The 57,082-nt window shown below is 33.1% G+C and overlaps 3 protein-coding genes across 4 annotated transcripts; 2 read left to right on the top strand and 1 right to left on the bottom strand.

The window, feature by feature from the left end:
* Positions 1–1,945: 1,945 nt before the first annotated feature.
* Positions 1,946–17,480, top strand: Smp_062510.1 (putative ral; the record flags this gene model as incomplete). Of its 2 annotated transcripts, XM_018797132.1 has the most annotated exons (6): positions 1,946–2,222; positions 2,268–2,364; positions 6,785–6,896; positions 9,100–9,277; positions 16,289–16,429; positions 17,195–17,480. In XM_018797132.1, 5 exons carry the CDS (start codon positions 2,133–2,135, stop codon positions 16,394–16,396), a joined length of 585 nt encoding a protein of 194 aa, XP_018652204.1. In that variant the 3' UTR covers positions 16,397–16,429; positions 17,195–17,480. The 2 variants fall into 2 exon arrangements, with proteins under 2 accessions (XP_018652204.1, XP_018652203.1); XM_018797130.1 differs by lacking the exon at positions 9,100–9,277 and having other exon boundaries at positions 2,133–2,222.
* A 4,395-nt stretch (positions 17,481–21,875) lies between these two features.
* On the bottom strand, positions 21,876–23,076 carry Smp_155860 (hypothetical protein; the record flags this gene model as incomplete). The annotated part of the gene is given in 7 exon segments (XM_018797129.1): positions 21,876–21,977; positions 22,023–22,268; positions 22,273–22,286; positions 22,323–22,626; positions 22,678–22,752; positions 22,789–22,872; positions 22,921–23,076. Coding segments are annotated over 7 exon segments (981 nt in total).
* A 30,704-nt stretch (positions 23,077–53,780) lies between these two features.
* Positions 53,781–55,662, top strand: Smp_062490 (putative dhand; the record flags this gene model as incomplete). The annotated part of the gene is made up of 2 exons (XM_018797128.1): positions 53,781–54,220; positions 55,386–55,662. 2 exons carry the CDS (start codon positions 53,781–53,783, stop codon positions 55,660–55,662), a joined length of 717 nt encoding a protein of 238 aa, XP_018652201.1.
* Between the last annotated feature and the right edge of the window lie 1,420 nt (positions 55,663–57,082).

The following is a 57,082-nucleotide window of genomic DNA, read 5'->3' as shown; positions in this document are numbered from 1 at the left end:
ACTGGTGGTTAAAAAATTTAAGAGCATCATTATAAGTCAAAGTCTATAAACACAATAATCGGAGACCTTCGCGTAGCTAGTATTTTCTTCCGGAATCGTCATTGATGAATTAGTTTGAGGCGAGAAGGTCATCTTACTTACATCTATAACATTAAACCCCGGATAAAATAATGCTTCCGAATTAGACAACTGTGACAAATGGGATCCTTAAGCCACTTTGAGAGAGGTCCGGCAACGCCTAGACCTTCAATCTTCAAGAATAGCCTATTTGTTTGCACCCCGTCAGATGCTTTTCTGAAGTCTGTGTAAACAACATTCATTGATTTCCCATTAGTCAGAGCCTCTATCCATTGCTCTCTTGCCATAAGGAGATTTGTTATGCATGATAAATCTTCTCTGAGGCCATGCTTTTCGTTGTTCAACAAGTTGTTGGTTTCTGTTACATCCCCTGGTGAATTATGAATGGTAACTCTAAGGTCTATTTATCGACCAATGTATTATGCCTATTTCCTATTGTACAATTGTTACGTAACTAAACTATTCATATTCGTGTTTCTCTTATCATTAGCTTTATTTTGATCTTTGATTTATTATCATACGATTCTTGAGTTATAATCAGGTTATTGATTACTTTGGTTTGTATAAAAACCCAATGTGTTTGTAAATAATGATTCATATTGCCGAGGCTGTTATTTGTGTTCTGGACTCAACTGGCTGGGCTAGGCATATAGCAGGACCGAGAAGTAATCAAGACTGCTCGTACGATTTTATGTATCATTGGACGTTTATATATTAAGAGGGCACGCGCAAGCAATCGATATATCAAACAGACACCCATACGTTATAATAGTTTCCATGAATTTCATTATAGTTTTTTCCAGTTCTTTCCAGTATTTTAACTACGACACTGGTGAGACTGACAGGTCTGTAGTTTGATGAAAGTTGTAGTGGTCCTGTTTTATTTATTGAAGTGACGACTGCGTCCTTCCAGTCCGTAGGTAGCACACCCTCACTACGTGACATATTGAAATCGCAGTCAACTCGTATGGTTAAGGTAATTTTCATGTACAGGATAACCCAACCACTCTCATGGTTTGATCTGTCAGCTCTACATAGTAAGAAATCAGTCAACTAGACTTCACTGTCATACAATTCTGGCGTTAACCACGTTTCTGAGATAACAATGACATCAGGGCTTTCTGTCCCCATCATGTTATTTAGCTCCGCCATTTCATTTAGTAGTCTGTGAAAGTTTGTATAACATACCCTTAATTTTGTGAACAACTTTTTCGTATCACCCATATTAGTTTGCAGATCGTTTCACCCCAAAATGTTACAGTCTGGAAACCCTTAAGTTTAAGGGTTTTCACCGTATCGGCAGCTCTGACTTATTTCTACCTCTGTCGATCTTCGCTTAATACGACCAAACATGCTGAGATCCCCGCGGACATTCGTTCCGGATCCAGTCTGTTTGCAGTACTGGGTTTCCCTCTTCAGAAGTTAAAGTTAACTCTACGAGGCTTGCCTGTGTGGTTTTCGAGTTCCCTTTTTGTCCAATTCTATAAAGCATATGAGTGCTAACTCCTAATACTGTCTCTGGAACTGGCTTGCAAATCAAGGATTTGTTCGTGCTCATATCTAACCTCTAGTTCATTTACGGAAGACTCCTAACTTAGGAAGAATGACAGACTTTCCAGTGAGATTGTCTAGACAAACTGAGGGGTTTCTGATTTCTGCAGTCCAATTTGGCACCAGACGTACAGGTTTAACTCTGTTTCGCTAATTTCCACTGTGCTACTGAAAGCTAGTCACTGACATTATTTTGTATCTTTATCAAATCATCTAAACCACTCAGTCTTTGTTCTTCCATAAATCGCGCGGGATTAGACACAGTTTTGATTTGACCGCTCCAGCGAAAACTTACAAGTTGTCGAGGTGTTACACCGATCGCTTTACGGCTGTTTGACCTTATAGAGCTCAGCAACCTCTTTCAATGATCAAGGCCACCGAGTTGTTGCATACGGTTTATAATCATATGACGAAAAGCTTTTGGTCTCGACATTGTACTTGCTAGTATTTCTTCGCTTATAGGATTTAATTTTACTTGATAATTCCCCCAAACATCAGCACTAATGCAACAACCAACTATTTTAAGAATTGCTATCGTTGGGTCTGGTGGGGTTGGCAAGAGTTCTCTAACTCTCCAGTTTGTGTATAGTGAGGTGATTTATTTAGCATACTTGTTGCATTATTATTTTTCTCTTTAGTTTATTCAGGATTATGAACCAACAAAAGCTAATTCGTACAGGAGAAAAATGACGTTGGATGGGGTGCCACTACAATTTGATATTCTAGATACTGCAGGTAAAGGATTTCCATGTTCTCCGACTATTCTTACGTTATTTTTATTGCTGTCCTAACGTTTTGAGATGTCCTTCCTGAGTCTATAATATTTGTTACTTTTCTTTCACAATATATTCAGCATATTCCTTCGATTTCTTTTTGTACCTTAAATCACAATCACTTTAAATTAGGATTCATGTTTTTAGAACGTAACTGCTACTCGTCCCGAACTGGTACGCACTCTGAACACAAGTATTCATAAACTCCAACTAAATGTAACCATACCCTAATATATAGCGCAAAATGGGGGCTATTGTAATAATTTAAAAGGGTAATTTAATCAGGTTGGAACATTCGTACAACTACATAGGTTACCGTTTTGAGTTCGAATTAATCCTGGATGCATCAACCAAACTCTGCAACTTTTGAGATAACACCCTCTTAAGTACCCGGAAGTATTTTTAACCAGGTCAGTTAAATATCAAAGTTGTATAACCTCAACTCACTACAGAATCCAGACTGCCTTCTAAAGTAGATTCAGAAGGACTATATATTCAATCATAAATCCCTTCAGACCATTGAACCTGTTGTAAGTCCACGAAATGATTCCTGTTCAGATTAAGTTCAGGTCTTTTAAACATGATGGTGAAACCGTTTGGTGCAGTTGTTAAACGTCAACTGAACTGTTGAGGCCATTTTTAAGCGAACCATGAGAACATAAGGTTTGTCGTAGTAGAAGGTTGAAATAAAGTTGGAGGCTTGTACATGTACTATGAATGCCGTCCCAGCGAATTCCACATCTTGTTGTTTTCGGACGCTGGGACTGGTTGGAAAAGTCGGAGAAGTGGTCGTTGTATGACACGGTGTCGTGATATGACAAGATAGGTACAGGACTGCCTTCTGTTGGTCCTTCACAGCTCTTTGGTTGGGGTTCTAAAGATGATACAATGTATTGGCTGGAGACATCAGAAATGGCTCAGAATAGAAGCCAGTAGCTATCCTGCTGTAGCTCTCTTTTAATTTCTTCATAAAATTGAGAGTAATTTATCTAAGTGGAAGAATTCTCACTCGTTTTATTTGTCCCAATTGGAGTACTCCCTTTATCACTACTATTACTACTACTATTATTGTTTCACCCACTAATTCATACTCACTAGTGACCTTCCCAATAAATAAGAAAGAATCAAAATCATCCTGTTATAACTATAGGAGGATTAGTTCTACTAATATAGCGTCTAAAATACTAGCCTCAATAATTATCGGCGCCTAATGAAGTTTCATGAACTGCTAATACGATAAAATTGGGCTGGTTTCAGACTTTGTCGTGGCTGCATCAATCATATATTCACCATTCGTCGGATTTTAGAAGACAGACACGCTTATCAGCGTCCGGCAATGATGGTTTTTCTTGACTTAAAAGCAGCATTTAATCGGTAGATCGAGAGGTTCTGTGGCAGAGTTTGTCATTGAAAGGCCTACCTCAAGTGCGTAAACCTTGTAAGGGCTTTTTACTCGAACACTACCAATAAAATCAGAGCTTATGGCAAACTGTCATCTGATTTTGCAATCTCAAGTGGTGTCCAGGAAGGTTGTCCACTATCTTCATTTTTGTTTAATTTGATCATCGACCTATTACTGGAAATAACGTTCTCGTCGGTTGAATTTCTGAGAATTGATTTCTTACCGGGAGGCCCACCTATTGACATAGAATACACAGATGACATAGTCCTGTTTGGTGAAGACGCTGATAAAACACATAGTCTTTTGGTAGCACTGAGTAACAATGCCAGGATGTTTGGAATACGTTCCTCTCCATCTAAATGCAAATTGTCGCTTCACGACTGGCCTGTGTCAACACCTGAACTACGAATAGGGAGTGAAGTAGTCGAACGCGTCTATATCTTCACTTATCTTGAAAGTCCAGTGTTCGACAAAACCTCTGAATGGATCCAAAAAGTTCGTTTGGTTTTTTGCCAATCTGCGTCACCTATGGTGAAGGCGAGATCTCCGTCTATCAAATAAGGGAAAAGTATTACTGCTCAGCAGTTTGTTCCGTTTTACTTTATGGCTACGAAACGTGGCCATTAAGGGTAGAGTATACTCGTAATTTACTAGTATTTGATCACAAGTGTCTTAGAGATATTGCTCGCATTTGCTGGGATCACCGGGTAAGTAATAGTCAGGTTAGACAGGGTATTAGAGAATAATGGTAAATCAGCTGATGAGGTTATGAATCTTCATCGACTGAGATAGTTGGTCCACATATTACTCATACCCAACTATCGATTACCACGTCGCACTATGCCGACTAGTATTGGAGACTGGTGGAACGAAGTTAGGGGTTGCCGAACCGAAACGTGGCATCAGTACTTAAAATCACTAACTTCTGGTCTGAGCCATGTTTGTAGATGGGGACTACTTTTTTTGGGGTCCGCGTGACAATCGTAACCAATGGTGGAGACTCTGGGTGACATGGCTTAGGATCGATCACAAGGGTGTAGTGTATACACTCTTTGTTTTCTCTTAAACCGGGAGATTAAAACCACTCTATACCTCACTTTCTGCAAACTAATTCTTTCTCCCTGTATCACAACCTTATATGCTATCTTTTTTCATATATTATTGCCATTGAAGTAACTGCTATGAATTTGGTGTTCATCTTGTGTTAATGAATGAGGTGAGGCAACTTGGACCGATGCATATATGTAACTGGTGCTACGTTGTAGCTGGCTGACCGATATTGTTTCTCTCCTCTTTTATTATTCTTACTCTCTTTTCTCTATCTTTGTAACCTCATTTTCATAATGTGGTGCGTATATATTTGGTGCCCCCTGTACCAATCTTTGTGTTCAAATAATAATCATAATAATCGCTCAGATTTGATCATAATAGTACAAATACCTTAACTTCTTATGCTTTTCTGAAACTTCAACATTTAATTCTTTGTTAATTATTTTCCTTTATTGGTCTGCATTCGTATTTATTTTACTGTCTTTTTTCTGTACTAAATATGAGTGTGGTAACTAATTTAGGTGATTCTGTACGATGTTGTATACAAATATTTCTACTAGTAGCCATATTAGCTTGCCATCTCAAGGGATACAATGGAATTATACAGGTTATTTGACGAATTTTCGTGGTTTGGCACAGTCGATTAGCCCCAACACTATTCGTTTCCATTTATAATGACCGTACTTAGAATCCAATCACTGCTTAAAATGCATGGATTTAAATAAGACAACCGTTTCGTCATTCTGTATACAAGTAAGATTTAGCTAGTTACTAGTAAAGATGTACGCAAGTATGTGTAGGCGATATGTCACGATTGTTAAGTGTGATGGTGAAGGAACACAAACTATGCTTGAAGATCTTCAGAAGATCTCAAAAAGCTTGAAAACAAATCAGCAATAACACTACATTCCGTAAGAACGGGGCACATAATTGAAGTCGATCGAACAGAAATCCTTCAGAAAGTTTTTAGTTCTTACAAAGAGAATTTGACACCCAAATCCTTATATATATGAGCAAACTAAAACAGTCTGAATAGACGAGACGGAGTACCTTAATAACTATTGACTGATACATAAATATGATTTTAATCTACTACTCTTTTCTACATGTCATATTCTATGAAGAAACGGCTTGTATTCGTTTTAATAGATCATTGTGTGTGGATATAGCTTAAACAATCGGTCTGATTGACGTAACACAAATATACACTTATTTATTCTCATTTCATCCATGCTCTGACACGTTTGGTGTGTGACTATCATTCAGATTGGCTAATCTTATTTCCAACCGTAACCCAGGGTCATATTTAGTCGGTAGTTTTTTCACATCAGGTCTGAATATAAATCCATTCATTTCTTTCTTTATTAAGACTTCACATTTTCAATATGATTAAACAATCTTTACTCACACAGTTGCTTTGTTAACCGTATTTATATTCGATACTTTCTGTCCTACATAATTTTCCTGAAGCCGGAACTGAACTACTAAATGAAACGTTGGAGTTGTTTTCGATTTCAACTCCTGAAAGGTTTACAGATATAAGGTTAGATGAAGAATTTTTGGCTAGTATGTAGCTGAAAATCTTTATTTAATTCCTAAAGGGTCACTTAATCCATCCCTTTTTATATTACTAGAATACCTTGTATAGCAGTTACTCAGTGGCTAGGACGTCCAACTTTTAACCACTAGGTTTCAGATTCAAACTCCGTTCCAACCACTCCCGTCTGAACAAGTGGACAGCATCACTACCCCTCTTGTTTAGAGTGTGGCTTTAAGCTAAGCACACATATCTGTACCTGTTAAATAGGTTAATATTTATATAATATATAATGAATCTAGATTAACAAATATCCTGTTACATTGATCTTCATTAGTGTTTTCTTCAAAATTTGTCTCTTTATTTTTAATAATAAATCAATAACATATACAGGTCAGGAAGATTATAGAGGGATTCGAGATTATTTTTTCAAAATTAGTGAAGGTTTCATATTGGTGTTTGCTATTGACGATAGCGAATCCGTAAACTCTTTGGCAACATTTCGGTAAGTGGTGTGTTTATAGAATTATATATATGCCTAAAACAAACAGTAAATATAAATCAATATTATAATTCATTAATTTGAAATATCTATATTAAATATTGTACAACATTCATTCACATCGGTAGTATCATAGAACTACTGTAGAATTGAGAAGAATAAGTTCTGCTCTCTTCTGCTTAGTATTCGTTAAGCAGTAAATTATTCCATGTTAGTTACATGAGTTTTCCTATGGAAGAATGTATTAATGTTTAATTTTTAATAGTACTCAATAAAGTGTTGGTTGTTTGGTATATTCTTGGAACTTTGGTATTTGATCATAAATACTTGATTTGCCAAGCTTGATAAATTCATCGGAACCAAAATTACAAACTTTGAATTTAGTTTAGTATTCTCAGTCAGGAATGTCCTTTGAACTCAACCTATTTTCAATGTAGTGGTAACTACTAGGGTGAGATATGTTCCCTGGTTAGATAATGACATACTCCATGTTATTTTATCATAAGGACTTTTAAAGAATACGTTTATATTCTATGCTGTCCCTTGGTCATAACTGTCCAAGTCGATATACTCTGATATCAGTTTCGACACTCTTATGGTCGGTTACTCAAATTAAGATAACCTATTTCTCTCATTTTTACACCTAAAATTAAGCTGTCATTTAAAAACTCATTTACGTTACCATTTGTTTAGCTGTGCTACTGTCCTTATTGTCACAAATATTCCTTACGAAATGTTTTCAGTAAATGATTATTAAATGTAAGGAATAAAAATAGAAGACACGGTTTGCTGGTAATAGTTTTAATTTATGATCATCGTAAATTCACAGAATGTGAACAGACAGCAAGTATGATAAAGGATTGAGGTTATTGATAAAATCTCTATTTTGTCTCTGATTTGGACGTATTTATTATAAGTGTCTAGATTGTCCTTTTCTTCAAGTTTACTTTAGTTGAATTTTCATCACTACGGATAAATTTGTCAATCTCATTCAATATTTGCTTAAACTCATTGCTATTATTGAGTTTCTTCATGACTAGATTTTAGTGATATCTTATTCAGCCTGTTGGCCTGTAAAGAGCATAAAATACGCAATTAGAAAAGACTGTATATGAGAGGAAATTTTATATTCATCCACCTTTAAATTGTCACCAAACTGGTCTTCACGTGATTTTGTTCTTATGGGGATTGAAGTAGGTAGAGCGAGATTTACATTTCTGGGCGGTCGGCTTATGACATAGCTCTGTGGTATGAAAGAGAGCTGAATGACATCCCTTAGACCATCATGACCTCCGGGTGGGATTGTAAGGATCACCCAAAACACGGGTTCCTGTCGTATTTTTCCACTACATTCTCCATAAAAGTCATTCATGATCAGCATAGAACCTGTCAAAAATATGTGTTGGCGGAAGTTGTCATTAGCGTATCTGAACTACGAGATAAAATCAACTAGATAAATAACAAAGAATACTAAATAATGTATTAGCAAAGGTAGTGAGGCAAACTAAACTATGAGAATGTAGTTCGAAGAAATGGGACCAAAATAGATGTATAAAGGGATATTCTTACTCAAAATGTGAATGAAAATAAAAAAGTGAATGTATCCGAGACATTGTATCGATTCCAAGCTGTGTCACCTAAAAACTTCAACCACTTATTGGTTATTTCATGTACCTCAACGAAGTAACATGCATCTGTTAACATGGTTCCGTCCAACAATCAATGATTTCATGAACTGACACCACGTTTTTTCAGCCATCCCTATCTTCCTTACAATCCTCTTAACTGGAAGAAATTCATTTTGGTTGTATTTTCGATTACACAGTATCTTTTACTGAGTACTGTTGTTTATTTATTTACTTTATCTCACGACTTTACTCTCTTCTATTCCTTGCACTATTACCGTTTCGTTTGTTTGTGGCATACATTTCGTGTGCCCTTTTGTACCAGAATTTATACATACTATACGTCCGGCTAAACAAGTAAAAGTCTATTAGTTCGGCTACCGAGTGATTGTTTATCTACCATTCTCTGTTCTGAACTCACAGTTATGTTTGTGTAACATCTTTGAGTGTATTCAACTTTCTTCTATCTACAGTGCTGGAAAGTATCGTTAAATGTTATATTAAAAATGCGGTTAACGGTTAATTGTTAAATTTCGTATTTGTATACTCTTTAACTTGTACTTTTGTGTAATATATTTTAGTGAGCATATTCTTCGTATTAAGCAATCTGACCATGTACCAATGTTAATTGTGGCTAATAAATGTGATCTAAAAGGTTGTACTCGAAATAATTATATCAGTCAAGGCAAGCAGTATGCAGATGATTGGCATCTTGACTTTATCGAAACTTCAGCAAAAACATACAGCGATGCTGAAAGGGTAAACAACTGGTCTACTTTTTTAATCGTAAAGATGATTGTGGTTAATAATAATAATATTTGGGGGTTGTTTGTGGAGACTTTTTTAGTAATTTTTTATATATAGTTGAAATCATGAGTCAATTGAAGCTTGTGGAAATTATATTTGAAATAAACTCAGCGGTCGAAGTTTAAATAATTCCAACGTTTCGTCCATCAGACTTGGCTGGACCTCTTCAGGGTAATAATCAAAATCAAAATTACCCAAGAATATATAATCAAATCAAATGTGTACTAAGTGTTTATCCAATCATATTCAGACGTTGACTTTAGTAAGTAGGATAACATGAGTCGGTCATATGTGAATCATATGAAAAAGTTAACAATGTAAAGATGAATGAATGATTGATTGTGTGTGTATGTGTAGGTTTGAGTTATTTGTGGTTGACATTCGGTAATAGTTCGTTTTTTATTTGAAGTGAAAATAAAAGTGCAGATTGAAATTGTTTTTAAACCGTCAATTTGCATGTAAAATGAGAACCATCAAATACGTAAATGTAATGCTTAAGTATCTCATTTTATTTCTGTCAGAATAACGATGCATGTGAAATAAACAGGTTGGATAGAGATAGGGTCCAATTACTTGTTAATGAACATTTGCCATGTGGTAGCTAGTTGAATACCATCTTTTCTGCTCAGGCTGTTCTTATTGGCTCATATACAGCGCTTTTGCGGTCAATCTTTCTTTATGTGTCTCAGAGTCTTTTCAAAGTATTTTGGTCCCTTCAAAATTGATCTTATGCTCTGTTTCTAACGCATGTAACGCTGTTGCCGACCTATTCTCAAGTTTCTTCAGATCAACTGAGAATTTGGGACCTTTTTCAAACATTATATGTTCCTTCGTTCTCACATTCAATTGTTTAGAAGTTTATCCTACGTAAGCTGCATTAAAATCATGATAGTTGGTCTCATAGACAACATTCTGTTGTTCTTCCTTCGGGAACCTGTCCTTAACTTTCATTAATGCCGATCTCATGGTGTCACTAGTCCCAAAATACACTCTTATATTATGTTTTTTCAGAATCCTCTTAATTTCTTCCGATGTTTCTTAACGGTATGGGATGACCACTGTGGTCTTCCAATCTTTCGGTATTTACTCTAATTTAGTTTTTCTTTCATTCCTAATAATACTCTTTAAAAATCCTTTGGGATATTTGTTAGCCTTAAGTGTAGACAAAATTCCATTCAATTCAACCTGTTGGTCTTCCTTCTTTATACTGAGATTAATACTCTGTTAATTAAATATTTTTACAACTGTGACTTTCGTACAATACTCATGAGCCGAACCAATATTCGTATTAATAATAATAATAGAAAGAATTATTTTAGTGCTTAAGGATATTCTTTGCAACCTTACACCTATCATTAACTCAGTATGTTTAAACTGGGCGCCCATAGTTGTTAAATTTATTCATTATTATAATACTTTGAAAAATGTTTCAGTTTTTCGTATTTCAACGAAACTTCTCGTTATTGCTCATTCAGTCAAAGTGCAACGTAGAACTTAGTACTTGTGCACATTGGTTTAGCTTGATATATACCCCATTAGCTTTGTTAGATGAAATTTTCAAGGAAAATCATAGTAATAGAGGTAGTAACAGTATTAATGGTCGTAGAAGTGAATAAACTGTTGCATGGTATACCCGTCCTTTGGTTAGCAGACAGATATTTCTCCTGCACCACCAGTGGTGCAAGTTGGTAGTTGTCAACCGGGCTTTCTGAGTTCGTCCCTATATTTCGTCAGACAGCAACCCACGAGGTTGGTCGGGGAGCTATAGGACCAAAAGCACTAAAATCATGGTTCGAGGGTGAAGTTGTACTGCTAACTGTATTAAGATGTGACATCATTAAGGTTTCTGCCTTAAGGCAATCAGCATCTCCTAAGATGCTGTCTTCTCACAAAGTGTTGAGGACATTAGATCCCCAGAACTCACTTGGAAAAGATCCTAATTTGTAATTTTGTTCTGAAACTTTGAATTTATGTTTTCGCGCCAAGAGACGCCTAGTTGACCTACAACTTACATTTCCCACTCGGAAATCTTTGACTGTCATTGGTTGACGGGTTTTTTTTAGTACGTTATTTTGTGGCTCTCCCAAGGGCGTTTCTGCCATTGTATAAATAAGCTTGATTTGTGTGCTTAGTGACCTCGTATTTTCTGGATGTTTGTAAAATACATTCTCTACGCCTCATCAAGACTTATTGATCTAGTTAGCAGGGCCTGGGACAACGGATTAGAATAGCCTATCGTGTCACTGTGTCTTTGGCCTTCGTTCCGTTTACCAAGTAAGGTGAACTCGTAATAGCATCAAGCATATCACAAAGGAAGAAAGGGATTATAAAACATTGACGCTAAAAATATCACATCTCAACTTACCCCACGCATTTCCGTCTTTGGCGGTAAGGCTTTTTGGAATTTAGAGTTAGCACATCATAAACTTCCTATAAAAATACTGTGATCGGTCTCTAGCAGTTGTCTCTCAGGTTCTGTTGCTACACTCCCAGGTTGTTATAGTCACCACTAGCCCATTTTTCTCTTCAGACCCTTCGATAAGCAATATCCACAGTATGAGCAACCGGGAAGTGACAATCTACCTCATCCCTTTAACAACACTAGAGATTGTCTTATTCATCATATTCCTTTTATCCCCACCACCAACTCTTTTATGATCTTATTCCCTGCACCATTAATACTAAATGTTCGAGTTCTTGGGATGTTGTTTATAGTATCTTGAACCTGCACTCTAAACTAAATTTGGAAGCTTCCAATGTTCGGACCTTATGTCAAATGGGCCAATAGGGCTCCCTTATATTAGACTCTAGAATCTTGTACCATCGATATATGCTATGTCTCCGAAACACCCATACAGGACTTATGTGGGGTCATTCACCTGCTCTCATGTAGTCAATACAGAAAACGGGCTCAACCTACCTCCCGTGTATCTGGGGTCTTAACTGCCACCTCTTGTGGTCTCGCTGGTGTATATATAGCACTTAGTTTAGAAGCGAAACTTGCTCTCCTAAACTGATTTCCTATAGAGAGTTGTTTGTATTCTGTCCGACTAAGTAGGGAATTAGGAAGACATAAAGTTTGGGACACACACGTCAGGTCTGCCTACGCTTATCACTACTATTGATTGGGTAGTAGTCTCTCAATAGGAAATTTGACTAAAAATTTTGATAGATGAATTTATACCTGATTACTGACGTTTGCTGGATTTCTGTTACGAAATTATCCTACTCATCAATACAATTATAATTGTTTTTCTGTAATATTATTTTTAATGTTGTATGAACTGCCCTGGTACGGCCGAGAGTGGGAAGAGTCCGCTCTCCCTCTCGAAATGCTCTCACATGGCCACGTGTATATAGCCTCTGTCAGGGAGGTTCTATTCACTGCCTTCTCGTGATGGGGGTGTTGTTTACGAAATTGAGAGGTTGAAAAGCGAACGTCCGACCCTTTAACCGGGTTGGTGGACACGGAAAGTCCACCTAAGGGAGTTGGAAAACCCTGATTCCAAACCAATGGTGTATATGGGCTTCAGTATCTTGAGGGAACAAATAGCGTATGAATCAATCGTTGGTCACCGGCTATCATGGGACTGCACCTGCTTTATTTTATTTATTTATTTAAACACATAAATATTGGTACAAGGAAGCACCAGATAAATATGCGCCTCACAAATCTCATTTGATTTGTGAGGCGCATATTTATCTGGTGCTTCCTTGTACCAATATTTATGTGTTTAAATAAATAAATAAAATAAAGCAGGTGCAGTCCCATGATAGCCGGTGACCAACGATTGATTCATACGCTATTTGTTCCCTCAAGATACTGAAGCCCATATACACCATTGGTTTGGAATCAGGGTTTTCCAACTCCCTTAGGTGGACTTTCCGTGTCCACCAACCCGGTTAAAGGGTCGGACGTTCGCTTTTCAACCTCTCAATTTCGTAAACAACACCCCCATCACGAGAAGGCAGTGAATAGAACCTCCCTGACAGAGGCTATATACACGTGGCCATGTGAGAGCATTTCGAGAGGGAGAGCGGACTCTTTCCACTCTCGGCCGTACCAGGGCATTTGGGGGCCACCTACTTTCGATGCTCCATTGCCTTGTGGATCAGATCTTTAGGTCGAAGGCTCCGGGTGTGGCCCCCTAAGAAAACCACCTGCTTCGTCTGAACAGCCGGGCAGTATCACAGCCCTCACACAAATCAAATGAGATTTGGTACCCCTTTGTACCAATATTAATGTGTTTAAATAAATAAATAAAATTGTGTATTATGTATGTAGTTGGAATTAGCAAACCTTAAGTCTTTGCTTTCTAGTTGGGAAAATTTTCTTGTTTCATGGTGTGTACAGACCAGGGAAAAGTTTATTTCAATGAAAATACCAAAAAATATCCAATTCATATTTAAGATGATGTTCTATTCGTTCATAACCCCGTCCCCAGCTTACGTACCGTTTCTGTCTGCCTACAACTTTAATACGTTTGTTAGCTGACTTTTCCTTCTTTTTGACTGCACTTTTACAAACTAATATACATGTTTTTAGATTAAATATTAAAGGGCTTATAGCTATATATGGTAACCACTTCACTCCACACCCTTGCTCGATAATTCCGACCAGTCAACACGAGATAATGGTTTCTCAACAAACGAATTGATTACGATCAAACGTTCGAGGTTATGAGTATAACACAAATATTGACACCATTTGTAACATAAATGTTCATGTAGTTCACTGGCTAATAGTAGTATGCTTTACTTATTGACCATAACCTGAGCTATTACTAAATACGATTGGAACATAAATTATTCATTCCATCGTTTTCAATGAAGATTGTTTTTAACTATCACTAGATTATGTTAGAAGTATTGAAAGTGACCATTTCATGACACTTATATGTAAAGTTTCTCACTTTTGATGTGTTCCATCTAGTGAAGTATTCATTTGATTATCACATTTCTACAAGGATGTTAGCAGTCAAATGTTAAGGATCCGTAGGCGATTTTAGTCAAATCTAATCGTTGTGATTTAGATTCACTCTTTTTCTCCCAGTGAATTGTTGACAGATTATAGTCTCTTAGTCAGTCACAGCGTAGAACTTCGTACATACGTACATCAGTTCGAGCTGCCGGACCACAAGGGCTGATGAGACTCCCAAGATAAGTCAAGTGGTCGACACGCTCAACTACTTCACTCCCTATCATTAGTTCAGGTGTCGATGCAACCCAGTCTTGAAGTAACATTTTGCACTTGGAGGGAGAGAATCGCATTCCGAACATGCCTGCATAGTTGCTCATAGTGGTCAGAAGACTGCATTTTGTCAGCGTCTTCACCAAATAAAACTATGTCTCTATGTTTTTCTCTTATCTCTATTCATGGTCATTTGATTAATAAGTAAGCCTCTCAACTAACAAATCACTCGTTTTTACGCACCTGTAAGAACTAGTTGTTATGTTTGTCCAATATTTTAGGTTTATCAGTATTGTTGTTTTTATTATACCTAAATTGATATTGACAGTGTGGCTATTTAAGTGATTAGTAGTTGTTTGTGTGTGCTATTGTAGCCAGGTTGAACATGGGGTGGGATTATATTATGAATTAAGCTACCAATAGAAATATATTGTTTCTTGTTTGGTTTTTATCATGATAGTTTTAATAATGATTATAACTATTATGGTCTCAATGAAATTATCATAAATTTATTGTCTGAAATTGTTAGAGACATCATTGTCCGAAAGAATTATATTTCAAAAAAGTCAGTGTAGTATTTCGTTACACCCATTCGTGTTATCCACTCTGGGACGAAATACACCACTGCTGGCCACATTTCATCCATTCTATATAATCTTGTGTCATAATGGCTATATCGAGGCAATTCCTACAGGAAGCACTTATATCAACTAAGACTAATCAAATTTCAGTCAAAATATCAACAGTGTGGTAATCACAACCATTACAACTTAAATATCCAAAAGTTTGTTCGCCATAAGCTTGCTATAGGGACAAGCCCGAGCGAACCGTAAAATGGCCTCACGATTTTGAAGACACTTTCCGGTCATTGAGAAGTTTATATAGATCAAAAGAGTTTTAATGGAGATATAAAGTATATCGAGTTCTCAATGCTTATTATCAGTTTTCCAATGTTAACACTTTAAAAAATATTTCTATATAACCCCAATAATCTGAGTGAGAATATATCCACGCTTAGAGTTTGCCCGCAAATCTTTTTCACAACCATAAACTATTGTATGGAAAATCCATCATGGTTTAAAAAGTCGTTATTCATAAATTCACTGGAGTAACGAAAATATAATTATAAGCGAACCATCATTGTCACATCATACCAATCTAAAGAAGTTATGTGTGAAAATAATTATCTATTTTAGCATTTCTATTTACTAGTTTGTCTTTTATTCAGTAAAACACTAATAGCAAATGATTTCTGTATGAGTTTATTATAAATAAAGTAAACTGAATTAAGAACACATTGATTCACATGTTATGTAAAAAAAAATCGAACAGTTGATACATCTACTCTATGATGACAAAAAGAAGATTTCCTAACAATCTTAAACGTTCAGAGCATTACACTGACATTTTTGTCGTGTATTTTATATGATGAAAGGTAAAATTTATTCAGTTTCGAATTGCCCTCGAAAATTGGTGAGGAGTTATTTATAGTCTGGTTGCCTTGTATGTATTCTATTCTCTTATCGATTACTTTTGGAAAGATAATAGAGCTTTGGTTCATTCATAGAGCTAAATGCGTTCATTTCACCGAAATGTCGAACTACATTCAATGAAGTTCTATACACATACATATCTGTGAATAATGCTTTCTAAACTGATGCCTTACTACCTTGATAAATTCTACATATTATGTCACAATCAAAATAGGTTATCATAAAGAGTATTAAATTATTTATTCATTTAATTTTATTTATACTTTATTCATTATATAGGTATTTCTTGAAATTGGTAAAAAAATCCGTGAATCCCATATGGCCAGTATACAATATCCGAGAAAAGTGGAAAACTATAAACGAAGAAAAAAGTGTACAATTTTGTAAAGATCAGCATAAACCTGTACATCTTGATGAACAGTTAGTAAAGCGTATTTTTATTTTCGGTTTTTCCTTGTCAAACAACCCAAGCACACACTGAAAAAGCACCTGTATTATTGCCAATCATGGGTACTTAGTAGTATTTTCAATCAAGCTTTAACAATAGTGACATACTGAGAGTATGAATTGTATTCGTATAATTGTGACGACAGTATCTGAAGCTGGAACGATAAATCGCGCGCATGGACATGCAATATATATATATATATATGACAGCTGTGCACCAAAAATATTATAGCTGAAATAAAATATTTCTGTGCATGCTGGGATATTCCCGGGGGCTTCGAAACCCTTTGACCTAAAGATCTAATCTACAAGACAGTAAACCAACGTTGGTGCTTTCCAATGGCAACCAGTGACCGAAAATAGGTCAATACACCGTTTTTTCCTCCAGGATCTTTCAGCCTATGGACACCAGTGTTTTGTAGCCACAGTTTTCCAACTCCGTCTCGTGAACTCACAGTAACCATCAACCCAGTTCAAGCAGCAAATGTTCGCTTTCCATCCTCTCATTTCCATAAATAACACCGCCGTATGGCTTAGTGAGTAGAACTGCCCGTAGCGGAGGATATAAACACACGGCTTTGTGAAAACATTTAGAGAAGGAGAACAAACTGTCCCCAACCTTAGACATACTATGGCATTTGGAATCATATATTTATAAGATTTTAATATTTCTTACTTTAATGCATACGATCATAAGTTGGTTGATATCTGTCGAAATTTTTATTTATATTTTTAAAGTCCTCAGATTCGTGCTTCATTAATACAGTGTTGAATGTGAATGGAAACAAGAAATATGGAAGAATATGTAAAAATCTTGTCAATTTCGTTATCTCTATTTTTCAATAATTGATCGATTTTTATTTTTAGAATCTTTTTACGTTTGTTTTATGATTTCACTTTTTCCTTCTTTTTTTTATTCTTTACCTCTCTGCCCTATGTGTGCGTATGCTTGTTTCCATAAAAGTTAATATAAACAGTCACTGTTTGTTGTTTCTTGTTCTCTCAAGCAGGAGGGGATTTTTATTCCAACCTAATTGATGAAAAAGCACTCATCATCATTATCATCAAAACAGCCGGTGTGATGATGTTCCATATTTTTGGAGAATTCTTTTCAAAGTGTTTGGCGTATTTATTTCTTTCCCATCGAATTAACACAATTTTTTATAAATGTAACTATATGTACAAATTTATTTATCTATTTATATTTGTAACTAAACATATTGGCGATTATAAAGCATTTTGTTTGCCTGTTGTTATTGTTTTTACATGTTCTATTCACGTGATTTTCTAGGATTATAATTTTAAACAAACTTAAAAATCAATAACTGAAATTAATTTGAATGTACTCCTTTTTGAGTTGATTTTTGATTTGTTCTTCCTGAATATTTAGGAAATTATCTTTTTCGTTTTTCTTTGTGTTTGACATCGAAATTGATTTCTATTATCTCAAATCTTATTATCTGTTCGTGACAATGCATATCTTTTCTATGTGGGGAACACAGTCTCAGTAACTGTTCGTCTGTCCTTATTTGGCTTTGTATATTAATTTATGTAAGATTCACATGGTTAATCACCTGTCTACATAGAAGAATTCCGTTAATGCTTTACATACTTGTATAAGTGTAATAGTTGAGTTCTCTGAAATTCACTTCTTTCTCACTTTTAGTACTACTCATGAGTACCGTTTCTGTCTAAATGTTATTGTTCATTCGTCTTTTTTTCTGTTCTGCAGTTCTCACTTCCATTCTTTATTATCATATCAACTTCTGATTGCTCTAGAAAAGGTGTTCTTTTTTCCTTCTATGTTTCTACTACTGCTGAAATTATGCAAAAAAAAACTAGATATTTGATCAATTGTTAATACTTAGGTCTTCCCAATGACTTGGTGCTATTGATATTTTTTCTCTTAATTTAACATAATATTATACTAGGTCTGTGTACGTATTTGTGTATAACAGTCTTTGGAAATGAGAAAAAACAACACCACAGCTCAATAGGATCACACTTGTTTTGAAATGTACTCAATAATGATGATGACTATATTTGATATCGTTGCCATTTGTATGATGTATTATCTCAAAAAAATATATATATATGATTTAGCCTATGTACCTCTTAATTATTGTTATTTATTTCTTCAAGATCAATAAATTGAAATTGCTGAATAAATAATATCGTATCTTTTTTTAAAAATGTGTTCCTAGAGAATAGGTATCGTCAACTTTACAGCATAATGACACTAGGTAGATATTGCCGGTATTTGAATGTGTCTCATGGGATGGAGTATAAACATTAGTTGAGAATTGTAATGCAAATTATGCTTTACTAAGTCATGGAATTTCCATAGAAAGTGCATAAACAAATAGGATATTTAGCCTATATTTTTAAAACGAAAAATATTTGAGTTGTACGGCGAAACTGAAAATTACACTTGACAGTACATATATGCCTACTTATTTCTAATATTAATACTCTCAGTCTAAACTTGTGTGTTCTCTTTTTTCATTCTCTTAGTTCATGCTCAAATTGTACTCTTTAATATTTGCTTTTTGGCGTCGAAGTAGGTTAAACAAAAGGTGAGGTGGGGATCAAGCCAAAACAGACTACTAGTCCATAAAGCCATTGACTGTTAAGGTGAATTGTATGGGGTAGTGTTGATTCCCTGGTCAGGCACAACGTGATATTCATGATCAGTGGTTGGAGACATTAAGCGATCGGACTCGAAATCGGTCTCAATTTTCCAGACGTTATTCATTTATTATCTCTCCTTAGATCTTAGGCTTCAATGTAACTTTACACTTTTGATTCCACGAATTCATTCCTTCTATTCGAACTATGTTCTGTGTTTAGTGCTTTCTATAAATACATAGACTTCTGTTTCTTTGAACTGTTTACTATTCATCTTTTCGTGTTATAGTAATTCATCAGCTTATACCAATCTTGATTTGTACTATCTTAAATTTCACTATTTCAACAATCAAGCCCTTAGTGATTGATTTTCCTATCACATATATATACTCATTTTAAAAATGTAAACCACTTAATAATTTCCACTTTTCTCCATATATAACCTTAAAACAATTCAGAGAAGTCATCTTTTTTCAATAAATTCATTGACAAACCTATTACTTCTTCGTAAATAGTGATATTTTCTAAGATAAAATGGTGGTTGGAGGTGGTCAACAAGAAACCCTGGACCCGGGTTTCGTGCTACTTGGCACTCGTCAGCAAGTTGTACCTGTAACCTTGAGGGAACTGGTGCTACCTGACGGATTCGATCCCGTGTCACTCAGCTTCACAGTCAGAGACGTTACCACTTGATCGATAGCATTCGATCAGCACTAAGAAGGACTTGACACGCATGACATTGATCACCATCCAGTGATCAATCGATTGTGAGTGATATTTTCTATTTAAATGGACTTTTTCTTAGGATAATAGAGATGGTATAACTATTATGATATATGAAATATTTTTTAAGCAATCTACTGCTAATAATAATAAGGTTGTGTGTATGTAAGTTATTTGCTTTAGAATCTATAATATTCTCTAAAACATGGCAGTGTTAAAACCTAACTCAATATTAATATGTAAATACTTATAATTGACAGGTATCAACCTTTTGTGTTGACTAATTATAGATGTGTACTCTGTCATATTCATCAAATGAAGGGATACTTATTTTGGAATTGTATTGATGATTTGAGTGTCCTTTGGTTTCTTAGCAAAACAAAAATTAGTCATTATGAAAAAATAACATTTTTCGTATAACTGAAGCGAAGACTAGAGCTTTTTTCTCGTTTTATCTTCCTCACTGGTGTTTGTAATCTTTAAATTTGTATACATTTTGAAACACAATCATTACCTTTGATGATGATGAAATTATTTTAGCTAGAAGATCATAGATCTACTATGGTATCATGCTAAGTGTGGAGCAGTGGCATAGTCATTAAGCTGTTCGACTTTCAACCACCAAGTCCCAGGTTCGAACTCCGCCTTGCCTACTTTGGTTTGGTCAACCACGTAGTATCATTAGAGTATGGCCTATACCCTATTATCTGGTGAATGAGCTGATTTAATCTTACAAAATTAGACAGTTGTCGAATCCTCAATGGCTTTCAGTAGTTCTCTAGTTGAGATTATGTGACATAAACAACCGTCTCAAGTTAAAAAACTTAATGAACCCTGCGTTATTAATAACAATCATCTGACAAAAGCAAGCTCATCCTTTTAATACCTTTGCTAATTAGATTGCTGTCAGTTTTTTCCCTATTACTTTTAACTTACCTGTTAAAAAGAGACTTTCCCTTACTAATGACTTAATTGTTGATACAGTTCAACCTTTCATCGAGACAACAAGATAATGTATTTGTAATATTTCCCAACGAGTAGAAAAAATAAGTCTGACGGTTCGCGGCTTATTGCAAGTTACTGTTTAAAATCTAACTATAGCAAAAGTCTGAGCCAAATTTATTTGAATGTTTTGACCGAATTTTAGATAAATCACTAATTTTTTCACAAATGTTACTAATTATCATGTGCGTAAAACGTATCTGTTAACATTAAACAAAATTGTACTGTAGTGTTAAGTTGCTTGATCAAATAGTCACATTGCAACTTAATCAATAAGGTCCGATTAAAATCAAGGACTGAATAACGTGACATTAGTTATTATCGAGTGGTCTATAAAATATAAACCAAGTCATAATTTTAATGTTATATTATCTGACAAAAAGTTTCAAAAAATACGTGATTCTAAATCAATGACTGCGACCATTTGTTGTAACACTAATCGTATTCCCACTACTTTGAATGGTGATTAAGGAATTAAGTCATTTCTTGCTTTCAATTATTGGATCACAGATTCGAACCAAGACCCGCCTTCTTCGGTTTGGCTCCTGACTAGTTTAACTAGTCCTCACACAGTCAAAGTGCGGGACCTGTAAGTAGTAAAATCGTTATATACGTTGGGTGAGATGGTTCAGAATCAATCATGATGGAGCAAATACATTCACTCCTAATCTTCAGTTACAGCGTTCTTTTGTATATGGGTTTTCATTCCATCTTTCCAAAACATATTCTCAATGTTTAGTATGTCTGAATACGATTGCTATTACATTATTTCTACTCATTTGTCATTCATTTGACCAATTTTATCTCATCATGCTAACGCGGTGTCGCAGCTTGGAGTAATGTACTTTTGTTCTAGGCTCTACGTTGATTATGTTTAGCTAAAATCCGTTACATAATTCTGAAATGTAACACCTACAGAAACGACAGTATTAGTGCTTAAAAAAAGAATATTTGCTTACGAGCAAACTTCAGTAATAATTAAACACTTCAAAAGAGAGTATGAACATCATGAACAAATAATGTATCTAAATTATACAGTTTATGATTCGACATTATTAAGTTTATTTTAGGGAAACATTTCTTGACCAGCATCTAGACGATTGGCTATTAGTTGAAGAAATTCAGCTGTTTGCTCTAGTAATTTCACAAATGCAATTCCATCTATGTTCTATACATCATAATTAAATAGGCAGATATTAATGAATTCACTCACTTGTTGAGAAGCAGAATTCAATGAAGTAGGAATCTCTTCATCGGAATTTACAGGAATATCATAACTGTTGTTAATCTTCATATTGTCATCATTATAGCTCGTCGTGTGAGTGGTAATTTGTGGGTCAACCTGTTGGATATGAGATTCATGTAATTGTAATTGATGATGAATGAGCTTGTTTGTGTTTTGGATCTCATTTTCAGTGATCTCATGATAACCACTCATCGGTGCTGCTTGCGCAACCAACTTATTGTCTTTCGCACTCTAAAATTGTCATTATTCATTTCTACAGATAATCACTCACTGAAATCATATTGTTTAAATAACTGTGCTCTTTCAGGTAAATTGTTTCAGCCAAACTGGACGCCTTTCCAGAACTTAGATAACGTGCACTCATTCTCACATACGGTTCACCATTCTTTCTTTTGGCGTTACGTCTGCATGCTTTCAGATAAGCGCATATTCTTTCACGATGAAATGAATCACTGAATTCAGGGAAATTCCTCTCCAGTACACATTTCAGAACACCCAGTATATACTTTGGTTGGTGTGAGTAAGTGATTTTCCTGTCAAGATATTCATCAACTAGTCTACGTAATAAGAGCTTATTTAACAGGAAAGAAAGTAAAAGTAAGATTATAACAATAGAACTTACATTGTAAGTAATCTCCCTCTCAGAATACTTTTTCCTCTCAATAGTCTCCTGATTGGAAATTAAGTGTGAAGGCAACTAAATTGACTTAAATTTATTACATATTTGAAATACCATAATGTCTTGCTTCATAATCTCGGAAAATTCACCAGTCTCTGCAAGAGTGAAGTAATCAACAGGACAACTGCTGTTAATATCCTTTTTGAATAAAGATAATAGGATTTTAATAAGCCAATATAAACTTACAGAACTGACGGAGATTATTTCTGAATTTAGGCTGTTATTATCATTGACATTACAATTGTTTTCTTCTTTTTTAATAGTTTGTATACCTTTTGTTAACAGGGTAGAATTGTTTAAATATAACTTTGCTTCATTCGATTTTAAATAGTGATTCTCCATAGTTTAACCAGTGTAACTGTGATAAATAATGACCCAGTCTATATATATTTCAACTAAACTTATAAATGTAAGTCTGGAATAGGATCAAATTTAGTCATGAGTAATTTAAAATAATCAATTCTATTTTATATGGAATATAATCTATCTATTGTGATGGGATGTGTTATTGGTAAAAAATCGATTATTGTATGTTACACATATTAGAATAGGCCTGTATGTTTATCACATGTGAATATTCTGGAAGTGATATTATGATTATTAAATTGTAATAAACACTCGTTTGTTTCGATGATAATAATACAAAGAGAGGAATATTTAGCTACAATTTACACCGTGAATAATAAAGCTACATAGCATACATTTTAGATTTTGTTCTAATTAAATGAAATGAATGCAACTTATTGAATGATGTGTATTACACCAATAACCCTTCAAAACTGGATGATCTGATCGTGAATGATTTCAACTTAAGTATATGATTATGATTTAATAATGACAAAGGAATTTTCTTTAGCTTAAAAATATTCATTTTGTTAATGGTGAATTAATAAATAATTAATAGTTCATATATAATTTTGCTTTTATATTCCTCCTGTTAGGTAATTTATATTGTATTAGATATTTTTCATAGTTGAAATCATGAGTCAATTGAAGCTAGACCACCAGAGAAAACCTGAAACCGCTGGACGGCCGTTTCGTTTTATTATGGGACTCCTCAGTGGCAGTGCGCATTCACGATCCCACCTCGCGAGATTCGAACCCAGGATCTACCAGTCTCGCGCCAGAGCACTTAACCGATAGACCACTGAACCGGCATCCAATTTTGTTAATGTCTAACTTCAACCAATCCACGAAGTTTGAGCAACCGTTCACCAATTGTCTTCAGTGAGTTGTTAATCTAAAAAAATTGGTAGATCTGTAGTCTATCATGTCAGTTATGTACAGAACGAGAACACCAGTGGTGATAATAGTATGTATTTGAATACGAAATTACAAAATCTCTTAGTAAAATCTGAGAACCTTACATTAAATACTTTATTTGCAAAATATCAATCGTCTCAAAATTTATTGTCCCTTCGCTTCCGCACTTATCATCTTTTGTTCTCGTTGTCTTTTCTTCGATCTTCTTAACCTTCTGCCTCCAGGGATTTCACTTACGATTGATGATATATATTACTTATATCTATCGGCATCAGTAGCGCACACCACAGTTGTGGATAGTATAGAGAACCTATTATAAATGTGTATCGGTTCAAGATCCCATGTCTTAAATCAGAACGGAAACTAGAAATTAATAAAATGGAAAGCATTGAAGTCAATTTTAGTGGGAAAATAAGAAACGTTTTTCGAAAAGTATGAAAGGCAGAATGCAACGTATGTAATCAATTTGAAGTATAATAAAAAACAAAGACTACAACTTGTTTTAGACTATGTCACTAAATGTTTTGTAGTGTCGGTTGCTAAGTCTAGCCCACATAGGTTATTCAAGCCTCCGAACAGCCCAATTTATCCGTTCTTCTTGAGTCACATTTTGACCTTGTTGATTATTCGCTTATCAACCTTGACTGTCTTTATATGAGCGTCTGTGTGTGCACTTCTTATCCTATTCATCACATGTTTGTAACTTATTTTTGTTTGACTATAAATATCGATTCACGCTTAGCTAAACTGAGTTGTCTCACTCTCCTTCTCCACTGCGCGTCATTTAGTTTCGCTCCTCTCCGCTTCCTTCGCTCCGTCTCTCTGATTGTCTGTTCAGACCAACGATCGTATGAAATATATGCATTCAAACTTCATTTTCGTACTAGACTTATTTAATTCCGTTATTCACTAACGCGAGTTAAGTTGATAATTTTATACGAGGGTTGGCGGAATGTGTATTTCAATAGGATCATCACACGATCTAACTGAATTTAGATATAGGGCTGCTAAAGTTTTCTACAATAGATGATGATTTCAGATCAAGCCTCAGCCGCGAAGCCTACATATTCCCATGCTTCTCACGTCAACAATCAGTAACCTCGTGAAGCAGTGATAAGTCTTCATTTGGTGGCTTTCTTTGAAACTAATCTTATGCCAGTCAGCACTGTATGTCAGGATGGGTATCCATGATCTGCCCCTCACTGACGTAGTGATGTATTTCTACAAATTTATCAACTGATCTGCAACTTCTACTTAAACCTTTACACTTAACCTGAACAATATTCATTTGGGGGCTCCATTATTATCAAGTAACATTCCACCCTATATATACATCCTAGTGTAATGGGCCTTGTTTTACAGCTGTATGGTAACAGAGCACCGACTTTTTCATTGTACAGCCGCTCTTTGGTAGGCAAATAGTCATCTCACTTACATCATGGATAGAGCAAGTTGATGAAAGCCAATAGCCAAGTTCTTTGTCGATGCGTTCAGTACTACATGTGTAATGTGTTCGATAACATAGAGAGTGAATAAGATTCCCCTTTCTGCTTAGTGGAACCCAGCTATAGAAATTGGTCAGCTGGCCGTTCCATTTTTGTCCACTGTTAAACGTGTCGTCCATATATCTTATACATAGATTAAATCGATTGATGATCCAGCTAAGTTGGTTGTTTACCAACTTTAACATAAAACAGTCTGCTAAGATTTGGCCCAATGGAGACCCCATTGCGATCCCATCTCTTTGTTTAGATAATTCACTGTTGAACCTGAATTGGAAATTAAAAGTGTAATGTAACAATAGTTCTTTCAAGTTGTCAGTCGGTAGGCCTATATCTTTATTGTTAGAATCAATCAAATCACATATGTAGCATATAGTTTCAGTTAAAGGTATGCTGGTGAACAGAGAACTAACGTCAAGTGAGAACATGAGTTTATCGGAAGTACTAGTATTCTTAATACTATCAGTAAATTGAAATTATGATGAACAAAATATTTAGATATTTGCCTTCTAAGTGGTTCCAATTTTCCAGCCAGTCATTGGGCAATTCGGTTGTATGGTGAATTAGACATGTCCAAAATAAGATGTAACGGTAAACCAAGTTTATGTGCTTTCGGTAATCTATATGAGCGCGGGATGATCGATACCATTGGACATATTTGGCCATACAAGTCTTAGGTTATGATACTATTGTTCTTCAGATTTTTAACAACACCTATATATCACTCAACTTTTATACTACCCCTTGACTATTGAATAACTTTAAATGCTGACTGACTTTATTACCTCTGTTAGTGACGCAATAGTTTTCTATTTATACCATAGACTGTTATAGACTATATGTAAAAGAAAGTAACACTAAATATAATTTTATAGCTCTAATAAATGAAATAGTCGTCCAGAAAATTTTCTCTGCTGAAACGTCTTCAAACAAAATAACGTACAATTAGTGGTTCTGCTATAAATATAAGTTGACAAACCTTATAACAAGACGTAGTAAAAAAATTGTTCAAATATGTAACTGCTCAACTGAACACCAAACTAATCCTTTTATTTTATTGAATATAAGCAATGACAGTATTTAGTCTAAAACGTAAAAAGATGAATAGATATTAAAAAATAGTTCCATGAGCAAATAGATTGAATAATGTTGAAAACGTAAAATAAATTTATACTGTGCGTGAACATCAACACTGGGATGCAGTTACATCCAGCTGACAAGTCCCAAGTAAAACGGAACGCACGTCCTGGATTCCACTGCTAACCACTGTCCGTCTTTGCTTATAAAGCTTGTGACTTAAGGCAATACGCACAGAATGCACATATACCAACCAGAGACTGATCAATTGCAGTCCTAGACAACAATAAGAAGATACAAGCAAACAAAAAGTGAATTTATATTGTTTTGGTTTATGAAAGGAATGCAACACCGATTGTTATGATTAAAGCCCATGTATCACTATTATTATTATTATTATTTCTATTTCTATTATTATTATTATTATTATTGAATAAACTTTACAAATTTGTCGTCAAATTACTAGATAGAAAAAATATATGATGAGAAGGACATAATTGTTTCATTGTTGAAAACAAATATGATTCATATGAATACATGTGTTATTTTAACTTGTCTCCTTACTTTATACAGTTTTCAAATAATTTCTTTAGCATACTATACAAAACCTATTGAATGGTCGATGGGTAATCAGTAGAATGTGTTGAATCTGCATTTTTTCTTACTACTCGAAGTTCATTAATCAGGAAATATTTAAATTATTAAAGAAGTATTCGTGTTCTTTCTTAAATATGAACATAGGTCTCTTGGTGTATTGGTCAGTGATTATCACCGATCATCTATGAATTTGTGCCAACGCATGTTAATCCAACATAAGAAATAAAATATATCTTAATGTAAGGTGGTAAAAGATAAGCTATAGAAAGCTCCAAATCTAAATTTAATGTTATTTGGCACATGTCAGCAAGGTGTATCTACAATGTTGATGGGAATGGTACTCTATGTGGGATGCAAATTTCACAACCCAGTTGTAATCAATAGTGTTATTACTCAGCCATTCTGGCTGCGACTGATGTTATGTAGAACAAGGATAGTTGCACTGAATATTCACTGAGTAGTAATCAGTGATATGTTTCTTTAGCTCTTACTGTCCTGACTGTATTATATAGATACAATGTGGCCATTACTGAGTGCATTAATAGTTATCTGCAAGTCACTTTTCTCAAATAGTGTGTTTATAATCCTGTATCATATAGTCTACGGATGAAGGAACTCTTCATCTTACAATAATTATCATAAATATAGTTGAGCTGATCATCTAAAACCTACAATAATAACAATTTATGCATAAATTTATTACCCCACAAAATGTATCGTTTAGTTAAAAGTATCCATAAATGAAGGTCAAGGTATGCTAAATACACAACAGTATAATACAGCTTAATGGAATTTACTTTAACTACATATAATATTCTAGTATACTAATACATAAAAAATTTTAATGATGGTAAAGTCAAGGTGAAAGGTGAGAATTTTTATATAATCACTTCATTATGTCGTGTAACTGAATTAAACAATTTTCTCTATTGATTATTTCGTTGGTACGAAAAATGTTTCAGTAATCCACAACGTTAGTGATTGGTGAATCATAACGAGGGAAACCATTTAGTTAAGTGATTTGTTTCATGTAAAGTTAGTTATTTGCCTATATCATACATGTGAAGCTGTGACTCGGTGATTAAAGCATATGGTTTTTTAATTGGTTAAAACAGTGCAGCGCCTAATTCAATTTAGACATCCCAGAAAATATTCTTTCCCAAAAATCTGTCTTCTTATTTCATTTAGAAATATGAATTCCTTTGACCAGCTATAGCCGGAAAACCCATAACATTCCTAAATATTCTCTAGTAGATTGTTTTGACCAGATTACTACTTCAGCAAACTCACAAGTCGGGTATAAATTCTGGTTAACCAAACTGACTTTTGCTATTGGTGACAATGCTCTTCAAGACATTAAACGATCTCTCGACATACTGAAGCCCTAAAAAAAGTATAAGTCGTCACTATATATTGAACATAAAATGATATGAAAAAGAAAACTCCACTCTTTAGTATGTAGGCTGTCCAACATATTTTCCATAGAAAACAGATGAAGTCTGCCATTCTACAATGCACATGCAGTTAGGACTATGTCAAATTTTCAGTGTATCCGACCACATATAACATGCATTTTCCTCTTCTCTATGAATGACGTCACTTTCCCTTTAAGATTTATGGTTATTACTGTGTTTTATTTCATTGATAATGATGTACCTAAATGTGATATCATGGTTAATTATATTTTTTGTTAATTCACATCTTAACTTCTATTAATTTGCAAGATGTAATGTTTAGGATACCTCTTGGATATAAGCTATGTGCTGGTCGATATTTGCTTATGATATACTTTACTAATTAAGGCAACCAAGCTCAAACCTAAGTTCATAGCATCCAAGTTATTACCTCCAACCAACTAGTATTAGGCGAAAGCTGATACAAAGTCTAATCTCTTAGTCTAGTACATTTACTGAAACTTAATTGATAGGATTTAATAAGCACTAAGGACTAGACAATATGACACTGATCAAGTCAATCTGAAAGATCAGTTATTGTCCTAAGTTTTTTTCTGATTGGTATTGTTTTGCATAATGTCACTTAATTACTCTGTGAATCTATTTCATGTTTGACAGTGCTTCATTTTCATAAAAAAATTTTCATTCTCTACTTTTATTTCCAGATATGTATTGATACGTAAAAATAACAATCGGTTTTCATTTAAGCTGTATAGAGCAATGTCTAGACAGAAGTTTACAATCGATCGTTTTTGTTCATGACCTAGATGCATTGATGATTATCACTGTCGAAAGAATTAATAAACTCAAAAATAATATTAAGCAAAGAAACTAGATAGTATGTACTAATTTCTGGCCAGTAATGATCATAAATACTTAAGAACGAATAAATGACTAAGGATTCTATAACATTGAATCTTAACTTTAAAATATTTTCGTTTCCAATTTGCTAACCGAATAAACAGAATCCAATGTACCAGCATCTCGTCCAATTTCAAGACAGTAATAACTCGTCACCTGCTTCAGATGTGTGAATAATTTAATTAATTTTAAAATAAATGAGTGAAAGGAATCACTACTATTGGAACCACGTTTCACGGTATTGTAAATTCTTTGGCATAAATGGAAACTTATGTTTAGTATATAACATATATTCAGTAAACAAGGCAGAAGAGACTTTGAATATTCCTACAAAACATCTATCGCTTCAGTCGAAGTTTACCGAAGGAACTCTTAATCAGGCTCAATAGAAAGGACTAACCAGAGCTAATATAATGAACTTCTCACATGGCTTATCTTCATGTTATTTTCTAGTTGATCAATACTAGTTTCCCAGACAGTTAACATGTTTATTAGTTCCACACTCAACATATGGATTTACTAAGTCAACTGTTTTTACACTAGTACTACTGAGTTGGCTGTTGTGTAGCCTAATCACTGGAATGCAAGTAGGTTTCACTTGAACTAGAATTTAGATCCTGTCATCTTAAAATAATAGATTAGCTTAACAACATGTAGTTTAACCAAACACAAACCATCCCTTAGAAAGATTCTCGATTATTTTTGAAGTAATGTGTTTGCAAGAAACTGTTGACCAAAATTCATTTTAGATCAGAAGGGGTTTTGTGGAGATTTCAGTACTTTCATAGTTGAAATCATGAGTCAGTTGAAGCTAGACCACCAGGGAAAACCTGGAAGCACTGGACGGCCGTTTCATCCTGGCATGGGACTCCTGAGCAGTGCGCATCCGCGATTTTGCCTCATGAGATTCGAACCCAGGACCCACCAGTCTCGTGCCAGAACACTTAACCGATAGACCACTGAACCGGCATCCAATTTTGTTAATGTCTAACTTCAACCAATCCACGAAGTTTTAGCAACCGTTCACCAATTGTCTGCAGTGAGTTGATGTCGGTTAAGTGCTCTGACGCGAGACTGGTAGGTCCTGGGTTCGAATCTCGCGAGGTGGGATCGTGGATGCGCACTGCCACTGAGGAGTCCTACAACAGGATGAAACGGCCGTCCAGTGCTTCCAGGTTTTCTCTGGTGGTCTAGCTTCAATTGACTCATGATTTCAACTATGAACAAAATTCATTTGTTTTAAAAAAGCGACAGAAATCAGCAGTCTGCTAGCTTAGTTGCTTAGCTTCTACAATATGTAAGTAAAGGACTGGTTAATTTGAAAAAAATTACTTCATGAAGTAAGTGACAGAAATACTGAATGATAACATTCAATTATTTTTTTTCCTCATCTTAACCAAATATTCACCTCTTAGCTGAAACTATCGAAAAGTCTTTTTTAAATATGCCACCTGAGGATATTTCTTCATATTTTTTGTTTTGTTTTACAAATTCGCATACATGAGACCGTAGAAAAACGAAACTGGTTATCGTTGAATTTTTTGAAGAAAATATTGAATCACTTATTCAAACTTTTACTAAACTAGAAAGAAGAAACATAGTTTATTTTGACAACGATCATTGTATATAGAGTAACCTAAAGTTTACTATCTTCAACAAATAAATTCCAATGAGATCAATTTAATCTAATACACATTCAAATTCATTATTGATTGAGAAAACTATGAATATAACATGTTAAGTATCGATGACTTGGCGTTATTTTTTTTCTCTTACGATCAATTCACAAAAGCAAAACAAGAATGAGATGAATCTAATCGATTTATCTGATCAGTCAATGATAGTTTAATGATAAAATAGACTAATCTAGTGTTTAGTACAAATAAATAAGATTATATTGATCATAAGGTATTTTCCTCTGGAGACAAAATGAGAAATAGTTATGTATGATCTATAAATATCCCGTTGGTTCACTTGAAACTGCATGTAATAGCTATTCAATTAATCACTGTCGATTTTTCGACTGCTGAAATTCCATTGGGTTCCATGCAATAATCACGATCAGAAGTTGAATACTGTAGGTGACATGGCTCACAGTACCACTGATGCAATTACGCTTTATCATCTGGTTAATCTTGAGTTCCTACATTCCATTATAAGTACTTTTACAGATTGTCTTTTCGAAACATATTCTTGGTTTTCAGCCTTTTTAATTTTCACTGACTTTATATTACTTTAATCTCTTTCGTTGTTCATCTTATTCGGGCTAATACAGTATAGCGACATTAGCCAATGAACATCTACTCAAGACTCTACGTTGACGACAGCTGACTGACTAAAGTTCCGCTCAAATAATATGTATTCCTTAATGTTCAAAAAAGAATATTATGAAATTAACCTAGAACTTTAGTTTTGCAACGAGGGTGGTTAATTTAAACTAGTTAGTAACAATCGAATACTCGCTATTTCCACATTTTCTTACCCAACTTAATGTTATCCTTTGGCAACTGCTTTCCAACGGTTACAGATTCCGACTAAGAGTTTGAGAAATTCCCTTTAAAGTTATTCACTAGCTTCAGAGATTTTTGACGGTCAAATAGAATGGACAAATATCCCCTTACTGATGTTTTATTATTATTATTATTTATTAAGTCTTCAACAAAATCTTTTCGTTACTTTCAAAATATGTACGTTCCTTCAGAAACTCAATGCACCACATCACTCATTACTACAGTTAAATATCTTAATACTGAACTAGTTTATCTGGAAATGTGCGAATGTGATTAAACTACGATAGACTTACTGGGACATTTCATAGTTTGTCAAGTCAAAACCAAAATACTACTAACAACATTCGAAACAGAGAAGCATACTCAATATTTACCGAAGTATAAAATGAAGTAATAAATGTAATTTTATTCGAAACTTGTACATATCTGATTTTAAAAGAAAAAAATGTTAACAAATAGTTTATGTAAACTGTGGTATTCCAATTGTTCCACAAACATGTTTACATAGTAAATGATGTTAACATATAAAATTTTGTCTACATTCGAAGTTATATTTATTGATAATGATATGTTACTGATAAGTATATGAGTAGTAAAGCTAAAGTCTCAAAATAACTAAGTATCCAGTGACAATATCAAATGATTTAAGCCTTGCCAGACCAATTATTACACGATGACATTTCTGTCGACATCTTTAACCTGAGTTGTACAAATAGCGGAAGGTGAATCATTTCAAGCTTTCAGATACAACACTTGATGTTAAACATAGCAAGCGTTGCTTTGAATTTTAAGCCACTGAAATCGAAGCTGTCTAAATATTAGACGCTTATTTATTTTGTCTAAATTTGGCTACATAGACGATGTACTTGGTTAACCTGTGTACAAATATCTGAATTATTTGACCACTCTAGATCATGAGTTGAGCATACCTTGTGTTAACGTCAATCAATGTAATTTGTTTGAACAGAAATATTCACACACCAGATTATTCGTATTCTTCTTTGGTATAAATATGATAAGTCAAAGTTGTGTTATCTCTTTAAGGAAGGTTTATAGCAGTTCAGTAAATTTCTGTGATGAACAAACGCTAATGTTAAGCGTGTTTAACATACACTCATACATCATTTACTATTTTAAAATCTTAGAATCCATATCAATCAATGGATTTCCAAACCATCAGTCTCTTTTTGGCATATGTGCATACTGTGAGTACTGCCTCGACATTGCCTTAATTCACTCAGTAGCTAAGTGGATAACGCGATGGCATTTGAAACCAAAGGTACTGAGATCGAGTCCCATAGTAAACATCAATTCTGGGATGCAGATACATCCAGCTGACGAGTCCCAAACAGGACAAAACGCACGTCTTAGATTCCACTGGTAACCACTATCCATCTTTGCTTATGGTGTCAAACTCTGTACTACTCATAATGATCATAATTTAACCCAGTTAATTTTTCTTAAATAAGAACTAAATAAATGTGTGCTTTATTCATCTCAATAATGATTAGTTAGATTAAATGTCATATTATCCATTATTTAAGGCAAAAAATGTAATCATCAAACGTAAGTTGCTTCAGATATATGTATACATTGTTATGTTTATGCAACAAACACTTATCTACATCGATAAAATTCCCATAACTACCCTAACTGTCTGAAGTACTCACTCACTAAAATCAGCATATATTTAGCTATTCATTAGAGTTTATTGTTTCTGTGGCACTTTTTTCTCTAGTATTAAACATATACAAATAAATGTAGTCATGATGACATTAATTTGTTAATTCTGGCTGGCTTTCTTTTTAACAAGGTTGTTTTCTACGGGATGTAGATGCTGACTCCACGCCCAACCCTCCTCCTTTACCCAGGCTTGAGACCGACGATAGCCCTAAAAGAGCTATAGGCGGAGTTAACTTTCATGATGACCTCAATAAAATTATTTATTTTTGTACATTTTACTTTTTTATAATCTTAATAAAAATATTGTCAACAGTAATTATTATGACAATTCATGTTAATGATATTAATACTAGTATTAATGGATAAATTATAACATTACTACTACATTCTTTTATTTTCCATTCTACATAAGACATATTTAAAATCAGAAGGGGGTTTCGTGGAGATTTTAATAACTTTATATAGTTGAGATCATGAGTCAATTGAAGTTAGACTACCATGGAAAACCTGGAAGCACTGGACGGCCGTTTCATCCTATTGTGGGACTCCTCAGTGGCAGTGCGCATCCACGATCCCGCCTCACGAGATTCGAACCCAGGATCTATCAGTCTCGCACTAGAGCACTTAACTGACAGACCACTGAGCCGGCATCCAACAGTGTTGACGTCTAACCTCAACCAATCCACGAAATTGCGCGACCAACTTCCATTGTACTGAAGTTGATACCTGTCTCTACCAACAATATTAACAATGTTAATTTCACGAATTAGAGATTTCTGGGTCAGTTATTAAAATCATTTTAATTATCAGAAGGGGTTTTGTGGAGATTTAGTATTTTTCATAGTTGAATCATTTTACTTGTAAGTTGATTTCACATAGAATACCATAGAATATTAATAGAAACTTTTAAAAATGGAAGTTTATACAAACTTTTCAGTTTGAAGTGAGTTTTCATTATTAACTAACAACAGTTAAGATAGTATTGAAAATCAGAGAGTGATAGACAATTATTTTGTCTTAGTTTCGGATTCTCGGATGGAATAAAGTCCAAGATCATCAGGTTTATCAACTGAATACAATACCGTCTAGTAGTTAGGGTTAGAATGTAGTGGACATCATTTTTAGCTTGAGTTAATTCGTTATAGAGAGCTGAACCGTAAACTTAAGCTAAGAATATCGATCACTGGTTTCTAACCTAAGAGTTTAAAGGTATTGCATTGAAAGTGAGAACTGGAAAAACATTGAGCTCTATTTGATATGTGTACTGATGGATTAATCAACGTTTCTAAACTAGAAACAAATAATTTCCCTGTTTTCTGTTCCTCAATAGTTATCCGGTTGACTTAAATTTCGAACATAAAACAATATAAAATATCTAAATAGAAAAAGTGCAAATGAGATATGATGTTTATTTTCAAAATTGAAACTTAAAATCAATCAGCACTATAAAAAACAGAAAAAGAATTTTCGGTGAGACTATAATTTATGGATGACCTTTTGGCGGTACTAAAATGACCTTGAGAATATCCACCAACATACTATGGCTAAATAAGAGTTATAAATTTGTATTAGGAAATAGGATTAATATTTACAGTTGATAGTTAGGGTTAGGAATTAGATTTGAGGTTTTCATTACGAACTGACATCAGCTATAATGCCAAAACTCTATTTAGCCAAATGAATGAATTTTGCACGAAAATTCAAGGCCTGTTATCGTAAAAATGATTGGTTTACCTATAAATTATAGTCTCGCTAACGACTCTAGTATATCAGTATAAGAGATTCTAGTATATTTTTATAGGTATTAAATGTGATAGAAAAATATCATCAGTATCTGTAAGAATAGGTTTTGTATTCACTGAAGGCGGACGTGCCAATTATAGTTATGAGATTCAGTTATAGCTTGTTGCTAATGAACTATTCGGTGGTTTACTATCAGAATGTAAACATAATACTTGATTTCTGTACTAAGATTGTTGAGTAGACAGTGAAATGATCACAAGACAAAACATTCGCTTTTAAATCAAGTTTCAATTTTTAAAGAAAGATCTAACTCCACATAGTTCATTTTATTCATACAAAGATTAGGTACGTCTTAATAATAATTTTCCAGGCTTTTTTAGAAAAATATCTTTAAGAACGAACCGTAATATGATTATTGTAGGACTCTTCAGCAGTGGGCATCCACGCGCATCTCGCGAGGTGGGATCGTGGATGAGCACTGCTCAGGAGTCCCACAATAGGACGAAACGGCCGTCCAGTGCTTCCAGGTTTCGATAGTGGTCTAGCTTCAATTGACTCATGATTTCAACTGTATAAAATTACTAAAATCTCTACAAAACCCCTGTTGATTTTAAATATGTCTTACAAAAAGAACAAATTTGCCGTTTGAATGTTTCACACTGTTCAATGTGAAAGATTCTAAATGTATAGATTAGACAGAAAACAATATTATAAGTGTTATCTATATGTTGGTATGTCATTGAATAACTCGATCAAACGTCACTAATCTTATTAAACTTGTTTATTGAACTGATTTATTTCAAAGTATTCTTTGTCATTTTCAGTGAATATACACAGTTTCGTTAATCTACTTCAGTTAAAGAATGAATGAAATGTGCTAACTGTAAATGGCTTCAGGTAGTATAAATATATGTATACGTGTTCCATGATATAAGGCATTTAACATTTATTGAAATTATCAGTTTTGATGAATACGTAGATGACTAGACTTGAACATTAACTTTTCAAGTATCACTTTTCTTGATTTCATTAAATCACTAAAAATTATTCCCATTTGAACGTATAAAACTGATATAAACAATGAATGTTTTACAACATAACTAGATTATATTTATCCCAACTAATTAACCAAGAGATATTTTCAATGATACATATCTATATCAACAATATACATGTTCATGTATATTCCGTCAATCTAATTATGACAAAAGTTATTACTTTCAGTCTATTTATCAAACAGAGTTATTTAATTTTGAAGCACTTAACGTGAAGACCATAATAATAAGGATACTTTGGAAGGAAAAAGTCATTTAAATGACGGAAAACAAAAACATTCATGATCAAATTTTAATAGGAAAATTTTTTTTAGGTTGATTTTAAGTGGAAAGTTTGAAAAAGAAATTATCTGCATTTTAATAAATAATAAACTAAGTTATTTGGGTGGGATAATTAATTGAATGATATGTCATCTATTAAGTTGAGATTGATGACATGATCTTTGTTGTTTTTTTTATCTGTTTACTTTCCTCATTTGAAGTGATTTATTATAAACATTGAAAATATTTATTTGTTTTTGAAGAATAAAATGCTGAGTGGATATATAGGGCCAATGAACTATCCCTGATCCCTAGCCAAATCATCCAACAGGCTAAACCATTTCAGTGTTAAACATCTGAGCGTTAAACAATTTACTGAACTTCATTAAGGCCAAGGATAACAAACACTGACCAATCGATTGTACGTTATGAATCGGCCTATGAGATAGTGGCTTCATCCTGCACTCATGTAATGTTTTCACACAATTTATTAGGTTGGTAAGATTGTATTTACTTTACGCAGTCATTACTGGAAATGTTTCAGCTGGCTTTCACAATAAGATAAGCTAGATTGTGTATTAACCAATGGGTTTGACTTCGACGTAAGTTAGTTGGTCATACAATTTCCGTTCAACTCGAGTAGACTTCACCATTCATACTGATGAACTAGAAACAGATTAAATCATTAGTTTATATGAAATCCAACTTACTCAATATATTAAGCTAACGACGAATTTAACCACTGGAATTCGTCAAATATTTTTCACGGGAAGTCATTTAGACAAAAATTATTCCATAGGATTAAGCGTAGGCAATGGTTCAACTTATATAAATATTTACTAAGATTTGAATAAGCAGTTCGGCAGAAATCGGTCTACAAGTATAATATAAAAGATTCAAGGTATAAAAACTATACTTGAAATAATTTGATTTGAAATTTAAATGATTCCAACGTTTCACCTTGTTAGTTGGTGTGAACTTCAAGGAAATTATTATTGTTATCATAACTATTTCATTAAAGAAGCGCATGCCAGTCTGAAAGATGAAACGCTGGAATTATTAAGAATATTATTCGATGACATTGTCTCAAGTATAATTCACATATCGAATGTTACGTGATAAAGAAATATATATTAATAGTAATAATCTGTAAGGATATTTTGAAGTTTATCATTTAACTTATTAATGTTTACGTTTAAGGATTCATATACTTGGTTTTTGAGGTGTTCTAAGATTAACAAATGACTTTACTTTCTAAACAGATTGAAAATTAGTTAACTTTTCTAAGATTTCGTTCGAGTCTACTTCAAATTGACAAATTATTTCTCATTTGAGTGATTACTGGTAAATTTTATTGGACTAGTTCGATAAATATAATTCTATAAGATGTTCCAAGACAAATTATCAATTCATTCATTTCACTAGCCTTCACTATATTCCAAGACTTCTGAACCTATTTAATAACGGAACTATAGCAAATCTCTGTTACCACACGCCTACGTGAGTTATTCGTACCTACCTTTCTAACTTCAATGACTTATAATGAATTATTTCTAAGCGAATGCATATATATATATATATATTACATTAGCCAAGTTTTGCTGCTTCTCTACTAAAAATAGCACAACAGCACAAGCAAGATAAAACTTTATTCTACTAAATTCCAATCTAAAAAAATTCTCTCATTATTAATTTGTAGTGGTCGCTTGAGAAGCATCATTGATAAACAAGGATGATGGGATGCAGATGTAAAGGCGAGGATCGGCAAAGCAAGGACAGCATTTCTACAATTGAAGAACATATGGAACTCAAAACAACTGTCAACTAACTTCAAAGTGAGAATCTTCAATATGAACGTCAAGACAGTCCTACTGTATTGACCGGAAACCTGGAGAGCTAATATATCCATCATCAAGAAGATACAAGTATTTATAAACAGTTGTCTACGCAAAATACTCAACATCCATTGACCGGATACTATCAGCAACAGCGTTTTATGGGAGAGGACAAACCAGCTTCTAGATGAAGAGGAAATTAGGAAAAGACGTTGGAAGTGGATCGGACATACATTACGGAAATCACCAAACTCCATCACGAGGCAATCCCTAACTTGGAATCCGGAAGGGAAGAGGAAAAGAGGAAGGCCAAAGAACACATTACGTCAGGGAATAGAAGCAGATATGAAAAGGATGAATGTTAACTGGAAAGAACTGGAAAGGATTGCCTAGGACAGAGTTGGATGGAGAATGCTGGTGAGCGGCCTATGCTCCTCAACGAGGGGTAACAGGCGTAAGTGAGTAAGTAAATGAATCTTCTCCTTTTGAAATGATGGACTGCAATTGATTATTCTCTTTTGCCATATATGCCTTCTCATAATTCTCATTATTCTTTCATAAAATTAAATAAATATTTGAATAACCACAGTACTACTACTAATAATAATAATACTATATATATACTATATACATATGACATGTTTTCTCTATAACATACCACCCACTTACCCTCATCTACATTCAATCATATCAAATTGTTTTGTATGTTGATTATCAGAAAATTATGACATATTAAAACACATTATAATATCTGTGTATAAATCTATTACTTATTTAATTTATAAGTAATAAAAGATATCACTACACTTCATAAATAGATAAGATTACCATGGGAAATGAAAAGGGGAAATGTCTGACATCTACACAATTTATTTATTTATTCGACCATAAGTATTTCATATATGGATGACATTAAAGATAATAATAATAATAATAATATTAAAATCTTTTGTGTAGAAAGTATATATGCATATATTATTGCAAAAATGCAAATGATTATAGTAGATATCCATTCAAAGATTCTTTTTATTTCACAGTTTATTTAAACCATATTAATACCACTGTACTATCATTACTATTATTGTAATCATATTAATAGATCAAATCAAAATCCACTTCAGTATGCTTATATGCATACATCAAAACGATTTCAGACGATAATAATAATAATAATAATAATAGAAATAGTAATAATAGTAATACTGGATATCACAACTTACTATCAAGAATTGAACATTTCCAATCCATTTCTAAGCCTATTATGTATAGAAAGATGTTAAATATATGTCAAAACACTGTTGATAATGTTATATTACGCCTAGTGTTTAATCACTAATGCTTCATCTTTATAACAAGATTTTGTTTCGTGTTTGTGTGTGTAAGTGTGTGTGGAATTTTAATAAACTGTAAACAAATTTATGCTTATCTGATCATTTATGCATATTTTCTTCCTGTTTATAGAAATTATCATATCAGAAAAATAGTGTCAAGAGTAAGTGAGATCAGTTCTCTTTCTTTCTATCTCTATCCCATGGAGAGTTTACTACCTTGTATAAATTAGTATTTGGTGAAATTATATTCATACACTGATGTTGAACAACTAACACAAAATATGCTATGATATTATCAAGTGACCCTAACATTTAAATATATGAATTTCATTTCTTTAACTTGAAACGCATTCATTTTGCTGATTAGTAGCTACAGTTTATTTATTCGAAAGGAATGGTAAATATTCTTTCTGTTTCGGATAATGATGTTACCATACTATTTATCTGGTAATCGAAAGTTGAAAATGAGTTCTCACTCATGGGAACCACCGAAGATTAGTGAAGCAATGGACAGTCGTTTCGTCCGAGTTCGAGAATATCCAACGGCGTATATTCAGAAGACATTCACATAATATAATACTTGAACTATATCGTAAAGAAACTGAAATTGGGAAATAAAAACCATTGAAATATGATACATATTTAAAGCTCATTAGTTTGAACCTGTGTAAAATCTTAATTGTTTATTCTTAAATAGTTATAGATTAAAATAAAAAGTCCATTCACTATTTTCCATGGTTTTTATGGATGATTTCATCCTAGATCAATTTTTGATGAAGAATCTTTCAAACTACAGACAGTTCTGTACAAAACACCTAAGAAAATAAAAAACCCTTAACAGTTTTTATATTTTGTATTACTCTATTACTAAACATATAGAGTGAATGAAAGTCATTTGAAATCTAATTCTAAATGGATTCTTATTTCATGAAATCGCCTATCACATCTAAAATACCAAATAAAGCACAGTATCGTTGAATATGTAGTATTCGTCACAAAATGATCTCAGCTCAAGTATCACTGAATACGAGATTATTGAACAGTCCACCAGTGACTTAATTCAAAATGTTCCTGAAGTCCTAGTGAGATGTGACTGGTGGAGTTTAAACATGTCGGAAACGAAACTGTTGTCATCAATGCCATTTTATGGTTTTCACATCAGATCCCAAATTGGTTAGAGTCGGAACTGTACCGTTGGACGCCAATCCAATAGTTTTTGTAGTTAAACGTTTTCCTCGAGACCTTGGGTCCCTATTTTGAATAATCGGGGGGATTGTGACCATGGGCTGGAAATGAGTTTCAAGTTGTAACGAAGATGTTGTCCAGTGCTATCTAGCCTACAGTAGTACCCCAATTGTGAACAGTTCAGGATGAACATAAATTACAAAGCATAATATCTTTGCAGTTAGGAATGATTGACTTTGAGTTATATGAAGAACTGTTAAACTTATCTTTGAGACAATATCCTCTCTTCAGCAACTGAACTTGCCTCGTAATTTAAATGAGGTGGACGACGATATCCAAAAATCCATTTCTAATTCAGTTGTAGCCACAATACTATGGCCTAATAACGGTGACCACAATAAAGATACAAATACTGAAGTCAAAAGTGGAAATTTGAATTAAATTAGAAGTAATATTAATATAAATATTATTATAGAACTTAATTATTACTATCACCCATCTAACAACTATAATATGTCTAAAAATGTTTAATATTATATCCATTTTGTATGAAGTAAATATATCAGTATAGATTGCACACTTTTTCCGGGATTTAGCGCAACATCACCAAATCTTTTAACTTTCAGTGTACTTAAATAACTAAGAATCCAACAAAATGATGCATGATCTAAGATGGTATTGTCATTTGTTTTGGGAATGTTATTAAATCTCAACCTAAATCACTTTGAGTTTTTTTTAACTACCCAGATTCTGAATCTTATTGGTATCATGATAACTGATAGACGTTTGGCTATGAACATTCGTCTCTTGGAGATCAATCACAGTACAGTAACAAATCTAATTAAGTGATAAATTTGCAAAGATCAAAGTATTTTGTGAGAACTATGTTTCACAATTTAATTACCTAACTTATCAATCGATAAGACACTTTCATTACCAGTGAAGAGATAAGGTTTAATTTCATTTAGTGCTATGAAATAGTATCAAACCAATAAAAATCCGAAATCGGGAGAAAAATGAGCGATTACTTAATACTACTTCGAGGTTTCACGCCGATGATAACTCACAATCCCGTCAAAAAAGATTGAAGCCACAGATACGTATCAGAGCTCTTTTTAATTTAGTGTAATCAGTTGGTTACTATAATAACAAATCTATCACTCAAATAAACTTTACGTTAGATATTTATACTTTTCTAGTGTTCTACTTGTTTTGAAAGGTGTTTTGTTAGTGTTTTTGGAATTTTACCCCAGTTTGTATATTATTTGATGATATTTATACCAATGTTAGGAGGGATCTGATTGTTTTATCACGACTGAAGATGGCATTCAATCTGATTTCTCAATATATATATATGGAAACTGTAACTTCTCATCAGTTCACATCCACTAAACGTGCGTCACAAATGATCGAACCCAGGTTTTAGAGCAAAACTTCAAATAAAATTAAAGCATTTAGTCCAAATTTCAAACATTAGACCGTTATTTTTCAACTTCACTTGATTAACGTTCTTCCCTTTCATGCTGAACTGAATATCATTCATTCATTTGACAGGGATATATGCTATACTTTAATATTATTAGTATACCATTATTTGCAAGAAGAAAACACTTGTAACACATAGTAAAATTCTATTCATTTGTTTTTCATGCATTTTTATGGTCATGATGGTATTGATGGTAAGCATTAACAGTGTGGCACATTCTCTTTCTCTCTCTCTACTACAGATCTATTTCATTGTATCTCTCACTTTTTACTCTCTTATTTTTTATTCTTTCCAACATAAAATGATGGATGGAATCATTTTAAAGTTACACTAATAATAATAATAATAATTTTCTAATTAAATTCAACTTTGCTTTACTAGAACAAGACATTGTACGTATAAACGACAAGTGCACCTCGGTCTTTTCTAATCAATGTTATCTTTTCAGTAGTATACATGTACCTGTGTATGTATGTATGACTTTCGTTATTTAGCATAGTAGTATTCATGATCATTATGATTTGTGTTCTGCTACTGAAAACAGTATAACGACAGGTACTATTATTGTTAGTAATGCTGCTAATGGTAATATCCCCCCTTTCTTAGACATGATAATAATAGACATTTAGTTGGTAATTTTTAAAACAAAATTTATGTCTACCAAAAAATCAGTTTATGAATTGTTCAGTAAAAGGGAAAGTATGGGGGAATATTGCACATGCGACACATTTTTACAGTCAGTTTATTTTAAAAGAAAAAAGGTGAAAATTTACATTGTTTTTCACTCTTCTAACAAACATTAATGTGAAGACATTTCTACCGCACACATAAATCCATAGAACACAAATATATAGAAAGTATATGCACAGCACCTATTTCTATTATCTTTACTCAACAAACATATAGACACAAATATTTAAATATACATTCTTGTAGTCTACTATCTTACTTGTTCCTCATGTATATTTTAATTTATTATCATAGACACACACACACACACATGTTTTCTACTGTAATGAAAGGTGTTATTAATGATGTTTCTTCCCCCCTTTTTAAAATAGGATGTTAAATGTATACAATATTGTTTTTTTTGCACTTTTTAAATTACTTTTTTTTCACTCCTTGTCATTATGACCATTAAACAAAAAAAAAGAGAAAAACATGTCTAGTTGTGGGTACAGAAAACAGATATTTTTTGTGGAAAAAAATAATTTAAGGTGGACAAGTGAGATGTAGTGATATGTTATTACTGATTGTTGTTTGTTTTTTTGTTGTTTTGTTTTTTGAGGTAGGTGAAAGGAAACTGATCTAGATCAACTATGTCCACGAGGCGTAAAAAAAGATGTATTTTTGTAATAAATAATAAAATATATACTGATTAACATTAGTAAGTGTATATTAATAACTTCACCTGACTGGTTAACACCATTGTAACCTTCTATATTTCATTTTCTTCTCAATATAACATACGCGTATATTAAATATCACAAGCGTGAACTTTGGATCCACTGGGCTTTTTTTTAAACTATCTATAACAAACCAGTTTATGTATCACATTATTAAAGTGTAAAGTTCATCAATATCACTAATTATTCATTTCTTTCTTTACATATTAACAAAGAGAGATTGTCAGTTCTATCAATATACTTTTAAAATAGATAAGTCAATTTTCACAAAATAACAAAAACAGTACATTGTTTTTTTCAAAAAAAGGAAAGGTGTTTAAAGATTGAAAATGCTGATAGAGTAAACGTTAAAAAAGAGGGGGAAAGAATAATTCTTAACACTTACTAGACAATTTCCAATAGAAGTATGGTATTTATCTGAAAAGGAAGATAGAGATTATCTGTGTATGTGTGTATGTTAGCGAAAAAAAAAGAAGAAATTTCTCATCATGTTAACCAGGCACCAAGAATGGATCTATAACAGTTCATGGAACCGTAAATAATACAATTAAGTGTATGTGTGAATGAACTTATCTTAGTAATAAGATCATATTCAATAACACTAATATGGTTAAATTTTGATAACGATGTTGTTACTATAATCATAATTATTATACTATCATTATTCTTATTATAATCTTATCTTCATATCTTTTACGTATTTTATTCAAACAGGTTAAATGATGCAAAAGTCTTGTAAAGAACATGATTGTAATTCACAAATTTTGTTCCCTTTTTTTGTTGTTGGAATTTCTCATGAACTGTATCATACATATCAATGATTTCTAATCTAAAATGTTATAATTTCCTTGAAAAAGCTTGGACCAGATTGCCAGGTAAAATGTTTTATGTTATGTTTTTTTTTACAGAATACTGATTTTACACAGATATAACACTAATACATGTACACATTTGTATATGAATACACACACACATACATACATGTAAAAACGCCTGTAATTTCTAGGAAAAATTTACTTCTAACGTAACTTATAAGAAAAAAAAAGATAAAAATCACCTTTTAACACTTTCTTATTTATAGAGAGAATGGTGTATTTAGTGGGTTAATAATTACTATTAATAGTAATATATTCAAGTGTGTATACTTACATATACTTACTTACGCCTGTTACTCCCAATGGAGCATAGGCCGCCAACCAGCATTCTCCAACCCACTTACATATAATTAAAACACAATGATGATTATGATTAATTTATCTTTTAAAATAACAATATGTTCAATTGACTTTTACATGTATCTTAGAAATAACTAATAAAAAAAATATTAAAATTTAATTGAATATTCCATCATCTTAAAGGCATATAGTAGTATATTTATGATCGAAAAAAATATGACGAACGGTTTTGTCGAGAAACTTGTTAACTTCTTTTAACAATTTACAACACGTGTGCTTTCTCTAGATTATTACAAATAAAATTTAATGTAATTGTAATTGGGATAATGTATGTTTTGAAGTGAAGATATTTTTGAGTTAAAAGGATTTTGTAGGGATTTGTTTAAATTTTCGATCTTAGGCCGCCATTGCAAACTGGATGGCTGTTTCGTTTTGGTATGGGACGCTTCAGCGGTGAGCATCTACGACTCCGTACGAGGGATCAAAGCCAGGATCTTCGATCTAGCGAACAAACGTTTGACCTTTAGACTCCTAAGCTGGTATCAAACGATGCTAGTGTTGAAATGAAATCAACCCGCGGTCTTGTTTGAATTGTAGAATGCATTTTCTACAGATTGAAATCAATAGCGATACTACTGAAAACCTGAGAGCACTGGGCAACTTTTTCACCAAAATATGGGACTCTTCAACAGTAAACACCCATGAATTCACCAAGGATTAAATCTACGATCTTCGGTGCTCGCGATAGCATTTGGTAAGGTTTTGAGTGTACACTACTGAGAAATTTCGTTTTATTCCCAATTAACTGTCTGGTAATCCCTGGTTTTCATTGGGAACCCAACCAAAATCAGTTAGTGATGTAAAAGTGTTGCTGAGACTAAGAATTTCTGTAGATGAAACTAGTCCCAATCATTTATATTCCTCGGTGAGATAAATATTATCGATCTTTGTTCAACTAACGCCGACCCACCATTCCAAAAGATCTGTCTAAAAATAAAATGTTTTTGATAAATATTACAATGTATAGGTCTGTGTTTGTATAACAAGATTAGCATGTGCTTATTCAAAATCTTTTTTCAAACAATAAAATAATTTAAACGATTGGTAAGTTGTATAATATGATGGAATCTGAATACTGTACTACTGACAACTATAAATATAGTAAGTATAACCTAAACAAATTCCGAAGCATTATATTTAAAACGTTTGCTTACTTAGATTTTGTCAAAAACTGTTTTCTTCTATTAGTAACAAATATCTACTCTTATAATTCATTTCGTTTTGAGGGTCTATGTAATTTCTGTCATAAAGTAATTTTACATTGACAGTTAACGAATTTCATCAAACACTGAACACCTGTTTACTTTTGTTTTGCCTATCTAACAGCACATGTTCATAAAACTATACACGATACAGGACCCAAAGGTATTCGGATAATCACTGCATCTCATTTGAATAGTTCAGTACAGAGGATCATTTAAGAATGTATGTATGGTCTTGAATGTGTTTAGGTGAAATTTCAAAAATAAATTAATAGAAATTGTGCAACATATATGTCGAATTGTGTCATTTCAGTAGGTATATGGACAAGTTCAGCTTGGATATGGATATTGTCATTGAAAAGGAAAATTGGACCTATTCAGATGAAATTCATCTTTAATTGTAGCCATTGTACTGAAAGCTTATTTGATAAACTCCAGCTTTAGTAATTTTCTGGTTAAAAAGTGGATATTCAGTAATTATTTTACTCGTCTCAGCTTTACACAATCCAGTTTGAATATCCTTATCCTTATAAATATATAAAACTCATTATATTCAGACACAGTTTTGATTTGTTTTTGCTGCATAGAAGATTCTGGTCTTTAGTCTTTGTTTTCCTCCTTGTATAGACCTGAATCAGGGTTTTCCATTTCCGTAATCTAATCTTACAGGTAGACAATTTGATATATCCAATTCTTAAAGTTGCCGAATTATTAATTTCAGGTTCATATGGATGATAAACATTTCTAATATTAATAAATTCGTAATGTATTTTATTTATGATAGGATGTTATTGACGAGTTTAGTCTATTGCACATGTCATTTACACGATTATATTCAGAAAAACATCATTATTTAAGGTGTAATTGTTAGAAAATTGTAGATCAGTTTGTAGTGAAATAAAACGTGTTTTATTGCATAGAGGGAGAAAAGGAATACAATTTTTCCAGGGACACTCGTTAAATCATTCTATTTCACACTTCATTAGTTGATAACTCATGAAACTGATTGGTATTTCTGCCTCTCCCATTACCATTACTATGACTATAGTTGATTTTCTAGATAGTACAATTTACAGTGACTATCATAATATATATTTAAATAAGCAACCCTTTAACATGTGATAAATGTCAGTTACCAAAAAAAAAGAAAAAAAAAGTACTGAGCTAGATTCTTTCATTCATGTCAGCAGGTGACATCCACATGATATACAAATTAAAATGAATGGTTTTACTTTAATTACTGCTGAATACATTAAAATTCTTATTTTATTCAGTAATTATAAAAAGAAAAAAAAAAGTAAACTTAAACGGTACGTATACATATGAGGCAAAATTTTCAGTCAAGTGGAAATTCTCAATTCAGTTATTGTTAAGATATCTTGTATAAATTAAATAATTTCTATCGTATAAATAAGAAAATTAAATGAACCGATGACTGAAGAGACATTTTCAGCGGTTTTGTTCATCAACTAGTAATAACGAAATATATTTTTTTAAATGTTTTACAGAGAACGATTCAGATTAAAAACGTTTACAAATGATAAGAATAATTTCAAGAGAAGTCATGAAGAAAGTTTCTACTTTATTGCTTTCATTATAATTTATTCAATCTTTGAAATGAAGAGAAATTCACATTATCTATACAATGTGAATGAAAGAACTAAACAAGTAAACAACTATTTACTGATATACTATTCTATCATTTATAGGAATGGCGAAGGTGCATCCGCTCTTTGTGTTCTACCAAATTCTAATCTTCTGAATTCTTCACGTCCCTATCCTTTTTCTCTTTTCAAATTTATTTCACTGTATTATACTCCTTGAATAACATCTTCAAACCCTAATCATTCACATAATGCTTATACTCTTACTACTTCTACCACTATGGGATTTGAATCGACAACTTCATCTCTGTGCTAATGTGGTATGGCAACTCGAACTGATGTACGTACGTACGAAGTTCTACATTGTGACTGACTGACTGATTTGTAGGAAACACCAAACGTCACTTCTAAAAAAAATGTAAATTAAACTGGCACAACAGTCAATTTTTCAATGTTTCAATTGAATTACATGACTGATAAGTTGATTTTTATAAATAAAATCTAATTCTTACTGAAAGTTGATTTCTCTCTCTATAGATATATATCTGTACAATGAATAATTGAATTCAGTCCATCACTTTGTATAACATGAATACAAGAGAAAAAGGACCCATTTTTATCTATTTGATAAGAAGATAACAATAATATTACTTGAAAACATATGATTTTTACCTTGAAGATAAAGCTGTGACCAATGGAGTTCAACTGTGTCTGTTGTGAGACGGTTACTCATTGAAGACAATAGTAGACGGTCTTGCAGTATCGTGGAGTGGTTGAAGTTAGATATTAACACCATTGAATGTCGGCTGGCTCTGTGATCTAGAGGTCAAGCGTTTGTGCGCGAGACCGAAGGTCCTGGATTCGAGTCTCTTTGGTGCAGGACAGTGGATGCGCACTGCTGAGGAGTGCCACACTAGGACGAAATGGCCGTCCAGCGCGAGCACGTTTTCAATGGTGGTCCAACACTCATTCATTCATGATATCAATCTTAACTCAACAATCTCCACAACCCTATACTGATAACATATATACATAATATTTATTATTATTGTTTTGCACTAAATAATAACTTAAGGTAAATTAACTGAAATTTTAATAGGAATACATGGTTTGTGAAGTGAATCAATTTTGGAGTAGTAATAGCCAGTGGTTAAATTAAATAACAATTACATGGAATTCAAACAATATGATCGAATAGTTTTGTGTTTACTAAGAGATCTTAAGTTTCTGAACTTGATCCCACATGAAATTATGTGTTAAAACTATTGAAGACTGATAGAATAAGACAGGATATGTATTCAATATTTACCATTCTTCAATAGTTATTTTAATGTTTTCACATCGTGATGAGAAGTTTACTTTCAGTCTAGAATGGGTTTAATTAATTACTTACTTACTTACGCCTGTTACCCCTCGTCGAGGAGCATAGGCCGCTCACCAGCATTCTCCATCCAACTCTGTCCTGACCCTTCCTTTCCAGTTCTTTCCAGTTAACATTCATCCTTTTCATATCTGCTTCTATTCCCTGACGTAATGTGTTCTTTGGCCTTCCTCTTTTCCTCTTCCCTTCCGGATTCCAAGTTAAGGATTGCCTTGTAATGCACATTGGTGATTTTCCTAATGTATGTCCTATCCACTTCAAACGTCTTTTCCTAATTTCCTCTTCAGCCGGAAGCTGGCTTGTCCTCTCCCACAAAACGCTGTTGCTGATAGTATCCGGCCAATGGATGTTGAGTATTTTGCGTAGACAACTGTTTATAAATATTTGTACCTTATTGACGATGAATGTAGTAGTCGTACACGTTTCAGCTCCGTACAGTAGGACTGTCTTGACGTTCGTATTGAAGATTCTGACTTTGAAATTAGTTGACAGTTGTTTTGAGTTCCATATGTTCTTCAGTTGTAGAAATGCTGGGTTTAATTAATAGTTAAGCTTTATGAAAAACAGTCAGACAAACTCCAATAATTTACAAAGATTGATCACGGAGTAGTAACCAGTGTTATGTATATAAAGTGTTCCTTAATGCTGACCAAATTCTATATATCCTATTGATATTGTGTGTACCATGTTGTGGTGTTTATACACCTCAATAAAATAGGAAGTCAGTTGAGGCCCGAATAGCTCAATGACACGGGATTGACTCCGTTAAGAAGCATCAATTTTCTCTAGATTACATGCACACTTCACAAAATAGCACACAACTTAGGTCCACGGTTTTCTGTAGACTACCTCCAAGCATCACCTTAAAACTCCAGTAAGATTTCTCTACCAATCAAAATCATTGAACTATACTTCTGAAATCAAGTTTTCTAGATCTATACGCGACGGAAGGTATAACAAGATAGTATTAGACAAGAAACAAGTATCAATTATGAATTAAGTTTACAGTAAACAAAAAACCTAATAGATCCTATGTTCGTCATCTTTTTCTATCTTTTTAAGTCGACCAACCAATACATCCTTATATATCAAGTGATTTTTATTCAGTTATACATTTACTTGCATTTCACATGACTGAAGCAAAGAACTTTTGTTTGTAATTCCTCATTTATGTAGATAAGCAATAGATATAATGAAGTGTTTAAAATGTTACATTTATTAAAACAGTTGGTTCAACACAGAATACAGAGTGAAAAGCTAGTTGAAGTTAATATTTCTCAGATAGTATTTTGATAAGTAAATTTTATAATCTTCCATAGAATGGAAGGTAGTGTTTGAAATTGTTAACGTTCTTATTCTTCACTGGAGACAATAAATATTTGTATTCATAACACTAGGAATTTTGTACCATGGAATATTTCAAGAAAATAGAACTCTATAGCTCAGTAACGGTTTCTTTAATTATTTTATAGCAGCTCACGTACAATTAAGTTTGTTCACATTTAATTTGGTTTTTTGTTAACTCTTTTTAACGGATGAAGTCATTCGTAAAATAACAAGCTATCTATACTATTGTTGCACTTGTATGAATATGTATGCTTCAGCATTGCTTACTGCCTAAACATATATTCATCCTGCTAGCCTTACTATTAGTTGCTTAATTCATTCGATGATTCATTTATTTACCTATGTATTTTTTTGTACATCTTAATACTGTTCACTAACTCGTTCATTGACTGGCTCATTCGCTTGATTTTCGACACTACTCCTTCATGCTTGCTTAACGTGCCTGTAATTTTGGCAATCTGTGCCGTGGTGCAATAATAGACGTAATCAACACTTCGAATTCGCCTTCTGATTTATATACCGTTGGGGCATTATTTAGTAACGGTTATCAGGACGAGCAATATACGAAGATTAAGGATAATATCAAATACCAACCACCACAAGATTAGTGTGTGGCTTGGGTCTGAATTCCACGAGAAACATTAGTTCTCGTAATATTTCATATCCCTCACTGATGAGATCAAACTAGAACGAAAGTCAGGTCTAAAGCTTCCCGTCAATTGTCTCAAACCATCTAACATCTAGCCGAATTCGCCAACATTTTGATGTAATAAGTAAGGTTTAACGACCATAATTCAATTTGATCAATGAAACCCTATTATCACTGTGAGATAAACAACAGGACATTGATTATCACCTAACAATCAATTAACGTGCTCAGTGCAAAACTAATAAGGTGTTCAGAAAATCCAACACTATCAGAATAATGTGTGAAATACTCTACCCTTGACTTTATCTATGTTTACTAGTCAATCGAATAAAGTCACATTTTAAAAAAGACGTATGTGTGAATATCTCAGCATAAATACAATTGACTGGTCACTGAGTAGAATTTAAAGTCATATTTGTTTAATTCTTTAGTGTTGATCAAACTACATTACGGCCAGTAGTCCAAGCGACTCGGCACACAGATACGCTATGCTGAGATGTCGGATAGTTGGATAGTCGACAGGAAACTTCTAACCTCTTTCTTGTGCTAGTCAGAACTAATTTTCATGGAGTATCTGAATTTAACCTTATTAAGGGACCAGGAAAACACTAATTGAGTTATTATTCAGTGATCAGTCTTTTATACATCAATATTAAATATCTTATACGAGATCGTCTAAACCCTCCAAATAATTCATTGGTAACGTCTCAAAGAGTCAAACTGGATTATGTGAATCCCGATCTCATAGGGTGAAGGTATACCTTGCTGGTGAGTGTCAACTAGCAGTAAATCTAAGTTAAATAGTCTTACCTTTTGACCACCTCCGACTACTTAACACATGTAATAATTCCCATGTATCTTACTTTTGTAGTGATTATAAAATAGGTTTCCATATTGATAAATCGAAGTCCAGTTCGTAAACTTCTCTGTTTAGCGATTCTTTAGTTGAACTCTTTTTTACGAGATGGGGTTGCAAACCCTACATCCAACTCCTTTATCTTAACCCTAGTTTCGTATTAACGATTGCCATAGGCGGAAGGCTCAAGGCAAAGTGACTAAATAAAAAGTTATTTATTTAAATGAATAGATTATTTCAAAGCACACTTTATACAATATAAAAATATTTGCCGACATAATTATTACACTTACTCCGTGTATCAGAGAGATACTTCATATAGATTATATGACAACAGTGTTTCTCTATAAACTTCACATAATAAAAATTTTGATATTGAACACTGAAAAGTGTCAAATTTGAGAGCAACAGTGTTGAGAAAACAATCGAAGTAAGCATTTTTATTGCGAACTTCACATGTTTGATAGAAATGTTAAGTGTTTCTCTCTCTCTCCATATATATATATATATATATATATATATATATATATATAAGAAATATAAACTAAGGTCAATCAACCAATGTACACACATACATACACAAACAATACATATTTCAGTTACTAGGTGTAAAACCTTAATTGAATGAATAAACATCAGGATAATCACAGTTTTCGTTTTATTTTCTTTGTCAGCTGATATATTGTCATCACAATTTTTCATACAGTAGTTTGACAGATCTTTCAATGTTCACTCTCTTTTGTTCCCAATTTCGATCACATCAGCATATGTCATCGTAACAATAACAATGAACCATGATATACTTTGTCAAAAGGTATGTTATAATTGAGGTGAGAATTCCTTTATCCTTATTCCGCTTCATTTTTTCCCCTCCCTGTAACTATAGCTATCTAAAAAGAAAATGAATATAATGATAGATTCAATTCCTATTTTTATTTTATGGTTAAAATTATGTAATCATAATTATTCGATAAATGTGTATCAATCGCCTTCATCAAAATTTATTATTATTATCATTATTATTATTATTACTAATACAGAATGTAGCACAATGATAGCGGAAGTAACAGCTGCAATGCAATCGAGGTTCGTAAACAATATTGACTTCAAATAATTGACGCACTTAACTAACACAATTATCTATTTAGTAGACTGTGGTTATAATACAGAGGTGGGGTTGGGTGAGAAAAACTGATCGAAACTCATTTGTTCATTTGAAAAGAAAAAAACACGAGTGAACCAATCATTTTAAAATGCGATAATGATGCTGATTGTAGTATACCTCTCTCTCTTTCTCTAAGGTTTAATAAAAGAAAGGCAGAAAATTTCTGAAAATGTAATTCAATTCCTTATTCGACGAATGGTAAACAAACAATAACGGAAAAGAGAGGGAGGGAGGGAATTCCGGCTAAATTTTACTATAAATATTGTTTATTTAAATACTCTATTCCTTACATATAATTAGTGATTTTCAAATTTTAAATTTTTGGAAAAGAGAATATCGGTTATTGAATTGTAGAAAAATGGAAAAAATTGAAGATATTCGGTATCAACAGAAATTAACATTGAGTCAACAATCTTATTTAGAATCGATCATAGGGAATCATTTTTTTACTACAAATCATAATAATAAAATTAATGATACTGGCGAAGAGGATAATATTAATACCAACATGTTACCATTATCATTATCAAATGTTAATCGTGATCATTGTTCAATAATACAACAACGCTGTGTACCTTTTATGCAAAACGATTACTCAAACTTGGAATCACCGAATCAACTGAATAGTTACAGTTTTATCAATGAAGTAAATCATTCTGTGTATTGTCATTCAAATGGAAACGATGTGTATAATGATTGTCTAACTTCTGCTCCAATCATTACTACTAATAGTAATAGTCATGATCACAATCATCAAAATTATCATGCAAGTACAAGTACTCCACGTTTTATTCATGAGTCTGTATGGCATGACAGAAATGGTGGATACATTGTCGATAATTCATCATTTTGCACTGGAATACCATCATCACCATCATCATCATCATTGTCATCATCTATGATAGTGCCATGTTCAACGGTCAGAACAACTACTGAAAGTCAAATTGACTATGTAGATTCAGCATATTTAACTAGTAAATTAATCAAGTCATCTAGCACAAATTCATCTCAACAAATCAATACAGGAATTGATTTAATGGATAACATTTTTGAAAATTCACCTATTCTTCAAAATGTAAGTTCATAATCGATATAACATAGTTTTTATGACTAAAAGTTGTGGTTTATAACAAATACTGAGTTCACCTGGCAAATGAGTGCAAATTGAAGAGTGTTGAACAATTGTTTCTTTCTAGTAGAAGACTCGTCAGTAGTCCACTTTCACAATTCTATACAAACCTGGCACTTTAATTTTTGATGTTAAACTCATTATCTTTGAACAACATTTTTGAATTCAGTCATTTTATAAGATAAGGTGACATTCATTTAGTCTAGCTAGTGAGGAACTGCTTCACATAAGTAAGCAATACAACAGCATAACCTACTAGATAACACTGAAATATAAAACATTTGAAAGGATCATTCATTAAGTATAATATACATATAAATGATAATTTAAGATCCCTTACAGTTATTGAATAAACTTAAAAAGCTTCAATGGTTTGTTAAAAGTAAAACATAACATTTTGAAACCATTGAACAAGAATGGATTTTAATTAATGAAATCTTTAATTTCAATAAACATATAAACAAGCATGATTTACTGTCAATTATTAAACATCAGAAAAGGGTTTTGTGGAGATTTTAGTAATTTTGTATAGATGAAATCATGAGTCAATTGAAGCTAGACCACCAGGGAAAACCTGGAAGCACTGGATGACCGTTTCGTCCTATTATGGGACTCCTCAACAGTGCACATCCACGTGATCGAATCTCGCGAGACAGGATCATGGATGCGCACTCCTGAGAAGCTCCATACTAGGATGAAACAGCCGTCCAGTGTTTTTTTAAACATTTAACCTTGACATTCTTATTGATTTTCATCATTATATAATAATTAACTTATTATTTTATTAAAATAGAATCCTAATAATGGTAATCCAAAATATCGTCGTAATTCTAGTAAATTATCATCTACCATACGTAAAGAACATCAACGTGAACAAGATAAAAATCGTACAAGAACATTGAATGTTGCATTCTGTCGTTTACGTTCATGTTTACCAGAAATACCGAAAGATACAAAATTAACAAAAATTAGAACTTTACGTTATGCAATAACTTATATTCGTCAATTAATGGATTTAATTCATCAAACTGATTCAATGAATTCATCTGCTATGATGTTTGATACTGGTTTGAATTCATTAAAAATGGTAAGTATTATTATTGTTGGATGAATAATATTGTACTGAATGTACTTTATTTATGAATGGATGATTTGACTTCTGAAGAATATTATCTGTATTTGATCAGTCACTCTATGAAATCATCTTGATAGTTAACTTTTCGAATAGGTCACAACGTTTATGAGTTTATTAGTATTGGAATGTCTGCTCAATGATAATTTACAATTATTTATTGTCAGGATAGCTCAGTGATAATGTCTTCGTCTATGAACCTAACTGACTTGAATAGGTGCCATTACCAAGGTTCGACTTGATAATTCCAAATAAACTGAGCATAAGGTAGATTGATATTAACAAAAACAATATATTTGTAATATCTCAATAAGTAGAAAAATCAAATTTGACCGAGTTCTCTTGACAACACAGTCATTGTTAAAGAGGATATACACGGGACCTCTAGGAGTTAATATTTAATTACTTCATTTCTTGATTATAATAATTGCAACAAGCTTATAAATATTAGAAAAATATTTAACATTAATTGTAAAATTGACTGAAGGTAAGCAGAATGTAGAATACTTTCAGTTTTTTTCTAAGCTTCTGAATATCACCCTCGCATAAATGTCAGAACATCAGTCATGTGCAAAACAGTACCGAAAAGTCTATCAAAGTTTTTTTATTACTGTTTAATTTTGTAGTAATTCATTAGTGAATATTGGTTAATAATAGGAAATGATTGTCTAATTAAGATCATTCCGTGATGTAAACTACGAAATCCAACAATTTCTACAAACCCTCTTTACCAATAATAATCATGTGCTCATTGGTGATATGTAATTTCCAAAATCCTAGAGATAAGCCGTGACAGTTGGAACACAGTTATCTCGGGTATGAGACAGTTACTCAGCAATGGTATTAGAAGATTGTCATGCAATATTGTGAATTGATTTCACTTAAATATTTTAACCCTTAGATATTCATACATATGTTGGACATTCATCACAAGATCTGAAGATCCTGAGTTCGGTCCTCGATGGAGTCATGTCAGTGCACTTGGAAGAAACAGATGTTCAGTGATTCTTGGTTTTTAATAGTTGTATAACTAACATTAGTTAGTGATGTGAACTAAAATTTAACAATCTTAATTAAATAAAGACAGAACAAAATATTGATGCAGAATAGTATGTAAAAGATAGGCAGGGGTAATTATTACATATGGTTAATTAATTGAGACAGAATATTGGGTTGATTTAGTTCAGCTGCCCCTAGTTTTCTCCCAACCTACTCGTACATCAGCAAATATAGCCCATTCAGGTAGGATGCAGTCAGACATACGAGACAGACGTCATAACCACCTCAATCGATGAAGATTTATAACTTCATCAACTGACTTGCCACTTAACCTAGCAGCCTATACCTAACTTCAACATTACTCACTTGGTTCTCACATAAACCCGAGGAATACGTCGAA

The sequence above is a fragment of the Schistosoma mansoni genome, chromosome 4, assembly GCF_000237925.1.
Source record: "Schistosoma mansoni strain Puerto Rico chromosome 4, complete genome".
NCBI classification, from domain to species: Eukaryota; Metazoa; Platyhelminthes; class Trematoda; order Strigeidida; family Schistosomatidae; genus Schistosoma; species Schistosoma mansoni.
The sequence above is the reverse complement of the archived record's forward strand: the minus strand, read 5'-3'. Positions and strand labels throughout refer to the sequence as shown.